This window comes from Callithrix jacchus, chromosome 20 (genome assembly GCF_049354715.1).
Source record: "Callithrix jacchus isolate 240 chromosome 20, calJac240_pri, whole genome shotgun sequence".
Lineage (NCBI taxonomy): Eukaryota > Metazoa > Chordata > Mammalia > Primates > Cebidae > Callithrix > Callithrix jacchus.
In genome coordinates this window covers 3494222-3566310 of record NC_133521.1, presented here as the reverse complement: position 1 = coordinate 3566310, position 72089 = coordinate 3494222, and the positions used below count along the sequence as shown (strand labels likewise).

The 72089-nt window shown below is 38.8% G+C and overlaps 4 pseudogenes; all 4 read right to left on the bottom strand.

Moving 5' to 3' along the window:
• Positions 1-26927: 26927 nt before the first annotated feature.
• LOC100402244 (transmembrane protein 256 pseudogene) lies at positions 26928-27269 on the bottom strand (annotated as a pseudogene).
• Positions 27270-39839: 12570 nt separating this feature from the next.
• Positions 39840-40861, bottom strand: LOC100402967 (methyl-CpG-binding domain protein 2 pseudogene; annotated as a pseudogene).
• A 2615-nt stretch (positions 40862-43476) lies between these two features.
• LOC100401886 (ribosome maturation protein SBDS-like) lies at positions 43477-44372 on the bottom strand (annotated as a pseudogene).
• A 15830-nt stretch (positions 44373-60202) lies between these two features.
• LOC118149740 (syntaxin-binding protein 2 pseudogene) lies at positions 60203-61924 on the bottom strand (annotated as a pseudogene).
• Positions 61925-72089: the final 10165 nt, after the last annotated feature.

Genomic DNA, 72089 nt, shown 5'->3' with positions numbered 1-72089 from the left:
TGGGTGCTCCTGCATTGGGTCCATATATGTTTAGGATCGTTAGCTCTTCTTGTTGTATCGATCCTTTTAGCATTATGTAATGGCCTTCTTTGTCTCTTTTGATCTTTGTTTCTTTAAAGTCTATTTTATCAGAGAGGAGAATTGCAACTCCTGCTTTTTTTTGCTCTGCATTTGCTTGGTAAATCTTTCTCCATCCCTTTATTTTGAGCCTTTGTGTATCCTTGCATGTGAGATGTGTTTCCTGGATACAGCACACTGATGGGTTTTGGATTTTTATCCAATTTGCCAGTCTGTGTCTTTTGATTGGTGCATTTAGTCCATTTACATTTAGGGTTAATATTGTTATGTGTGAATTTGATACTGCCATTTTGATGCTAAGTGGCTGTTTTGCCTGTTAGTTTTTGTAGATTCTTCATTATGTTGATGCTCTTTAGCATTTAGTGTGATTTTGGAATGGCTGGTACTGGTTGTTCCTTTCTATGTGTAGTGCCTCTTTCAGGAGCTCTTGTAAAGCAGGCCTGGTGGTGACAAAATGTCTGAGTACTTGCTTTTTCGCAAAGGATTTTATTATTCCTTCACTTCTGAAGCTCAGTTTGGCTGGATATGAAATTCTGGGTTGAAAGTTCTTTTCTTTATGAATGTTGAATATTGGCCCCCACTCTCTTCTGGCTTGTAGTGTGTCTGCTGAGAGATCTGCTGTGAGTCTGATGGGCTTCCCTTTGTGGGTAACTCGACCTTTCTCTCTGGCTGCCCTTAGTATTTTCTCCTTTATTTCAACCTTGTTGAATCTGACGATTATGTGCCTTGTGGTTGCTCTTCTTGCGGAATATCTTTGTGGTGTTCTCTTTATTTCCTGCATTTGAGTGTTGGCCTGTCTTGCTAGGTGGGGGAAGTTTTCCTGGATGATGTCCTGAAGAGTATTTTCCAGCTTGGATTCATTCTCTTCGTCCCCTTCTGGTACACCTATCAAACATAGGTTAGGTCTTTTCACATAGTCCCACATTTCTTGGAGACTTTGTTCATTCCTTTTTGTGCTTTTTCTCTGATCTTGGTTTCTTGTTTAATTTCATTGAGTTGGTCTTCAACTTCAGATATTCTTTCTTCTGCTTGGTCGATTCGGCTATTGAAACTTGTGCATGCTTCGCGAAGTTCTCATATTGTGTTTTTCAGCTCCTTTAATTCATTCATATTCCTCTCTAAGTTATCCATTCTTGTTATCATTTCCTCATATCTTTTTTTAAGTTCCTTAGTTTCTTTGCATTGATTTAAAACATGTTCTTTTAGCTCAAAAAAGTTTCTCATTATCCACCTTCTGAAGTCTATTTCCGTCATTTCGTCACAGTCATTCTCCGTCCAGCTTTGTTCCCTTGCTGGTGAGGAGTTTTGGTCCTTTCTAGGAGGCGAGGTGCTCTGGTTTCTGGTGTTTTCCTCCTTTTTTCGCTTGTTTCTTCCCATCTTTGTGGGTTTATCCGCTTGTCGTCTGCGTAGTTGCTGACTTTTCGATTGGGTCTCTAAGTGGACACCCAGATTGTTGATGATGAAGTATTTCTGTTACTTGGTTTTTCTTCTACCAGCCTAGCCCCTTCCTTGTATATCTGCTGAGGTCCATTCTAGGCCCTGCTTGTCTGGGTTGCACCTCTAGCAGCTGTGGCACATTGAGGGATGCTACCCGTTTCTTTTTCTGCTATCTTTGTCCCAGGATGATGCCTGCCAAATGTCAGTCTTTTGGATATAGAGGGGTCAGGGAGCTGCTTGAGGAGACAGTCTGTTGTTTTAGGAGCTCAATTTCTGAGCTGTGAGCTCTGTTGTTCAATCAGGGCTGTTAGGCTGCTATGTTTGTTTCTGCTGCAGCAGAGCTCATTAAAAAACCCTTTTTTTCTCAAATGGTCTGTGTTGGGGGGTTCGGGCTTTATTTTTCGATGTCCATTGAGGTTTCCTGCCCAGCTAGGAGGCAGACTAGCCACTGTTGGCCTGCCGAGTCTCCGCCCTGCTGTTGTGTGATTCGCCCTGTTTCTGCAGGCTCTGCTGTGGTCTTCGCCTCGCCCTGCAGTGGAGTCTCGTCGTTGTAGCGTGTTGCCTCGGCAACGGCAGGCTGCGTCAGCAGTGGGCGTGTATCTCAGTAGGGACGGGTTGCCTCGGCAATGGGAGGCTGCGTCAGCAGTGGGCGTGTATCTCAGTTGGGGCGGGTTGCCTCGGTAGTGGTGGACGCCCCTCCCCCACAGAGTGTCTCGGACTGTCTGCTCGGGATAATTTGAAATCGCGGTTTTGTTCGTCCCACTGGGTACCCCGAACGCTCTGTCCCTGCAATCCCCTGGGCTGGCCTACTGTCCAAGTCTCGTTCAGTCTCAAGTCCAGCCCTCTCAACTCTCAGGTTGCCGGTTCAACAGGGCACCTGGACAAGCGCGCTCTGTGGGGATTGCTGGGTAGGTACGGCCGCCGTCACCCCGGCTGCCAGCTTCGCCAGGCCGACTTAGTGCCTGGCGTCCCGTGTCTCCCTTACACTTGGGAGTTTCCCCGTTCTGTGGGCAACAAAGATCAGTCTGGAAATGCAACTCCAACTCACCTCTTTGCGGATTCAACGAGAGCTCCAATCCTGGGTTGTTCTCACAGCACCATCTTGAGTCCTCTCCCCTCCAGGAGAAATCTTGAGTGTCACCCTCCCTCCGTTTTCTGTGATGCTTCCAGCCTGTGAGTATGAGCTCATGTGCTAACCTCCGGGCCAGCCCCTTTCTTCCCTTTTCTATAGTGCTCTGCACACTTTTGTCCTCTTGCCTTCCCCATTCCTTCAAAGTTTGACTCGTGTCCCTTTATTCAGATCACTACCACTCAAATTTAACACTCCTGAGCACTTTTTCCCTGGCTTCAAAAGAATAAATCTTTATGCTGGGTAACGCACATGTTACTGGGTGCCAGTGTCCAGGGAATTTGTCTCCTGGGTAACACTCTGGCATTTCTTTTTCTTTTTAATTTCCTGAGTCCAGGTGAGAATTTATTTATTTATTTTTTACTTTGCTTTTCTTTTATTGCATTTTAGGTTTTGGGGTACATGTGCAGAACATGCAAGATAGTTGCGCAGGTACACACGTGGCAGTGTGATTTGCTGCCTTCCCCCCTTCACTTATATCTGGCATTTCACCCCATGCTATCTCTCCCCAACTACTCACTGCCCGCTGTCCCTCCCCTATTCCCCCCAAAAGACCCCAATATGCAGTGTTCCTCTTCCTGTTTCCATGTGTTCTCATTGTTCAACACCCACAAATGAGTGAGAACATGTGGTATTTCATTTTCTGTTCTTGTGTCAGTTTGCTGAGAATGATATTCTCCAGGTTCATCCGTGTCCCTAAAAAGGACACGAACTCATCATTTTTGATGGCTGCATAATATTCCATGGTGTATATGTGCCACATTTTCCCAGTCCAGTCTATCATCGATGGGCATTTGGGTTGGTTCCAAGTCTTTGCTATTGTAAACAGTGCTGCAATGAACATTCGTGTGCATATGTCCTTATAGTAGAACGATTTATAATCCTCTGGATGTATACTCAGTAATGGGATTGCTGGGTCAAATAGAATTTCTATTTCTAGGTCCTTGAGGAATTGCCACACCGTCTTTCCCAAAAGTTGAACTATTTTACATTTCCACCAGCAGTGTAAAAGTGTTTCTGTTTCTCCACATCCTCTCCAGCATCTGTTGTCTTCAGATTTTTTTATGATCGCCATTCTAACTGGCATGAGATGGTATCTAAATGTGGTTTTGATTTGCATTTCTCTAATGACCAGTGATGATGAGCATTTTTTTATATGTTTGTTGGCCTTATGTATGTCTTCTTTTGTAAAGCATCTGTTCACATCCTTTGCCCACTTTTGAATGTGCCTGTTTGTTTTTTTTCTTGTAAATCTGTTTTAGTTCTTTGTAAATTCGGGATCAGCTCCTTGTCAGATGGATAAACTGCTGTTGGTTGCTGATTCACTCTATTGACAGTTTCTCTTGCTGTGCAGAAGGTGTGGAGTTTGATTAGGTCCCATTTGTCTATTTTGGCTTTTGTTGCCAATGCTTTTAGTGTTTTGATCATGAAGTCCTTGCCTACTCCTATGTCCTGAATGGTTTTGCCTAGATTTTCTTCTAGGGTTTTTATTGTGTTTGGTCTTATGTTTAAGTCTTTAATCCATCTCTAGTTAATTTTAGTGTAAGGTATCAAGAAGGGGACCAGTTTCTGCTTTCTGTATATAGCTAGCCAGTTTTCCCAACACCACTTATTAAACAGGGAATTCTTTTCCCATTGCTTGTTTTTGTCAGGTTTATCAAAGATCAGATGATTGTAAATGTATTGTGTTGCCTTGGAGGTCTCTGTTCTGTTCTATTGGTCTATATCTCTGTTTTGTACCAGTACCATGCTGTTTTGATTACTGTAACCTTGTAGTATAGTTTGAAGTCCAGTAGTGTGATGCCTTCTGCTGTGTTATTTTTGCTTAGAATTGACTTGGCTATGAGGGCTCTCTTTTGGTTCCATATAAAGTTTAAGGTGTTTCTTCCAGTTCTGTGAAGAAGGTCATTGCTAGCTTGATGGGGACAGTGTTGATTCTGTAAATTACTTTGGGCAGTATGGCCATTTTCATGATATTGATTCTTCCTAACCATGAACATGGAATGTTTCTCTATCTGTTTGTGTCCTCTCTGATTTCATTGAGCAGTGGTTTGTAGTTCTCCTTGAAGAGGTCCTTTACGTTCCTTGTTAGTTGTATTCCTAGATATTTTATTCTCTTTGTAGCAATTGTGAATGGTAGTTCATTCTTAATTTGGCTTTCTTTAAGTCTGTTATTGGTGTATACAAATGCTTGTGATTTTTGCAGATTGATTTTATATCCTGAGACTTTGCTGAAGTTGCTTATCAGTTTCAGGAGATTTTGGGCTAAGACGATGGGATCTTCCCGATATACAATCATGTCATCTGCAAATAGAGACAATGTGGATTCCTTCTTTCCTATTTGAATACCCTTCATTTCTTTTTCTTGCCTGATTTCTCTGGTTAGAACTTCCAGTACTATATTAAATAGGAGTGGTGAGAGATGGCATCCTTGTCTAGTGCCAGATTTCAAAGGGAATGCTTCCAGTTTTTGCCCATTCAGTATGATACTGGCTGTGGGTTTGTCATAAATAGTTTTTATTATTTTGAGATACTTTCCATCAATACCTAGATTATTGAGGAGTTTTAGCATAAAGAGCTGTTAAATTTTGTCAAAGGCCTTCTCTGCATCAATTGAGATAATCATGTGGGTCTTTTGTCATTGGTTCTGTTTATGTTGTGAATTACATTTATGGACTTGCGTATGTTGATCCAGCCTTGCATCCCCAGGATGAATCCTACTTCGTCATGGTGGATAAGCTTTTTGATGTGCTGTTGCAATCAGCTTGCCAGTATTTTATTGAAGATTTTTGTGTCTATGTTCATCATGGATATTGGCCTGACGTTTCCTTTTCTTGTTGAGTCTCTGATGGGTTTATGTATCAGGATGATGTTTGTTTCATAAAATGATTTGGGAAGGATTCCCTCTTTTTGGATTATTTGGAATAGTTTCAGAAGAAATAGTACCAGCTCCTCTTCATGTATCAGGTAGAATTCGGCTGTAAACCCATCTGGACCCGGACGTTTTTTGTGTGGTAGGCTCTTAATTGTTGCCTCAACTTCAGATCTTGTTATTGGTCTGTTCAGGGTTTTGGCTTCTTCCTGGTTTAGGCTTGGGAGGAGGAAAGTGTCCAGGAATTTATCTATTTCTTCCAGGTTTACTAGTTTATGTGCATAGAGTTGTTTGCAATAATCTCTGATGATGGTTTGAATTTCTGTGGAATGTGTAGTGATATCCCCTTTATCATTTTTTATTGCATCTATTTGGTTATTCTCTCTTTTCTTTTTTATTTATCTGGCTAGTGGTCTATTTTGGTGATCTTTTTGAAAAATAATCTCCTGGATTTATTGATTTTTGAAGTGTTTTTTGTGTCTCTATCTTTTTCAGTTCTGCTCTTATCTTAGTTATTTCTTGTCTTCTGCTAGGTTTTGAGGTTTTTTTTATCTTCCTCCTCTAGCTCTTTCTATTTTGATGATAGTGTGTCAATTTTGGATCTCTCCACTCTTCTCATATGGGCACTTATTGCTATATATTTTTCTCTGGAGACTGCTTTTAATGTGTCCCAGAGATTCTGGTATGTTGTCTTTATTCTTGTTGCTTTCGAAGAACATTTTTATTTCTGCCTTCATTTCATTGTTTATCCAGTCAACATTCAAGAGCAAGTTGTTCAATTTCCATGAAGCTGTGTGGTTCTGAGTTAGTTTCTGAATTCTTAGTTCTAACTTGATTGCACTGTGGTCTGAGAGACTGTTGTGATTTCCGTTCTTTTGCGTTTGCTGAGCAGTGCTTTACTTCCAATTATGTGGTCAATTTTAGAGTAGGTTTGATGTGGTACTGAGAAGAATGTATATTCTGTATTTGGGATGGAGAGTTCTGTATATGTCTATTAGGTTTTCTTGTTTCAGGTCTGAGTTCAAGTCCTGGTTATCCTTGTTAATTTTCTGTCTGGTTGATCTGTGTAATATTGACAATGGGGTATTAAAGTCTCCCACTATTATTGTGTGGGAGTCTGAGTCTCTTTGTAAATCATTAAGAAATTGCCTTATGTATCTGGGTGCTCCTGTATTGGGTGCATATATATTTAGTATTGTTAGCTCTTCTTGTTGCATTGATTCTTTTACCATTATGGAATGTCCTTCTTTGTCTCTTTTGATCTTTGTTGCTTTAAAGTCTATTTTGTCAGAGATGAGAATTGCAACTTGTGCTTTTTTCTGCTGTTTATTTTCTTGATATATCTTCTTTCATCCCTTTGAGTCTATGTAAGTCTTTGCACACTGGATGGGTCTCCTGAATACAGCACACTGAAGAGTCTTGACATTTTTTCCAATTTGCCTGTCTGTGTCTTTTGGTTGGGGCATTTAGTCCATTTACATTCAAGGTTAATATTTTTATGTATGAATTTGATCCTGCCAATTTGATACTAGCTGGTTGTTTAGCCTGTTAGTTGATGCAGTGTCTTCATTGTGTCAATGGTCTTGACCATTTGGTACATTTTTGCAGTGGCTGGTATTGGTTAATCCTTTCCATGTTCACTGCTTCCTTCAGGAGTTCTTGTAAGGCAGACCTGGTGGTGATGAAATCTCTCAGCAATTGCTTGTCTGTAAAGGATTTTATTTCTCCTTCACTATGAAGCTTAGTTTGACTGGATATGAAAATCTGGGTTAGAAGTTCTTTTCTTTAAAAGGATGTTAAATAATGGCCCCTACTGTCTTCTGGCTTGTAGTGTTTCTGCTCAAAGACCCACTGTGAGTCTGATTGGCTTCCCTTTGTGGGTAACCCGACCTTTCTCTCTGGCTACCCTTAGCATTTTTTTCCTTTATTTCAACCCTGGTGAATCTGATGATTATGTGCCTTAGGGTTGTTCTTCTTGAGGAATATGTTTGTGATGTTCTCTGTATTCCCTGGATTTGAGTGTTGGCCTGTCTTACTAGGTTGGGGAAGTTTTCCTGAATAGTATCCTGAAGAGTGTCTTCCAGTTTGAATTCATTCTCCTCATTACATTCAAGTATGCAGATCAAATGTAGATTATGACTTTTCACATAATCCCATATTTCTTGGAGTCTGTTCATTTTGGAGTGGCAAACTCTTAAGGAAGTAATCTTCTCAGTGGTTCTTTCCCTGGGATGTAAAATGTTAGGTAAATTTGAACCTTATTTGTGTCATACATAGGGCAGAGAAATTCACTAGTACTAAGTAAATTTAACTTGCCTCTTCCTTAGAAGAGGATTAGTGACAGTGATTACATTTTAATATTTCTGTTGAACTCTTCTCCATTGGCTGGAATATGATTTGCTGAACCTTTGACTTGCTGAAAGTGATTTTCAAGAATCTTTGTTTCTGGTCTTTTCTCTATGTTTTGCCATAAAACATAATATGGTGCCCATAGACCTAGCTTCCTTGTGCTAAAGCATTTTATTATAAACTAAATAATTTTAACTGAAGAGTTGGAGCAGTTATGTTGTATGATAACAAAATAAGTACAGTTGTCTCCCTTTATCTATGGGGAATATGTTCTATTCCTGTGGTGAATACCTGAGTGTTTGCATAGTACCATCCCTCTATATGCAATGTTTTTTTTATACATACATATGTGTGATAAAGTTTAATGTGAGATTTAGGTACAGTCTGAGCTTAACAACAATAACTAATAATAAAATAGGACAGTGATAACAATATACTGTCATAGGAGAATACCAACTACCTCGGCCTATGGCATGGTGGTACAAGGATTTACCAAGACAGCTGTAGGTCAAGAAAGGCAGATTTATTATAGAAGGCATAAAATTATGTTCCAAGAAGGCAATGGGCAGCCTGAAAGAAAAACGCCTACTTCCAGAAAACAAAAGTTTGCTGGAAATTTTATAGGATTTTCCTTAGGCTGGCTGATAATGCCAAGATAGCAGGGAGCTAACTTGCATTCTAATGTCTGCTGTGAGGTTTGATACATTGAAGCATTTGATGGTAAGCAGGAAGTTTATGACTTATATACATTATCTGTTCTGGAAGGTGGTATGTCCTGGGCCATAAAGAAAATGAGACCTATAACTTATTTGGTTCCTCTTTTTAAAAATAATTTCTGGACCATAAAGAAAGGAACACATAGCTAATTTACTTTATCTCTTTGCTTTCTTCTGGCCCTGACAGCCTGACTTATTTTTCTTTTTCCTAATTAGAACTTTACATATGCTATAATGAAATTTATATGTGTGTGTGTGTGTGTGTGTGTGCATTCTTTCAAAATATCTTCTTGAACTCCACTTACACTTCTTCTTACGAAGATGATACAAAGCCTCTGCAGTAAAATGAAATGAGGTGAATGATATAGGCATACATAGTGGCAAGAAAATTGTATTAAACAAAACTTTCTCATAACAGAGCAAATTTGAAATTTGGTCAAGGTTGATCTGAATAAGTATTCTTATCGTGCATGACTTTTAAGTTATACTATGATGGCTTTTCAATATTTATGCTGAAATAAACCTTTAATGGATCTATTTACTTATTATAGTAATCATGGAATCTCCTTGATGCCTTTTGTTTCAAAAACTGTACAACAGATAGCATATACTTTTCTTTCTTAAACACATTATTTTAGTATTAAATATATAATTTTTAGGGGTGATTTTTTTCCTATTTCTATATTTGGTTATGTAACTAGACTAAAATAATATTAGCAATCATGAAAATTTAGCTGGGTATGGTGGTGCATACCTGTAGTCCAAGCTACTCAGGAGGCAGAGGTGGCAGAATTGCTTGAGCCCAGGAGTTTGATCCCAGCCTGGGCAACTTAACGAGAACCTGCCTCTGCTTTTAAAAAGATGGTGAAAATGTAGAAATTTTAATTTTCTTTCTCAAGATCTGTATTCCAATGAGATTCCACAGTGTTTTCTATGTCATTTCATTAAGAATATATTTAAAACTCTTCCCTTAATTGAAGAATAGCTGTTTTGTCCAAATAACCAGTTCTAGAAGCAGAGACTCTTAATAACCATATAGTGTAATTTAATTTCAGAATTATTTATATTGTAGTTCTCAAAAATATAAGTATTTTTAAGTAAATACTTACATCACATACTAAGATTTCAAATTTCAGAAGTCTTTTTATTTATTGAATATTCATTTTAAAACTCCTTTATTACTATGAGCTACTGGAGCTTAGGGAACTTTTTTTTGGTATCCTGGAGTACAACAAATGAAAAGACAAATGCATTTCTATATAATGGAATGTTAGCAATAATATAATATGTCTAACATATCTAATAATTAAATCCATTTACTTATAAGACATGGCCTAAATGTATATTCCCTTTTATATTTAGGATGTATAAACTCAGATGTGTTACGTTGAGAAAATGTGTCATAAATAAGAAGAAAATAAATTAGAAATGTATCAACAATAGAAAAGAGGGTTAAAGTGTTAATATATTTCTAGTGTCTTCCAGCTGCAAGCATAAATTAAGATTTATATTTAGAGTATTTAAACTTTTTAAAAGCCCCAACCGATATTCTACTAAATATATCCTTTCAATCCATATATTACCATTTAGAATTCTGAATAGTATTTTTTCTCCAAGAGGAATGTTGATGAAATATTTCTTTTTCTATTTTTCTTTCTCTGAGGTAATAATGTTCCAACTTTTAGGAAGTGATAGACAACCATGTTTAACAAGCTGAATGTCTTGTTTTACAGTATAAAATTCAATTCTGTGTCACAGAAATGTTTACCAAAACTATTATAAATGCTATGCAGTATTGTTAGAAATACACCATTAACCAAAGTTTCTGTTATACATATATATTTCTCCATGTACCTTACTGTATGTGATATTTTTCTTTCTCTTCCTTGGCTTTGGCTTTTTTTCTTAGCTTTCTTGCAAGCTCATACTTGATTGACTGGTCAATCAAGTATCTTTGTTTGACCAAACAAAACAATCAAGTATGAATTGTTTGTTTCTTTCTCCCTCTTCCCCAGTCTTTTAAAAATGATTTATCTCACCCTATGTTTTTCCTTGTAAAACACATTTTCTACAGCTTCTCTTCTTTCAATCTATGTGTGCATGTGTGTGTTCACTGAAGCATACTTAGTGTAGCTTCCTACTTAGTAACTATGTGAAGCTTTTATTCACCTATCATTGCCCTACAAGATTTATTCCTTTTTTCTCTGTTTCTTGGAAAGAGGTGGATTTATACATCATTTGTCCTCAGCTTTATGAGAAACAGAATAGAAACACAGGAAAGGATTAGAAAGCAACCTACTACTGCAGCTTAACAAATGTGAAGCTGAAAAAGGGGATGAAAGGGAAGAATTTATTTATTTATTTTAAAATTATCATTATTATACTTTATGTTCTGGGGTGCATGTGCAGAACATGCAGATTTGTTACATAGGTATACACGTGCATTGGTGGTTTGTTGCATCCATCACCCCGTCATCTACATTAGGTATTTCTCCCAATGCTATCCCTCCCCTAGCCCCCACCACCTTTCTCCTATCCCTTCCCTAGGCCCCCACTCCCCAACAGTCCCCAGTGTGTGATGTTTCACTTCCTGTGTCTATGTGTTCTCACTGTTAAATACTCACTTATGAGTGAGAATATGCAGCATTAGGTTTTCTGTTCTTGTGTCAGTGTGCTGAGGATGATGATTTCTAGCTCCATCCATGTCCCTGCATATTTCATGAACTCATGTTTTTTTTATGTCTGTATAGTATTCCATGGGTATATATGCCACATTTTCTTTATCCAGTCTATCACTGATGGACATTTGGGTTGGTTCCAAGTACTTTCTATTGTGAACAGTGCTGCAGTAAACATACGTGTCCATATGTCTTTATAACAGAATGATTTATAAGTCTTTGGGTATATACCCAGTAATGGGATTGCTGGGTCAAATGGTAGTTCTAGTTCTAGATCTTTGAGAAATTGCTACACCATATTCTACCATGGGTGAACGTGAACTGATTTACATTTCCACTAATAGTCTAAAAGCATCCTATTTCTCCACATCCTCTCCAGCATCTGTTATCTCCTGATTTTTTAATGATCACAATTCTAACTGGCATGAGAAGGGGAAGAATTTATTAACGAGAGGCAAGATAAGTGTAAAGATTGAGTAAAGTCAGATTACTGTAAAAACACATCACAGACTGAGATTTAATGAGAGCAGAAACTCTTTACATTATAACATATAATAGGAATTATTTTAAATGTAAATTAAGAAAAGAAAGACAGATAATGAAAAAAAATTGCTGAGATTCCTCTGAATATATTATAGTTGATTTTTAGGAAGAACTGAAAGAAAATTTAAGGGTGCTATAGTTAACATTAATCTACTGTGCATTTAAAAGAAAAAATAACTAAGGTGATTTGATTATATGAATGTATCAAATCATCACATTTACTTAAAAATATGTACATCTATTATTTGTCAATTTTTAGAAAAGAAATTTTTATCCTCACATCTTTGAATTTAGCAAAGTTATGTCTTGTATTTTATCTAGTAGGACTTGCGTTTATAAATAATGCACAGTGAAATCTGTGTTAGGCCTTATCAGATTTATTATGATTTTTTTTCTTTTTAGAGTCAAACCTGTGAGTTCACATTATGAATTCTTAATTTTTGACTCTTGCTTCTTGTTTAACTTTTCTAACTTAGTGTTTGGCATATCCATGACTTAACTAATTTATCTAACTCTTTCATAAAATCTTGATAGCTGTTTTAGATGTTTCTAAGAATAAAGAAAGAAAAGAAATAAATATATTTAATCTTTCCATTAGTTAACATTTCTGGTTATGTAAAAGGGGTTCTTAATTTAATACATTCAATGAGAAAATAAATTTCAAGGTACAATCTTCTTAAAGAAATAAATTAAAGGAAGAAGATGGTGGAATAGAAAGCTCTACACTTCCCCCCACCACCCCACCACAAGGATACCAAGTCAACAACTATCTACATAGAAAAGAAACACCTTCATTTATAAGAACCAAAAGTGGCCAGGCACGGTAGCTCAAGCCTGTAATCCCAGCACTTTGGGAGGCCGAAGCGGGTGGATCACGAGGTCAAGAGATCGAGACCATCCTGGTCAACATTTGAAACCGCATCTCTACTAAAAATACAAAAAATTACCTGGGCATGGTGGCGGGTGCCTGTAATCCCAGCTACTCAGGAGGCTGAGGCAGGAGAATTGTCTGAACCCAGGAGGTGGAGGTTGCAGTGAGCCGAGATCACACCATTGCATTCCAGCCTGGGTAACAAGAGTGAAACTCCACCTCAAAAAAAAAAATAAGAACCAAAAGTAAGGTGAACACTCACAGTACCTACTTTTAACTTCATATCACTGAAAGAGGCACTGAAGAGATTTTTAAAAGACCTGAATGGCTGACATCACCCCTCCCCCATTCCCAGCAGTCTGACATAGTGTGGAGAGTCTCTCAGGGTGCTGGGGGAGGGAGAACACAGCAAATATGAGGCAGAGAACACAGTACTGCTCTGTTAGAGAAAAAAGGAAAATTAGATCAAACTCAGCAGATGTCCAATTACGGAGAGAGCACTTAAACCAGCCCTAGCAGGAGGAAAACCACTAGGCCCAGTGGTCTGAACTTGAGTGCCTAAAACCTTGCCACTGATGGCTACAGTATTCTGTGTATTCAAGTAAACTCAAAAGGCAGTCTAGGCTATAAGGACTGCAACTCATAAGTGAGTCCTAGTTCCGAATTAGGCCAAGAGATAACAAACTGGATGGGGAGGATATACCATATTGAGACATCAGCTGGGGTAGCCAAAGAAGTGTTGGCATCAACCCTCCCCTAACCTCAGGCTGCACAGCTCACAGTTCCAAAAGACCCCTTCCTTCTGCTTGAGGAAAAGACAGGGAGGACTTTACATCTAAGATACCAGCTGAGCCACAGCAGCAAGATAGAGCACTTTTGAGAGTTGTGAGGCCCCCACTCCAGGCCCTGGCTCTCTGATGATATTTCTGGACATACCCTGGGGCAAAAGGGAACCTGCTGCCTTGAAGGAAAGATCTCAGTCCTAGACTGGCAGCATTCCTCACCTGCTAACTGAAGGGCCCTTAGGAACTTAATAACCAACAGTGATACCCAGGTAAAGGCCTTGGGTGAGCCTCTGTGACTTGCTGACCTCAGGTGAGATAGCACATAACCACCTGTGTTATCAATGGGGCAAAATCTTAGCAGAAGGAAAAATAAAGTGGGCTTTATCTTGTACCTTAGGTATCAGCATGGCCATGGGGTTGAGGGAGCAGGGGTAAAGCACCAATTAGGCTCTTGAAGATCCCTGATTCTAAGATTTGACTCTTGGATGGCATTTTTGGACATGCTCAGGTCCAAAGGGGAGCCCAGGCCCCTGAAGGCTGAGTCACAGGCCAGGCAGCATTTATGACAAGCTGATTTGAGAGACTTTGGGCCTTAGGAGAACATAGACAGTAATCTGGTAGTACTTCTTATGGCCTGCAGAGGTGGTGGTTATGAGGTAAGGCTCCTCTCCCTTTGGAAAGGAAAAAGAAAATTGGGAAGGATGTCAACATGTAGTTTGACTGCCAGCTCACCTGTAGTACAGTAGAACACCAGGTAGACTTCTAAAGGTTTGACTCTAGTTGCTGACTCCTGAACAGCACTTCTGGACCCACCTGGGATTTGAGAGACTTCACTGCCTTTAAATGGAGGACACAGACCTGGGTGGCTTTTTCACCTGTCGATTGTAGAACTTCAGGGCCTTGAGTGAACATAGGCAGTAGCCATGGAGTGATTACATCAGGCCTTGGGTGAGACCAAGTACTCTGCTGGCTTCAGGTATAACCCAGTGCAGTTACAGAGGTGGTGGTCACAGGGGTGCCGGTGTCACTGTACCCCCAGCTTTAAGTGGCTTAGAACAAAAAGAAAGAGTCTGTATATTTGGGAAAATGTAAGGGAAGAGAACAAGAGTCTATGCCTGGTAGTCCAGAGAACACTTCAAGATCATCAAGGTGATACCTTTATGAGTATGCCAGAATCACAGCCTTACTGGGCTTGGGGTGCTCCCTAAAGCAGATAGAGCTTAGATTACAACACCCAAGTCCTTTCAAATATCTGGAAATCTTACCCAAGAAGGATAGCTACAAATGAGCCCAGACACATGAAGACTACAATAAACACCTAAACCTTCAATGCCCGGATGCTGAAGAACATATGCTAGAATCAGCTTCATTCAGGAAAATATGACCTCACCAAATGAACTAAATAAGTCACCAAGGACCAATCCAGAAGACACAGAGATATGTGACCTCCCAGACAGATAATTCAAAATAGCTGTATTGAGGAAAACTCAAGACAACAGAGAAAAGGATTTCTGAATTTGATCATATAAATTCAGCAAAGAGACTGAAATAATTTAAAAGATTCAGGCAAAAATTCTGGAGCTGAAAAAATACAATTGGATTTTTTTGTTTAAAATCAAAGATTTTATATTCATTTACACTCTTATTTGGACATATGTATATATTTGAGTAAAGAGGAATGTAGGCAAGACAATGATGGCCGCTGGACAACTAACACAAACCAACAGAAAGAGATGGTGCTGCAACACCAGATTTGCTCAGGACTTGGTGAATCCCAGTAAGTGCAGTGAACAGCAAGATGTAAGCCCAACAAAAGGGATGAGAGATTAAGCCAGCAGAAACTCACTCTGGATTTCTCAGCCTTGAGACATGGGCTTCAAGATAGAGTGACCAGTAAGGAAGCACCTGTTCCTGCAGCACCTGCTGCTCTTATGGCCACTCAGTGGTCACTACTCATGAGCCTCACACAGCAGCTGGCAGAGATGTGGCAATTTGACACATCTGACTGTATCCCTAATAAACCACTAAAGTTCATCGTTATTACAGGCAGTCTTATAAAAACTGAATTTTACCTTTTTCAACAAATAAAGGCTGGACAGGATGACTCACGCCTGTCATCCCAGCACTTTCGGAGGCCAAGGCAGGTGGATAAATTGAGGTCAAAAGTTCGAGACCAGCCTGGTCAACATGGTGAAACCCCATCTCTACTAAAAATACAAAAATTAGCCAGGCATGGTGACACACGCCTGTAGTCCCAGCTACTCGGGAGGCTGAGGTATAAGAATCTCTTGAACCCGGGAGATAGAGCTTGCAGTGAGCTGAGATTGCACCACTGCAATCGAACTTGGGCAACAGAGTGACACTTCATCTCAAAAAAAAGTTCTTTTCAAACAGATAGTAACAGAGAACTTCTTAAACCTAGAGAAAAATATTAGTATCCAAATATAAGGTTATAGAACATCAAGCAGATTTAACCCAAAGAAGACTACCTCAAGGCATTTAATAATCAAACTGCCAAAGACCAAGGATAAAGGTTTCTAAAAGCAGGAAGAGAAAAGAAACAACAGACAATGGAGCTGAAACGCATCTGGAATCTGATTTTTTAGTGGAAACCTCCTTACAAGCCATGAGAGAGTGGCATGACATATTTAAAGTTCTGAAGTAAAAAACTCATACCCTAAAATAGTATATCTGGCAACAATATTTTACTAACATAAAGGAGAAATAAAGACGTTCCAGACAAACAAAACCTGAGGGATTTTATCAACACCAGACCTGTCATACAAGAACTTCTAAAGGGAATTCTTTAGTTTGAAACAAAAAGGAGAGGACTCAAGATGGCGCTGTGAGAACAACCCAGCATTGAAGCTCTCGCTGGATGCGCGGAGAGGGTGAGTCGGGGACGCATTTACAGACGGATCTTAGCTGCCCACAGAACGGGGAAATTCCCAGGTATAAAAGAGATGCAGGATGCAAGGCAGAGGTCTTGGCTGGTGTAGCCGGCAGCCGGTGTGGCTCTGGCACACGCCAGAGTGCAGAGGCGCTCCACAGCGCTCCATACAAAAGCGCACTGTTACAGGTGCCCTGTTGAACCGGCAAACTGAGACCTGAGAGGGCTGAACTTGAGACTGAACGGGACTTAGACAGAGAGCCAGCCCAGGAAATCCCAGAAACACAGCGTTTGGGGTAGCGCAGTGTAACAAACAAAATGGCGATTCCAAACGCTCCCAGTGAGGAGGTTTTGTTAAAGTGCAGCTCCGTGGGGGAGGGCTTTCTGCCATTACCGAGGCAATCAGCCCCTACTGAGGTACACGCCCATAGCTGACACAGCTTGCTGTTGCCGAGGCAACCCAGTAAAACAGAGAAACTCCGCCGCAGGGCATAGCCCATGGCAACAGGGTGAAGACCGCAGCAGAAGGGCAGAGCCTGCAGCAACAGGGCAAACCTCACACCAGCAGGGCAGAGCCTCAGCAGGCAAATAGTGACTAGACTGCCTCCTAGGTGGGCAGGACAGCGAGGCAGACACTCACAAGGAAAGCCTCAAACCCCCCCCAAACAGCATCTGAGAAAAAAGTGTTTTTTTAGCCTAACAGCCCTGAATGAATAACAGAGCTCACAGCTCAGCACTTGAGCTCCTACAAAGTACAGACTGTCTCCTCAAGCAGCTCCCTGACCCCTCTATATCCAAAAGACTAACATTTGGCAGGCATCATTCTGGGACAAAGATAGCTGGAAAAGAAACTGGTAGCATCCTTCGCTGTTCCACAGCTGCTATAGGTGCAACCCAGACAAGCAGGGCTTGGAGTGGACCTCAGCAGTCGTACAGCAAAGGGGTTAGACTGGTAGAAGAAGAACCAAGTAACAGAAATACTTCATTATCAACAAACTGGGTGTCCACTCAGAGACCCAATCGAAAAGTCAGCAACTACACAGACGACAGGTGGATAAATCCACAAAGATGGGAAGAAACCAGCACAAAAAGGAGGAAAACACCTGAAACCAGAACACCTCGCCGCCTAGAAAGGATCAAAACTCCTCACCAGCAAGGGAACAAAGCTGGACGGAGAATGACTGTGATGAAATGATGGAATTAGATTTCAGAAGGTGGATAATGAGAAACTGTTGTGAGCTAAAAGAACATGTATTAAATCAATGCAAAGAAACTAAGAACCTTGAAAAAAGATTTGAGGAAATGATAACAAGAATGGATACCTTAGAGAGCAATATGAATGAATTAAAGGAGCTGAAAAACACAATACGAGAACTTCGCGAAGCATGCACAAGTTTCAATAGCCGAATTGACCAAGCAGAAGAAAGAATACCAGAAGTCGAGATCAACTTAATGAAATAAAACGAGAAACCAAGATTAGAGAAAAAAGCGCAAAAAGGAATGAACAAAGTCTCCAAGAAATGTGAGACTATGTGAAGAGACCTAACCTACGTTTGATAGGCATACCAGAATGTGACGAAGAGAATGAACCCAAGCTGGAAAATACTCTTCAGAACATTATCCAGGAAAGTTTCCCCCACCTAGCAAGACAGGCCAACACTAAATTGCAGGAAATACAGAGAACACCACAAAGATATTCCGCAAGAAGAGCAACCCCAAGGCACATAATCGTCAGATTCAACAAGGTTGAAAAAAAGGAGAAAATAGTAAAGGCAGCCAGGGAGACAGGTCGGGTCACCCACAAAGGGAAGCCCATCAGACTCACAGCAGATCTCTCGGCAGAAACTCTACAAGCCAGAAGAGAGTGGGGGCCAATATTCAACATTCTTAAAGAAAAGAACTTTCAACCCAGAATTTCATATCCAGCCAAACTGAGCTTCAGAAGTGAAGGAAGAATAAAATCCTTTGTGAACAAGCAAGTACTCAGAGATTTTGTCACCACCAGGCCTGCTTTACAAGAGCTCCTGAAAGAGGCACTACGCATAGAAAGAAACAGTCAGTACCAGCCATTCCAAAATCACACTAATTGCTAAAGAGCATAAACATAATGAAGAATCTACAACAACTAACGGGCAAAACAGCCAGCTAGCATCAAAATGGCAGTACCAAATTCACACATAACAATATTAACCCTAAATGTAAATGGACTAAATGCACCAATCAAAAGACACAGACTGGCAAATTGGATAAAAATCCAAAACCCATCAGTGTGCTGTATCCAGGAAACCCATCTCACATGCAAGGATACACAAAGGCTCAAAATAAAGGGATGGAGGAAGATTTACCAAGCTAATGGAGAGCAAAAACAACCAGGAGTTGCAATTCTCATCTCTGATAAAAGAGAATCTAAAGCAACAAAGATCAAAAGAGACAAAGAAGGCCATTATATAATGCTAAAAGGATCGATACAACAAGAAGAGCTAACGATCCTAAACATATATGGACCCAATACAGGAGCACCCAGATACATAAGGCAAGTTCTTAACAACTTACAAAGAGACTTAGACTCCCACACAGTAATAGTGGGAGACGTTAACACTCCACTGTCAATATTAGACATATCAACCAGACAGAAAATCAACAAGGATATCCAGGGCTTGAACTCAGACCTGGAACAAGCAAACCTGATAGAAATTTACAAAACCATACACCCCAAATCCACAGAATATACATTCTTCTCAGCACCACATCACACCTACTTTAAAATTCACCACATAATTGGACGTAAGGCACTGCTCAGCAAATGCAAAACAACTGAAATCATAACAAACAGCCTCTCAGACCATAGTGCAATCAAGTTAGAACTCAGAATTCAGAAACCAACCCAGAACCACACAGCTTCATGGAAATTGAACAACTGGCTCTTGAATGTTGACTGGATAAACTACAAAATGAAGGCAGAAATCAAGAAGTTCTTCGAAACCAATGAGAACGAAGACACAACATGCCAGAATCTCTGGGACACATTTAAAGCAGTCTCTAGAGGAAAGTATATCGCAATAAGTGCCCATATGAGGAGAATGGAGAGATCCAAAATTGACACCCTATCGTCAAAATTGAAAGAGCTAGAGAAGCAAGATCAAAAAAACTCAAAACCCAGAAGAAGACAAGAAATAACTAAGATCAGAGCTGTACTGAAGGAAATTGAGATATGAAAACCCTTCAAAAAATCAATAAATCCAAGAGCTGGTTTTTTGAAAAGATCAACAAAATAGACAGACCACTAGCCAGATTGATTAAAAAGAAAAGAGAGAACAACCAAATAGATGCAATAAAAAATGATAAAGGGGAAATCACCATAGATTCCACAGAAATTCAAACCATCATCAGAGAATATTACAAACAACTCTATGCACATAAACTAGTAAACCTGGAAGAAATGGATAAATTCCTGGACTCCTGTGTCCTCCCAAGCCTAAACCAGGAGGAAGCTGAAACTATGAATAGACCAATAACAAGGGAAGAAGTCGAGGCAGCAATTAAGAGCCTACCACACAAAAAAAGCCCAGGTCCAGACGGGTTCCCAGCCGAATTCTACCAGACACACAAAGAGGAACTGGTACCATTCCTTCTAAAACTATTTCAAACAATCCAAAAAGAGGGAATACTTCCAAAATCATTTTACGAGACCAACATCATCCTGATACCAAAACCAGGCAGAGACCCAACGAGAAAAGAATACTTCAGGCCAATATCCATGATGAACATAGATGCAAAAATCTTCAATAAAATATTCGCAAGCCGAATGCAACAGCAAATCAAAAAACTTATTCACCATGATCAAGTAGGATTCATCCCGGGGATGCAAGGCTGGTTCAACATACGCAAGTCTATCAACATAATTCACCACATAAACAGAACCAAAAACAAAAACCACATGATTATCTCAATTGATGCAGAGAAGGCATTTGACAAAATTCAACAGCCCTTTATGCTAAAAACCCTCAATAAACTCGGTATTGACGGAACGTATCTCAAAGTAATAAAAGCTATTTATGACAAACCAACAGCCAATATCATACTGAATGGGCAAAAACTGGAAGCATTCCCTTTGAAATCTGGCACTAGACAAGAATTCCCTCTTTCACCACTCCTATTCAATATAGTTCTGGAAGTCCTAGCCAGAGCAATCAGGCAAGAAAAAGAAATAAAGGGTATTCAAATAGGAAAGGTGGAAGCCAAATTGTCTCTATTTGCAGACGACATGATAGTATACCTAGAAGACCCCATCGCCTCAGCCCAAAAACTCCTGAAACTGATGAGCAACTTCAGCAAAGTCTCAGGATATAAAATCAATGTGCAAAAATCACAAGCATTCGTCTACACCAATAACAGACTTAAAGAAAGCCAAATCAAGAACGAACTGCCATTCACAATTGCTACAAAAGAATAAAATACCTTGGAATACAACTCACAAGGAACGTAAGAGACCTCTTCAAGGAGAACTACAAACCACTGCTCAATGAAATCAGGGAGGACACAAACAGATGGAGAAACATTCCATGTTCATGGTAAGGAGGTATTAATATCGTGAAAATGGCTATACTGCCCAAGGTAATTTACAGAATCAACGCTATCCCCATCAAGCTACCATTGACTTTCTTCACAGAACTGGAAAAAACCACCATGAACTTCACATGGAACCAAAAGAGAGCCCGCATAGCCATGTCAACTCTAATCAAAAAGAACACAGCGGGGGGCATCACGCTACCGGATTCCAAACTATACTACAAGGCTACAGTAATCAAAACAGCATGGTACTGGTACCAAAACAGAGATATAGACCAATGGAACGAAACAGAGGCACCAGAGGCAACACAACATACATACAACTATACAATCTTTGATAAGCCTGAGAAAAACAAGCAATGGGGAAAGGATTCCATGTTTAATAAATGGTGTTGGGAAAACTGGCTAGCCATGTGCAGAAAGCAGAAACTGGACCCCTTCCTGACACCTTACACTAAAATTAACTCCAGATGGATTAAAGACTTAAACATAAGACCTGGCACCATAAAAACCCTAGAAGGAAATCTAGACAAAACTATCCAGGACATAGGAGTAGGCAAGGACTTCATGAACAAAACACCAAAAGCATTGGCAACAAAAGGCAAAATAGACAAATGCGACCTAATCAAACTCCACAGCTTCTGCACGGCAAAAGAAACAGTCACTAGAGTGGATCATCAACCAACAGAATGGGAAAAAATTTTTGCAGTTTACCCATCTGACAAAGGGTTGATATCCAGAATTTACAAAGAACTCAAACAGATTTACAGGAAAAAAACAAACAAGCCCATTCAAAAATGGGCAAAGGATATGAACAGACACTTTACAAAAGAAGACATACATGAGGCCAACAATCATATGAAAAAATGCTCATCGTTACTGGTCATCAGAGAGATGCAAATCAAAACCACATTGAGATACCATCTCACGCCAGTTAGAATGGCGATCATTATAAAATCTGGAGACAAACGATGCTGGAGAGGATGTGGAGAAAAAGGAACACTTTTACACTGTTGGTGGGAGTTTAAATTAGTTCAACCATTGTGGAAGACAGTGTGGCGATTCCTCAAGGCCTTAGAAATAGAAATTCCATTTGACCCAGCAATCTCATTACTGGGTATATATCCAAAGGACTATAAATCGTTCTACTATAAGGACGCATGCACATGAATGTTCATTGCAGCACTGTTTACAATAGCAGAGACCTGGAGTCAACCCAAATGCTTATTGATGATAGACTGGATTGGGAAAATGTGGCACATATACACCATGGAATATTATGCAGCAATCAGAATTGATGAGTTTTGTCGTTTGTAGAGACATGGATGAATCTGGAGAACATCATTCTCAGCAAACTGACACAAGAATAGAAAATGAAACACCACATATTCTCACTCATAGGCGGGTGATGAAAAATGAGAACACATGGACACAGGGAGGGGAGTACTAAACACTGGGGTCTATTGGGGGGAAAAGGGGAGGGCCAGTGGGAGGGGGAGGTGGGGAGGGATAGCCTAGGGAGAAATGCCAAATGTGGGTGAAGGGAAGAAAGCAAACAAAACACACTACCATGTGTGTACCTATGCAACTGTATTGCATGCTCTGCACATGTACCCCAAATCCTAAAATGCAATAACATAAAAAATAAAAAAAAGAAACAAAAGGATGTTAATGAGGAATAAGAAATCATCTAAAGGCATAAAACCCACTGTTAACGGTAAGTACACAGAAAAATACAGACCATTACCATACTATAATTGCGGTATATCAACTACTCATATCTTAAGTAGAATGATAAAAAGTAGAACCAAAGAAAATTAATAACTATGATAGTTTTCAAGACATAGTACTATAAGGAAGAAATAGAAACAAGAAAAAGTTAAAAAATGGGCAGCTGAAGTTAAAGTATAGAGTTCTTATTAGGTTTCTTTTTGCTTGTTTATGTAAATAGTGTTAAGTTGTTATCACGTTAAATAATGGTTACTAAGATAGTATTTGTAAGCCTCAAAGCTCAATCCAAAAGAAGATCAGTGGGTTCACAAAAAATAAAAAGCTGGAAACTGAATCATATCACCAGAGAAAATTACCTTCGCTAGAGGAAGACAGGAAGGAAAGTAACAAGGAAGAGAAGACCACAAAATAAACAGAAAACAAAAAACAAAATGGCAGTAGTTAAGTCCTTAGTTACCAATAACAACATTTAAAGGAAGACAGGAAGGAAAATAACAAGGAACAGAAGGCCACAAAAGAAACAGAAAATAAATAACAAAATGCAGGAGTTGTGTCCTTACTTATCAATAGTAACACAATGTAAATAGAGTAAACTCTCCAGTCAAAATATATAAAAACTGGATGAATGAATGAAAAAACAAGACCCATTGATCTGTTGCCTTTTATAAACACACTTAATTTACCTTTTAAAAGTCCACACAGACTGAAAATAAATGTATGGAAGAAGATATTCCATGCCAATGGAAATCAAAAAAGAGCAGGAATCACTATACTTACATCAGAAAAAATAGATTTCAATAAAGAAACTATAAGAAGAGACAAAGAGCATCACTATATAATGATAAAAGGGTTAATTCAGCAAGATGATATAACAATATAAATATATATACACTCAACTTTGGAGAACCCCACTTTATGAAAAAATATTATTAGAGTTAAAGAGATAGGACTCAATATAGTAATAGCTGGAGACTTCAACAACCCACATTCAGCATCAGACAGATCGTCCAGACAGAAAAATCAATAATCATTCTTGAGGATAGACTATCTTAGGTCACAAAACAAGCCTAATACATTAAAAAATTTAAGTAATGTCAGACATCTGTGACCACATGGAATAAAACTAAACGAGAGGAGTTTGGGAAACTGTACAAGCACATAGAAATGCAACAATATGCTCCTGAATGACTAGTGAGTCAATGAAGAAATTAAGAAGGAAATTAAAAAATTTCTTGAAATGAATGATAATGAAAACACAACATGCAAGAAACCTATAGGATACAGCAAAACAGTACTCAGAGGGAACTGCTACAAGTGTCTACATAAAAAATGAGAAAAAATTCAAATAAAAAACCAATAATGCATCTTAAGAATTAGAAAACCAAGAGCAAATCAAACCCAAAGCTCATAGAAGAAAATAAATAATAAGAATCAGAGCAGAAATAAATGAAGTTAAAATAAAAACACAAAAGATCAATGAAACAAAAGTTTATTTTTTAAAAGTTAAAAAGATTGACAAACCCTTAGCCACACTATGAAAAAAAGAAGACCCAAATAAATTAAACCAGAAATGAAAACGAAGACATGAAAACTGATACTGCAGAAATTTAAAGGATTATTAGTGACTACTGTGAGCAACTATATGCCAATAAATTAGGAAATCTAGAAGTGATGGACAAATTCCTAGAAATGTACAACCTACCAAGACTGAATCAGAAAGAAATATAAAATTTTAACAGACCAATAACAGGTAATAAGATTGAAGCTGTAATAAAAAGTCTTTCAGTAAAGGTAAGCCTGGGACCAGACGGCTTCACTGCTGCATTCTACCAAACATTTAAGGAAGAAATAATACCAATCCTGCTCAAACTATTCTGAAAAACAGAAGAAGACAGAAAATTTCCAAACTCATTCTATGAGAAAAGTATTACCCTAATACCAAAACCAAACAAAGACACATCAAAAAACAGAACTACAGCTCAATATCTCTGATGAATATTTATGCAAAATTCCTCAATGGAATATTTGCAAACTTAATTCAATAATATGTTGGAAAGATTATCACAACCAAAGATGGTTCAACATATGCAAATGAATCAATGTGATATATCAACAGAATGAAGGATAAAATCATATGATAATTTTAATTGATGCCAAAAAAGGGTTTGATAAAATTCAACATCCCTTCATTATAAAAATCCTCTACTGGATATGGAAGGAGCATACCTCAACCATAAAAACCATATATGACAGACCCACAGGTAGTATCATACCAAATAGGGAACCCAAATTTGCGTTTCCTTTAAGATGTGGGATACAACAAGGATGCCCTCTGTCACCACTGTTATTCCACATAGTGTCAGAGCAATCAGACAAGACAAAGATATAAGGGACATTGAAACTGGAAAGGAGAAATTCAAATTATCCTTGTTTGTAGATGATATGATCTTATATTTGACGAAAACTAAAGACTCCACAAGTCAACTATTGGAATTGATAAATGAATTCAGTAAAGTGGCAGGATACAAGACATACAGACATTGGTAGCATTTCTAGTTGCCACCAGTGAACAATGTGAAAAAGAAATTTACAACGGTCACATGTAAAGTTAAATACCTAGGAACTAACTTAACCCAAGAAGGGAAATATCTCTACTATGAAATGTATAAAATATTCTATGTTCATGAATTGGAAGAATCAATATTGTCAAAAGTTTCATACTACCCCAAAGAATCTACAGATTCAATGCAATCTCATAAAAATATAAATTACATTCTTTATAGAAATAGAAAAAATTATCCAAAATTTATATGAAACCACAAAAGACCCAGAGTAGCCAAAACTTTCTTATACAAAAATAAGAAATCTGGAGAAATCACATTACCTGACTTTAACTTATAATACGGAGCTATAGTAACCAAAGCAGCATGTTACTGGCATAAAAGCAGACACATTGACAAATGCAACAGAATAGAAAACCCAGAAACACAGCCACATACCTACAGTGAACATATTTTTTAAAAAGGTGCCAAGAACATACACTGGAGAAAAAGACAGTCTCTTCAATAAATGATGCTGGGAAAGTTGAATATCTATATACAGAAGAATGAAACTAGACCCCTATGTCTTTTTTGAGACAGAGTCTGGATTTGTCACCCAAGCCGAGTGCAGTGGTGCGATCTTGGCTCACTGCAACCTCTGCCTTCCAGGTTCAAGTGATTCTCCTCCCTCAGCCTCCCAAGTAGCTGGGATTACAGGCACCCACTACTATGCTTGGCTAATTTTTATATTTTTAGTAGAGTAGGGGTTTTGCCATTTTGGCCAGGCTAGTCTCAGACTCCTGACCTCAGGTAATCCGCTTGCCTCAGTCTCCCAAAGTGTTGGGATTATGGGCATGAGCCTGCCTCACCTGGCCTAGATTCCTTTCTCTCATCATATACCAAAGCCAAATAAAAATAGATTAAAGACTTAAATTTAAGACCTCAAACTATGAAACCAGTACGAGAAAACATTGGGGAAATCTCTAGGACAATAGTTTAAGTAAAAATTTCTTGAACAATACCCCACAAGCACAGGCAACAAAAACAAAAATGGACAAATGTGATCACATGAAATTAAACAACTTCTGCACAGCAAAGGATGCAGTCCAACAAAATGAAGAGACGATCCCCAGAATGGGAGAAAATATTTTCAACCTCCCCTTCTGACAAGGGATTAATAACCAGAATATGTAAGAAGCTCAAATGACTCTATAGAAAAAAATCTAATAATCCAAAAAAATGGGCAAAAGATGTGAATAGATATTTCTCAAAAGAAGACATACAAATGGAAAACAGGCATATTAAAAGGTACTCAACATCATTGATCACAGAGAAATGCAAATCAAAACTACAATGAGATCTTATCTTGCCTCAGCTCAAATGGCTTATATCCTAAAGATAGGCAACAAGAAATGCTGGTGAAGATGTGAAGAAAAGGGAACCCTTGTACACTGTGGATGGGAATGTAAATTAGTACAACCACTATGGTTAGAACAGTTAAAATTGAGCTACAATCTGATCCAGCAATCCCACTGCTGTGCACATATCCAAAAGAAAAGGAATCCATTTATTAAAGAGATATCTGCACTCCTATGTTTGTTGAAGCACCATTTACAATAACTAAGATTTGAAGCAAACTAAGGTTCCATGTTTTTTTGCCTTTCCTTTTTAATCCTCTTCCTACTCCAACTGTTTATAAAAAACTGCTCAGAAAACCCAGTAATTAAGCAAAAAGAAGTTCAAAGAGCCAAGGCAAGCCAGCCCAAGAGTAGCAGGGTCCCTCCCGCTGGGGTCAAAGTCTGGATTCTGGGGTCTCCACTCAGAGCCTAGTAGTAAAAGCTGGTGCAGAATAAGGTCGTTCCGGAAGCTAGCAGTAACCCAGCCCAGAGGGGCTTTCTGCAATAGGGCACCCCTAACAGGGCCAGGCTGTGGAAGAAGTGGTATTTGTTGGCCTTGTCAAAGAGCTCCTTTCCGTAGGCATCTGGGGATTGGGCGCCAGGCATGCCTTAGGAGGCCAAGCCTAAGGCTGCAGCTCTGGACAAAGTACCCAGGCTGCAGAAAGCTGCCACTGGCCTTGCCATAGCTGTAGAACAGGACGAACGCTGCATAGGCCAACCAAGAGGCCAGCTGGGGGCTGGGGCCCCCCAGCCTGCCCGCCCCTGCAGGCCTTTTTTTTTTTTGGCTATCACAACCAATAGATTTATCAACCTGGGGCTGGGACTGACCAAGGAGGGTGGCAGAGGCTGGGGACAGAACCACAGGCCAGGGAAAAAGAAGAGACAGAGGGTGACTACGTTGTCCTCCCTAGATCAATTTTCTTCTGGATGGCCCATTCTGAGTGGTAGATGAGTAATCTATGAATCCAGCCACTGTGAACATGCCCCCAGTGATAGTGCACACGCCTGTCAGTAAGTGGGTAAAGAACCTGTGCTTCTCTGTTAGCTTCACCATCATGAACAAGAGCTCATAGAGGACGAAGACTCCAGGAAGGCCCTGGTCACCCAACAGACCATGGATGGCTAATGAAAATGTGGTAGAGATAGATATACAATGGAGTACTATTTAGCCATAAAAAAGAATAAGATCTGGCCAGGCGTAGCGGCTCATGCCTGTAATACCAGCACTTTGGGAGGCCAAGGTGGGCAGATCACGAGGCCAAGAGATGAAGACCATCCTGGCTAACATGGTGAAACCCTGTCTACCAAAAATACAAAAATTAGCCAGGAGTGGTGGTGTGCTACTTGGGAGGCTGAGGCTGGAGAATCACTTGAACCCTGGAGATGGAGGTTGCATGGAGGTGATGGTTGCAGTGAGCCGAGATTGTGCCACAGCACTCCAGTCTGGCTACAGAGTGAGATTCCATCTCAAAAGAGAAAAGAAAAAAAGAAGAGATCCAATCATTTCAAAAAAAAAACATTGCATGTTTTTACTGATTTCTGGGTTCTAAAAATCAAAACAATTGAATGTGTGGGCTTAGAGAGTAGAAGGATGTTTATCAGAGGCTGGGAAGGGTAATAGGGTTTGGCAGAAGTTGGGGATGGTTAATAAATACAAAAAATAGAAAGAATGAATAAGACCTAATATTGTTAGCACAATATGGTGAGTATAGTCAATAATAATTGTATATTTTTAAATAACTTAAAGAATTTAAAGGATTGCCTGCATCTCACAGAATAAACACCTTAAAGAATGTAATTGGATTGCCTGCAACTCACAGGATAAATGCTTGAGAAGATGGTTGCTCCATTCTCCATGATGTGCTCATTTCATATTGTATGCTTATATCAAAACATCTCATGTACCTTATAAATATGTACACTTACTATGTACCCACAAAAATAAACAAATAAAAATATTAAAATAAATGAAATAAATTCAGAAATTATTAATGGAGGTATTCTCATTTCTAAAAACATCAGTACATTATAGACATGCATGCATACATCAAAATGCAACCAAAATTTATGATTTTCTAAAATAAACTACCTTTTATTGTACAATTACAAGAAAGTTAAGATTTCTAAGAAAGTGTCAACAATTATCTCTAGAAGATGATTTTCTAATTTTAGAAACATCTCTGGCAACAAAGACACATTATGTTATTTTCAGGAAGCTTTATTAACTTTAATATTCATAGTTGTTAAACTTTACACATAAATTATTGCATCTCTAAAACTTAGGAATTCTGCTGACTTGATTTTTTTGTGTGGAGAATGGGGTCTTACTATATTGCCCAGGGAGGTCTCAAACACCTGGTCTCAAGCTATCCTCTTACCTCTGCTTCCATAACTGTTGGGATTACAAGAGTGAGCCATGGTGCCTGGCCTGACTTGATTTTTAGTCCTTTTTTTCTCTCCGCATGTGAATATGGGGTCCTACTTGAGCATCATCTTGAGTTGACGTTTTAGAATGAAATCTTTTCATTCAATTTAAAATGCATACTACTATAATATTTCAGAAATAAATATTTGTGTCTATTAGTAAAAGGATATTTGATATCCTTGAAACAAATGTTGAAATGTGTAACTAAAATTTTGAATCTCAAGATTTTTTTCTCTTCTTGCTTTCATTTTAGAAATTTCAGAGAAGTGTATAGGTTTGCATTATTTAATTCTGTGAGTTTAGTATAATTTTAAAATATTTCTTCTCTTCACATTATATGTTTTTCCTGAGTAAGGTCATCCACTCTTACTTTCTGGATGCCTCAAATTTGTTGTGTCCCACACTGAAGACATTGTTCTTGACCCTTTCCTGACCCTTTTTGACTTTTTGTAATCTACTCTGTCATCTGGTTTCACCTTCCTAGGAAATAACACCTAGTAAGTAGCACTGAAACATTGAAGCAGAAAAAATTCTACATTTCAGCTCTTTCTCAAATCATCAATTCAGTCACTTGCAAATTCTTTATTTTCTACCTGCATAGCATTTTTTATATCTCATTACTGTAATTCACTCTCTGACTCATAATTTTGAAATGTTCTTGTCTAATTTCCTCCCATGGCATGTTCATATTTATCTTTTTGTTGCTGCTAAGGCGACTTTTTTTTTTTTTTTAATTTTTTATTGGTTTTGGGGTACATGAGCAGGGCATGCAAGACAGTTGCGTAGGTACACACATGGCAGTGTGCTTTGCTTTTCTTCTCCCCTTCACCCACATTTGGCATTTCTCCCCAGGCTATCCCTCCCCACCTCCCCCTCCCACTGGCCCTCCCCTTTTCCCCCCAATAGACCCCAGTGTTTAGTACTCCCCTTTCTGTGTCCATGTGTTCTCATTTTTCATCACCCACCTATGAGTGAGAATATGCGGTGTTTCATTTTCTGTTCTTGTGTCAGTTTGCTGAGGATGATGTTCTCCAGATTCATCCATGTCCCTACAAACGACACGAACTCATCATTTCTGATTGCTGCATAATATTCCATGGTGTATATGTGCCACATTTTTCCAATCCAGTCTATTATCAATGGGCATTTGGGTTGATTCCAGGTCTTTGCTATTGTAAACAGTGCTGCAATGAACATTCGTGTACATGTGTCCTTACAGTAGAACGATTTATAGTCTTTTGGATATATACCCAGTAATGGGATTGCTAGGTCAAATGGAATTTCTATTTCTAAGGCCTTGAGGAATCGCCACACTGTCTTCCACAATGGTTGAACTAATTTACACTCCCACCAACAGTGTAAAAGTGTTCCTTTTTCTCCACATCCTCTCCAGCATCTGTTGTCTCCAGATTTTTTAATGATCGCCATTATAACTGGCGTGAGATGGTATCTCAATGTGGTTTTGATTTGCATCTCTCTGATGACCAGTGACGATGAGCATTTTTTCATATGATTGTTGGCCTCATATATGTCTTCTTTCGTAAAGTATCTGTTCATATCCTTTGCCCACTTTTGAATGGGCTTGTTTGTTTTTTTCCTGTAAATCTGCTTGAGTTGTTTGTAAATTCTGGATATCAGCCCTTTGTCAGATAATGTATTTATAATGATATATAACTCATCTGCTTTTGAATGGTTCCCCATTCCATAATGGGAAAAGTTAACACTCTAGTGTGGCCCATATCTTTTTGTGGTTTGGCCTGATTCTACCATATTGTTTCTCCATTCCATTCCTTCTGTGTTCCACTTTTACAACATTATTTTGGTATCCCTCATTACCCTGTCATTTCATGCATGATGTTTTTGCACATGCTTCTCTGTCTAGAAACCTTTCCTACCCTCACTGTGTACTTGGTCTATGTTTCAAAATATGGGTCTATCTTTGCAGCATTTCCTGAGCTTCCCATGTAGAACTGACTGTTCCATTCCTCGTGCCTGTACTGTACTTTATTCTTTTAGTTGTAGAACTCATGGATTATACTTTTCTGGTTTTATTACCTTTCATATATCTCTACCTCACTGAAATATAAGGTAGGATCTGACTTCTATTTATATTTTTAGCTTATCCCCAAATATTGATTATGATTTGATAAACACAGTAAAGTTTTGTTGCCTTACTGACAGAGTGGGTGAGTGAGTAAATACAATGTTTCCTGAAGTTGCTGTTTTTTTTTTCTTTTTAATAGGAGAAAGCAACAGAGCCAGTAAATGGAAATAGACAAAACAGTGTGGATATTATTGAAGGTGCACAAAAGGACACAAATAATGAAAATTTAATTTTGATTAAAAAAATAGAGGTGGTAAGTTAGTGAATATCTCTGAAAACAGTGTATATTAAATACTTTGATTAGAAAACCACAAAACTGTAGATCCAAACATAATATTCACTTCTTTTCAATCATTTTTTCTGTCTTTATACTACCAACTTTTTCCTAAAGCTACTTCAATTCTTCAATTCCCTGAAATTCTTTTTTCTTTTTTCTTTTTGCTGTTACTTTTGTTTCACTGAAATATTTATGGGTGAAGACAAACTTGTATATGTATATAAAATTCATACATAATTTAGTGATAAATTTTCTCATGTATGTATATGTGTATAAAAATATAAGGCTTAGAAGTCACAAGGAATCAGTTTGGGCTCTAAAGTTAAGTTTAGCTGGAAACTGAAAAAACTGTTCCATGTCAATATATGGCTAAATGCATGATTCTGTGGTCTACCTGGATGTGTAAAAGTGCTAATGAGATTCAGAGAGAAAGAGTTTGGACTGTAGTTTTATACAATTTGAAACCTGAAAAGATAATGCCTGGGACTTGAAAGTACTACTGTATTTGGATTGTCTAGTATAGATCTGCAAAAAATTTCAGAAGAAGCAAAAGCATGGGGAGTTGTAAATAAGTGAAGCTATAAACACAATAGTTTGGTTTAGTGGTGTTTTATCAAGTAGAAATCATATTCAGAAAAGGAAAACATTGAGTAACTTTATAATAAATGAAGACTATTCTAAGGTGACAATAGAAAGAAGTGAAAAGGCCTGGCTTCCTAGAAGCAGTTGCTGTATCATGATACCAGTACCAAGTTGGTCAAAAGACATCCTGTTATCCTGGTGTTTTACTTACTAGCTATGAATTTCTGGTAAAAATTATTTATCCTATTTGAAGGTCAATTGATGACCTCCATAAAAAGGGTATTAGTATGTGCCTCTTAGGCATGTGTAATGAACAAATGCACTAAAATTTTGGAAAGTATTTTGTAAACTTGAAAGTGGGTATATTAATGCATGATAAAGTGATCACAGAGGTATTCGGTGGCTTAATAAGTATTGAGGATGCTTCATGTAAACCCGGAGGACAATAAAATGACAGTAGCATCAAGAAGAGATTGGGAAAGTCAGAGCAGACATGCGAATTTCTAGTTTGGGGAATATGTAGTTTCAGCAGACTATTATTAGAGAAATCTAGGAATCTATTTGTTTGACACTTGAGAAATTCCCATTGCATTTTAAGAGTTTTGACCTTGAGTGAATTTCTGCCATTGAACTATGCTAGGCAGTTAGAGACTGAATTTAGATGATGGAGGCTTAGGTTCAGCAGCAAGAGGAGAAAAACAAGTAAATAACCTAGTCTTCTAAGTTGAATGTCCTTCCTATTAAGAAAACAGAGAAGGTAGATTAGAGGTTATTGAAGAGGTTTGTAGTTAGCATGGGGATGGGACTGGCAGTAGAGTTCTGTAGTCAGAGATGTTTCTGTATGTGACATTGAAACTGTCAACTAAAGGATGAAAGGAGCCAAACATGGGAAAGTCTAGGAGAAGGGCATTCTGGACCGAGAAGGAAGAATAAATCTCATCTGTTCGTTTTCTTGTTAACATCCTGGAATGACAAGAAAGTGGGGTGACCATCATCATCATCATCATAATCATCATCATCATCATTTTTATTAGTATAATATGTAGAAAAGAAAACGTAAAATGAAGTTGCCTGGTACATTTTAGATGCTTCACAAGTGAATGTTCTTGTTCTGTTTTATATACCAAGGCTCAGTATACTTTGTTGAAGTTATTTCATTATTGGGAGAGAGTTGCTTACTGTATCTAATATTTGCTTGCTTATATGCAGACATAAACTAAAGGTTTTCTCATTGCTCTGTAATTTTTTGAACCATTTTTATATCAGTAAAAATGGTATCAAAAACTGTTTATTTCTCCAAGGTCTTGTTTACCTAAATGAAGCAGCTTCTACTATGTTCTGTTTAAAGGCAACATCCCACAGTCCACAGTGTCTTATTGTGTTGTTTTAATATTTACAGATTCTATAACCGGAAATCTTTAAAATATGTAATGCTTTAAGTGTAATAGCAAGTGTGTTATGTAGTATTTTAAGTGGTCTCTTATGTTTGGTTGGAATTGTAGGGTAGAGTTAGGTATTTAGAATTTAGTCTCTTGCTGCAATATGCACATAAGTTATTGTTTGGTCTGTGAATCTATTTCTTGTAGTCTTTTAGTCTGGGTGTGTAGAGGCAATAGCCATGTGAAAATAAAAGACAAATTTGATTTGGAGAGCCTATGTAGGTTTATCTTTTAAATAATTTAGGTTCCCAACACACGCTTTTCTTATTTTGAAGTTATCTTAATGATAAACACTTTCTCTAGAAGAAAGTGTTTGGGAAATCTTTATGTAACTACTACTTCTTTTTCAATTTCTTGAAACTCATTGTTGTTATTAATTTTTACAGAAGATCTCCGAGAATCATACAGCTAATGGTGGCAGTCATGTATCTTGGGCTACAGCCTGTAAGACAAAATATAATATAGTAAATAGGCAAGAAAAAGGTAAAAACTGTATATCACAGAATAAGTCAATTGACAGAATGTCTCTTTGAAAACACGTGCACTGGTATATTCTAATAACCAGAGAAAACTTCTTAAAGTGCCTTTTTTTAATTGGATTTTAGGTTTTGGGGTACATGAGCAGAGCATGCAAGATAAAGTGCCTTTTTTTTGAGATGGAGCTTCACTCTTGTAGCCCAGGCTGGAGTACAATGGTGTGATCTCAGCTCACCACAACCTCTGCCTCCCAGGTGCAAGCTGTCCTCCTTCCTCAGCCTCCCAAGTTGCTAAGATTACAGGGGTACACCACCATACCCAGCTAATTTTTTTTGTATGTTTAGTATAGATCGGGTTTCATCATGTTGGCAGGCTGGTTTTGAACTCCTGACTTCATGTGATCCACCTACCTTGGTCTCCCAAAGTGCTGGGATTACAGGCATGAACCACTGTGTTTGGCCCTTTAAAATGACTTCTGAGGTCAGGCCTCAGATTACGCCTACAATTCCAGCACTTTGGGAGCATGAGGCGGGTGGATCACCTGAGGTCAGGAGTTCAAGACCAGCCTGATAAATGCAGAGAAATCTCAGCTCTACTAAAAGTACAAGATTTTTCAGGCATGGTGGTGAATGTCTGTAATCCCACCAACTCTGGAGGCTGAGGCAGGAAAATTCCTTGAACCTGGGAGGCAGAGGTTGCACTGAGCTGAGATTGTGCCATTGCACTCCAGCCTGGGCAAGAGTGAGACTTCCTCTCAAAATAAAATAAAATAAAAATACACAGTGATAAATGTTCTCATGAATGTGCCTGTGAATATCATTTTTAGGTAGAACATCTGTATTAGGAGCTGGAGAAGAGGAAGGTACAGAATCATGTCTGAATTCTGAGGTATTCTCTATTGTCATTGTTGTGGTTGTGATTTTAGCATATAAGCATTGAATGATACTAAAAGAGGATGCTTTATATTACCTTCTCATTTCAGCATGTGCTCATAAGAAATTACTATTTTTATGCCATAAAGTATAGTAATTATGTGCTGTTCCTCCTCCATAGTAGTAATCTGCTAATTAGCAGGATTTGTGTAAGAAGCCAGTGGTAATATAGTGCAAAAAATTTAAGGTTTAGCAGTCCCAAGGCATCAGTTTGGATTCTGTAGTTAAGTTCATCTACACACTAAAGAATTATTCCACATCAAGTTACAGCCAAATGTATGATTCTGTATTTGACCTGGATGTGTAAAAGTCCTAATAAGATTCAGAAAGAAAGTGTTTGGACTGTAGTTATATACAACTTGAAACTTGAAACTTGAAAAGATAATGCCTGGAACTTGAATATACTACTGCAGTTGGATTGTTCAGTATAGATCTGCAAGGAGCACTATAGGAGAAAGACAGTCCTGGGGAGTAGGGGATATGTGGGAATATAAGTATGGTGGTGTTTTAATAAATAGAACTCATGTTTGAAAATTGAACAAATTGAGAACCTTTAATGGCAAATGATGATATAATCCAAGGGGGCAACTATGGAAACAGGTGAAAGTGCCTGGCCTTAGAAGCAGTTGCTTTATAGTGATATAATGTGTAGGAAAGAAAATGTGAAATTAAGTACCTGGCACATTTTAGATGCATCATATATAATGTTCTTATTCTTTTGTTAAGGCTTGTTATGCTTTGTTGAAGCTATTTCTTAATAGGGAGAGAGTTGCTTACTATATCTAATATTTGCTTGCTTTTATTTAAAGATAACCTAAAGACAAGTTTTCAAATAATTTTATTATTTTATTCAACCATTCTTTGTATCAGTAAGAATTTTCAAAAAATGATGTAGATTTTTGAAGCTCTTGTTTACCTAAATAAAGCAGCTTCTACCATGTCCTGTTTATATTCAACATGATGTACTCCAGAGTTTATTATGCTAAGATTTTTAACACTAAAAAGTTTTATAACTAGAAATCTTTAAAATATTTAATGCTATAATTATATAGCAAGTATAGTATATAGTTATTTAAATGTCCTTTCATTTTCCATGTGGAATTTAAAATTGAGTTAGGTGTTTTTAAGTTAGCTTCTTTCTGTGATATGCACATAAAGGTACTGTATAGTCTGTGAATATATTTCTGTGGCCTTCCAATCTCATTGTACAGAGGCAATAGCCATATGAAGATGAAATATAAGCTTGATCTAGAGAGCCTAAGTAAAGTTCTCTGTAGAAATGTTTTCCTTGTCAGTACACAATTTTTTAATTTTTAAGTCATTTGAAGAAAGAAATTCAGATTTTTAAAAGAAAGTGATTGGGACATTTTTGCAGAACTCATTATCGTTTCATTTTTAATTTAAATACATTGCTATGATTTGTTTTAACAGAGCATCTCTAAGTGTCTTTCATGGATGTCTTTTGCTCATTTATCTGGGGCTGAAGATTCTGAATCAAAATATTTATTATATGACCAAGTGGCAGGTAAAAACTGTATTTCATAAAAAATGTCATTTGTTAGAATGTTTATTTGGAGTCATAAGTAGTAATTTATTCTTATCACCAAATAAATCTTTTATTTATTGCATAATAAAGAAAAGGTGACATGGAATGATAATAAGTCTTATGTGTCAGGAACAGATTAAATTGAGAATGTCGACAAAGGGGCTGAATTATTGGTTGCAATTCAAGAAATTCTGAAATCTGAGAAAGGTCAGGAAAGAAGGAAGAGCAAGTGAGTAAAAGAAGGAATGATGGCATTGTGGGTCACACTTTCAATGTTATCACTTGTGGTGACTGAATTGGGAGTATCAGTGAGTCCTGGAGTTTCAGACCAGTGTGGACAACACAGTGAAACCCCATATGAACAAATAATGCAAAAATTAGCCAGATACAGTTGTGTGTTTAGCTATTCAGGTGGCTATGGTGGGAGAATTGGCTGAGTCTGGGAGCTGGCAGCTTCAGTGAGCTGCAATCCTGACACTGCATGTCAGCCTGAGCCACAGTAAGACCTTGTCTTGAATAAAAGTCTAATAGAACGAAGTGGGAATGAAGAATAAGGAAAACAGTGTGTAAAGGTAGTAAATGAAGGGAAACAAGCAAGCATATATAGTAGAGAGTGGTAAAATAAAATCATTGTAGAGGAAAAGGAAGAGTGAGGTATTTTACAAATAGGCAAAATGTAAAATGAACTTCCAATACCAAAACTTGTCAGAGAAGTGGAGCAAAAATTTCTCACTCTTCCTGTCTTCTTCAGTGCTTGGAAGGAATTAAAAACGAAGGAGGCACTTGACAATGTCAAGGTATGCTTTATCTACATAGATGAATGCAGGTATATTTGGTGAGCCATACACATCTATAATTTAGGAGAAAGACCTAATGTAAACGATGGTGTGATGATTTACACGGGTATACCTATGTAAAAAAACCTGCATGTTCTGCACATGTACCCCAGAACTGAAAGTATAATAAATAAAATAAAAGGATTTTTTAAAATGTAAGCTTTAACTCAGATATTTTAACTTTTATGTTTTGATACCCTAAAGTACCCAGTTTGGAATCCCTATATTAGAGATGCACAGAGAGAAATTGTGAGACTCTAAGATTTTTTCTGTGTTTAAAATGCTTATTGGAATTCTGTTTTACCTAGAGAAAAGCTAACATGTCACTTTTAAGTTTAATTATTGGATCATTGTGTGGTTACATTGATCTTAAGCCAATCAAATATTCTAATTAGCAAACTGTGTGTGTGTGTGTGTGTGTGTGTGTGTGCATGCATTATTTTTGATTATTAAAAATGAAGAAAGTAATTAATCATTTCTTAATGCCCATTTGGTAGACAGTCTTTAAATACACCAGTTCTGAAACTTGTTGGCTTTTGGGTCCTTTTATACAATTAAAAATTATTTCACAGATGTAACCAACATGCTATATGAGGTGTTTGTCAATTATATTTACTGTTAAAACATTTTACTACATACGGGTATAGTCATAAATGCTATATAGATTTATTTCATGTCCTGAACTTGGATATAAATGGTTATATATTAGACATGCCATTCTGCAAATTTCTTTTGTTTGGTCAGCATTGTATTTCTGAGGTCAATCCATATTGACATAAATAGCTCTGGTTTAATTTAAGTTATCCATCATATAACTGGACCTGATTTAATTAAATCCTGTTTATGCTGAAAAAAAAAAGATTGCAGATTCCATAAAGCTTTTGTTTAAGTGGGTTATATCTATTGATACTTACTATTTTAGAAATTAAAACTAAAAATTTAAAACTACAAGCATGCATAGTCATACATTTTAATAGCCATCAGAACTATAACCCATTGACCATTAGAACTATGAGGTTGTCTTATGACATCTCTGAAAAACTCCACTTTTCATTTCTAAGAGAATGAGAATGATAATGGAAAATAACATTTTGTGTTATTTGACCTTTTGGATCTTCTGACTGGATCTTGAACTCCAGAGATTCTCAGATCACAATTTGAAGCATGATTTTAAACCAAACATATGGGCTCTTGATGATGAAATGGCCTTTAAGTTGTCACTTCTATATTTTTCCTTTCCCTTGTCTTAAAAAAAGTTTGGTAATTTTATTCGTAGAGAAAATAGGAAAATATTTTCGTTATATATTCATTTTCTGTCTGAAAACACTGTGCACTTGGGATCTACTGTGGTTCTAGACTTACCCTATTTGTACATGGGAAAAATTAGGTACCTTAAGCCTACCATTTTAATATAAATTTATGATATTTATCCTAGGCCTATGAAAAAGTGAATTCTGAAGATATAAGTGCATGGAGGAAAGACTATCACATTGTAATTAAAGTAGTTTCTTATTTAAAGTGTATTCATTAGAAGTTTTGTAAAACCCATATCTTTAGAACACATATAACACAATACTCTTATGGATACTTAAATTTAAAATGGCTATATGCAAATTTGTTTATAAAAATTCATACAAAGAATCTTAATTATTAAGAATTTTTAAAACCTGATGTGAAGAATCTTAAGTATTAATAAACCAAGTTCTCACAGAAGGCAAAATATGTAATGGAGATTGCTGAGTGAATCAATGTAAGTAATAGTAAAAATACAAATGTAGAGAAAAGTGAGAGATTATAGCTATTGAGACTTACCTAAATGACTTGTAAACAAGCATAGGATGTGTAAAGTATAATAAGCCCTGACTGAATAGTGTGTTTTTCAGTAAGAAGAAGACATGGGACTGCTTCTGTGAAGAAGGAATATATACAAGTTTGTCCAACTTGTGGTATTTACATCCTAATAAATGAAAACTCTATCTTCATATTTTTCAGACTGGCATTCTACTAGTTTGAACCTCAAAAAAAGACTAGTCAAAGATCTGAACATTTGAAAGGTGATGATAAATGTCCATCTGAATCACCATCAGTGACGGAAAAGAAGTTGGCATCCACAGAACTGAGACAGACAAACTCAATAGATGAAGAAAAGTTGAATATTGGAGTTGTAGTTATGATCGAGAATGACAATGTCCACAACTTCTGTGAATCAAAGTTATCAGAAGACAAAGGTATGAAAGAAGGTAATAAACACAGAGAATTCAATCCTAGAGTACCTCGACTTGGCTTCATAATACCTGAGTTGTAACTTAAAAAAATGATTTTGGGTACTTTGTGGTTACTCCCCTTCTGCAACCTAGAACTAAACAGAACACCTTCTAGATGGCCATTTGTATTCTTTCTTTAACCAAAGCAACAAATAAACAACAAAGAGACTTGGGAGAAAGAGTGATTTTGTTTTAGGGTAGTATTTAACGTAAACTTGAGCATACCAGGAATATATTTAGAATTTAGGGAATGGACGGAAAACTAGGTTGAGATCTTGCTTTTTTTTCTTTCTGCTATATAATTTATTTATTTAATAAACATTTATTACCACTATACACTTCCCAAATGAGGTGGACAGTAAATCAAATAAACATAAAGCAATATTTATTAAGTTCCTACCATGTGCTAGGCTTTGGCTACATATACAAAAACAAAAACAGACATGGTCCCAGCCCTCATGGAGCTCACATTCTAGCTGAAGCAGACAAACAGTCACAAATACAATGGCAAAGCACCAGGGAAGCATTATGGAAGAAGGGATTGGTTCTGCCTGGAGTATGCAGGGCAGGCTTCCCAGAGATGGAGACAATGGAGCTGGGTCTTGGATGAGTAGGAGTTCGCCAGATGGAGCGGAAGTGGGCAAGCACATTGCAAGCAGAGCACACAGCATATGAGCAAGCAGAGTCTTGAAAGCGCATGCCATGGTGCAGAACGATGAGTGGTCCAGCGCAGCTAGAGCAGAAAAAGTGCACACAAACTTATTTTGATTGAGAGGATCTTTCGCAGTCTCTGATCTTTTGTAATTTAGTAGGCATCATCTTTCCAGTTCTGAAGTCAATTTGCTGAGATCAACAATATTCCCCAGGTACCTTGCCAACTGAGGCTTGCTTCTGAACTTCTTACAACTCGGACTAAAGTAGTAGACATCGCTCTTGCCAGCACTGAGCCCAGATTTTCGAATCACTTCCTCCTTCTTCCATGGGCGGCGCGGGGGCGCGGGAGGGCCGGGCAGTCCATCTTCTTCCCGCTCTCTGTGGCCCAGGGTCCCCTGGGCCCTGGCTCCGCGCTCCCCGACGGGAAAGGGATCGGCTCCCGCCGGGTGGCGCCGCCGCCACTGCTGTCGCCGCCGCCGTCGCCACCAAGGCCGCTGCCCCCACTCAGGGGCCGGCCACGGCCACAGACGCCGCCGCCCCGGTGCGCCTGCTTCCACCGCCCCGGGCCACGGCCGCCGCCCCGAGCGCTTTCCCTGCGCATGCCGCTCACCGGGGACTGGGCGAGAAAGCTGCCCTGGGCCCCCTGCTCTATGGCGCAGTCGCCGGCCGCGCTCTCCCGCTCCTCCTGTTCCGGGAGGCAGTGGATTCCCCGCCCAGCCCCCACCCGGGTGCGCGCGCATCCAGCCTATCTTGCTTTGTTTTTATAGCTATCAATGCACAAGTAATAATGATACGTACTATAACTTTAAAAAGCACCTTTCAAAACCAAATATTTAGTGATTTCTTATAATTCATATGACTTTATTTATTATAGAATTGGCTAAGTATTTGTGCGAATCATTGAGAATTTGCTGCATAGTATCTCCTCCACTGTGTCCACATGAGCCATCACCTTGTGTTACTGTATTCACTAGGAATATTAATTTTAGCATTTAGAGTGATCTATCACCAGTTCAAATAGAACCAGAGACTACTCTTAAGAACATTAATATCCAAGCATCTTAAAATGCCACATAAAGATTTTATAATCTGACTTCTTCCCACCTCTCCATCTTCAGCCCTTTTCCCTGGATGCCCATTCTCTGGCATTATAGAACTGTGGGTCATGCCCTGCTGGTCCATTACTCTACTGTAGGCAAATACATATGCTCATTCAGGCTTCTCTCCCTCTCTTGCTGCCTGACATGCTCTCACTCTTTTTTGTCCTCTACCCCTTTTAATCCGGCTAGCTTCACTCTTGTTCATCTCAGGCATGATCTCTAGAAAAGCCATTTCTATATACTTCATTTTTATTCTTTAAGCCCCGGTGCCTGACACTTAGCAGGACTCAATAAATAATTGCTGAGTAGAATACGTAAAGGCTGTTTATACAAGGATGATTTGCAAGTTGTCCCCTGCTGTGTAGCAGTAAAGGGAACAGTCCCGTAAAGCAATAATGTAAAGTTCAAGTGGTAAAGATGCAGTGGAAAAATCAATAAAATACTAAGGCAGCCCCAAGGTATTGATTTATAAAAATCACCAGAATCAAGGAAGACTTCACATTGCCACCTGTTTTAAAAGAAAAAAAAATAAATTTGTAAAGAAAAACATTTCAGATATTAGTAACAGGGTACATACATATCAATAGTTTAAACAGTTATTTTGGAAATCATCAATAAGGTACTAATATGAAGTAGAGACTAGTATACCACATTACTATGTAGGGATGTTTCTACTAAATTTTTGAGCATATTTTTAATTTCTGGGTACAGAGCAGGTATATAAAAAAGTGAGAGACGATAGCTGTGAGATACATATTGAGATGATAGCTATTGAGTACATGAGATATTTTGATACAGGCATACAATGTATCATAATCACTTCAGGGTAAATAGGATATTCATCACTTCAAGGATTTATCCTCTGTTAAAAACAATCCAATTATACTGTTTTAGTTATTTTAAAATATAGGATTAAATTATTATTAACTATGGCCACACTGTTGAGCTGTCAAATGCTAGATCTTATTTATTCTCTCTATTTTTTGGCACCATCTTCACATTCTCCCCTAATATGCCCCACCACCCTTCCCAGCCTCTGGTAATCATTATTATACTCTATCTCCATTAGCTCAGTTGTTTTAATTTTTAGTTCTCAAAAATGAATGAGACTATGCAAAGTTGGTTCTTCTGTGCCTTGCTTATTTCAGCCAGCATAGTGACCACCAGTTCCATCTATGCTGTTGCAAATGACAGGATGTAATTTTTTATGGCCAATTAGTACTATATTGTGTAAATATACCACAATTTCTTTATCCATTTGTCTGCTGAGAAAGACTTAGGTTGCTTCCAAATCTTGGCTGTTGTGAATGGTGCTGCCATAAACATGGGTGTGCAGATATCTCTTTGATGTACTGATTTCCTTTCTTTTGGGTATATACCCAGCAGTAAGATGGCTGGATCATATGGTTTCTGGAGAACCTTCAAACTATTGTTCATAATGTTTGTACTAATTTACATTCCCACCAACAGCATACCAGGTTTCTATTTTCTCCACATCCTCATCAGCATTTGTTATTGCCTGTCTTTTGGATATATGCCATGTTAACTGGGGTGAAATGATATCTCATTGTACCTTTGATTTGCGTTTTTCTGATGATCAGTGATATTGAGTACCTTTTCGTATGCATGTTTGCCATTTGTATTTCCTCTTTTTTTTTTAGCAATAAGTGACTTTTATTTCTTAACGAAGAATAATCTAAATTATGGCAGCACATTCATTGAATATTATTTAAGACATATACAGTTTTTCTATATCTGTTTCTCAAATAATCAGGAACATCATCCAAACTTTACATTATGACACCATAATGACCCTCATAACACAAGTTCCATTTAGTAGAAATGAAGCATCATGTTTATTTTTTAGTAAAGACTCCCCCTGTTGTTTTATAGAAATACCTCTCAAATAATCTTACTCTACTGTACAAATAACTTTTTACCCACAAGAGTTGCCTCAAATAACTTTCAGTTTGGAAAGCTATCAAGGGATGAGACAGAGTAGCAAAATGCTACTCTGGACTCTGCATCTTGGAGTTTCAATTTTGCTTTAGGATTTAGACCCCAGCTTATAATTAAAACTTAATAATTCCCACATTATTATGCTTCTGTAGGAAAGCTTTGCTATATACACTGTTAACACAAAGATAGAAAATGTCAAATAGTTTGAGCATGTATTTGGCAGACCACAGACATGAAACAGTGCTGTGGGAAACAAAAACACGTTAGTGTTTTAGAGGTAAGGAGATTGATGGATGTCATTCAAATTTCTCATCTCCTTCTTCCACATCTTTGAAATTGTGCACTTCCAAAGAACCTTTGCTTTTGCTTTCCTTTTTTATTAGCTTATCGATTTCTCTGAAGCAACCCGGGTCAATAAGACATACGATTTCTAACTGTTGGCCATAATCTTCACTTTCTATGACCTTGATCAGTGGCTTGAGTTTTTCTTTCAGCTTTTTCCCTTCATTCACTGGAAGGAGGAACCGAAGTCTCATGTGAGCTCGCTCTATCTTCATTTTCTCTTTTAACTGCTTTATTACTTCCAAAACCTGCTGTTTGGTACTCTTGTTGGTTTTCACTGAATAGTGAATGTACTTCATGGCCCTCTCGATGAGGATCACGGTGTATGGTCTCTTTGTTTCCGGATTCATACATTTGTCTGCCACAATAGTTGCAATGTCCCTAAACATCTACTCCAGTCGTGTGTGTCTTTCTTTATCTGATACTTGAACCTCTCCTTTAGTCAAAATCTGCTTACAGCTTTCAGTTTGGTCATCTGTTCCAAATGCACTGATGAGATCTTCCTTCTTTGCAACCTGACCTTTAGAAACATTTACAAACACTGAGTGCATCTGCGGAACTTCATTAAGGTCTTTTTCCATGCCACTCCACCTTGTTTTTGTAGCAGGCGATTTCTTCCTTTTTTTTAAAAAAAACCTTTTTTTTATTTAAATAAGGAGGATTCTTTCACATGGAAAGAGCTAGTACAATCACATATTTGAAAGGAGAAACAATAGGTACTGAACCGGAGGGAAAGGGCAAGGGTGAGTGTGCCAGCACCGGCCATAGCAGGCAATTTCCCGGAGCGCTTCATCTGTACCGTGGCCACATTGGTTAGGCGGATCTGGTTGGTGGGGGTGAAGATCGACATCGCGGCTGTTCAAAGACCTAGGAGCATAAGAACCAGGGTACACTCGCGCTGCCCGGCCTGAGGGCCCTCAGCGCCTCACTGCAACCACCCAGCGGCGCGAGACACTGACCCACCTGCAGTTGCACGGCGTCGTGACTCACTGGCTTCGGGCACGTATTTCTTCTTTTGAGAAATGTCTATTCAAATCTTTTGCCCATTTTAAAATTGCTTTATTTGATTTTTTCCCTCATAGAGTTGTTTGAGCTCTTGTGTATTCTGGTTATTAATCCCTTGTCAGATTGGTAGTTTGCAAATATTTTCTCCCATTCTTTGGATGTTCTGTTCCCTTTGTTGATTGTATTCTTTGCTGTACAGAAACCTTTTAACTTGATGTAATCCCTTTTGTCAATTTTTGCTTTTGTTGCCTGTTGTTGTAGGGTATTACTCAAAAAATGATTGACCACAGTGATGCCCTGGAGAGTCTCTCCAATGTTTTCTTCTAGTAATGTCATAGTTTGAGGTCTTAGATTTAAGTCTTTAATCCATTTTGATCTGCTTTTTGTAAATGGAGATAGGAGTGTAATTTCATTCTTCTGCATATGGACATCAATTTTTCCCAGAACCACTTATTGAAGAGATGGCATTTTTTCCCAGTGTATGTTCTTCCTCAGTGTATGAAATCAAGCATGAGTTCACTGTAGGTAGGTGGAATTGTTTCTGGCTTCTCTATCCTGCTGCATTCGTCTACATGTCTGTTTTTATGGCAGTACCATGCTGTTTTTGTTACTATAGCTGTAGTAAATTTGAAGTCAGGTAATGAGTGTGATTTTTCCAGTTTCTTTTTTTTTTGTTCAAGATAGCTTTCACAATCCGGGGTCATTTGCGGTTTCATATAAACTTAGTATAGTTCTTTTTCTATTTCTATGAGGAATGTCATTGGTATTTTGATAGGGATTGCATTGAATCTGTAGATTTCTTTGGGTAGTATGAACATTTATAAAATACTGATTCTTCCAGTTTATGAAAATAAAATATCTTTCCATTATTTGGTGTCCTGTTCAATTTCTTTCACCAAAGACTTACAGTTTTCATTGTAGAGATCTTGTACTTTCTTGATTATATTAATTATTAGGTATTTAATTTTATTTGTAGCTCTTGTAATGAGATAGATTACTTTCTTGATTTTATTTTCAGCTTGTTAACTTTTGGCGTCTAAAAATGCTACTGATTTTTGTATGTCGATTTTGTTTCCTGCAACTTTATTGAATTTATCAGTTCAAATAGTTTTTTTTTTTCTGAGATGGAGTCTTATTCTGTTGCCAGGCTGGAGAGTGCAGTGGCACAATTCACAGCTCACTGCGACCTCCACCTGGGTTCAAGCGATTCTTCTGCCTCAGCCTCCTGAGTAGCTGGGATCACAGGTGCGTGCCATCATGCCCGGTTAATTTTTGTATTTTTAGTAGAGATGGGGTTTCACCATGGCCAGAATGGTCTCGATCTCTTGACCTCGTGATCCGCCCGCCTCGGCCCCCAAAGTGCTGGGTTTACAGGCATGAGCCATTGCACCCGGCCCTCGAATAGTTTTTTAATGACATCTTTAGGTTTTTCAAATATGAGATTATATCATTATATCATTCAACTTCTTCCTTTCCTATTTAGATGCTTTTCATTTCTATCTCTTGTTTAGTGGCTCTAGCTAGAACTTCCAGTACTATGTTGAATGACATTGGTGACGGTAGGCATTCTTGTCGTGTTCCAGATCTTGGGGGAAAGGTTTTCAGGTTTTCCCCATTATGATACTACCCATGGGTTTGTTGTATATGACTTTTATTGTGTTGAAGTATGTTCTTTTTATACCCAGTTTTTTGAGGGTTTTTATTATGAGGGAATGATGAATTTTTACCAAACACTCTTTTCTGCATTAGTTGAAGTGATCATATGATTGTTATTCTTCATTCTATTGATATGCTATATCACATTGATTGATTTGCATATATTGAATCATCTTTTCATTTATGAGATACATTTTACATGGTTATGAAGAATAACTTTAAAATGTGTCATTGAATTTGTTTTGCTAGTATTGGTTGAGGATTTTTTGCATCGATGTTTATCAGAGATATTGGTATGTAATTGTCTTTTTTTTTGATGTGTCTTTGTCTTATTTTGGCATCGGGGTAATACTGGCATTGTATAGTGAGTTTGGAATTATTCCCTTCTCTTCTGTCTTTCAGAATAGTTTGAGTAGCATTAGTATTACTTCTTCTTTAAATGTTTGGTAAAATTTAACAGTGATGCCATCAGGTTATAGGCTTTGCTGGGGCACTTTGCCCAGCCCCTAGACTTTGCTGGCTTCAGTCTCATTATTTGTTTTTAGTCTGTTCAAGTTTTGGATTTCTTCATGTTTCAATCTTGGTGGGTCATATGTGGCTAGGAATTTATTCATCTATTATAGGTTTTCCAATTAATTGGTATATAGTTTTTCACAGTAGCCTCTAATGATCTTTGAATTTCTGCAGGATAAGCTGTAATGACTGCTTTTTCTTTTCTTTTTCTTTTTAAAATTTTACTTTAAGTTCTGGGATACATGTGCAGAAGGTGCAAGTTTGTTAATGTGTGCCATGGTGACTTGCTGCACCTATCAACCTGTCACCTAGGTATCAAGCCCTGCATGCATTAACTATTTGTCTTGTTGCTCTCCCTTCCCTTTCCCCATCGAGAGGCCCCAGTGTGTGTTGTTCCCCTCCCTGTGTCCATGTATTCTCATTGTTTAACTCCCACTTATGAATGAGAACATTCAATGTTTGGTTTTCTGTGTCTGCGTTAGTTTGCTGAGGATGCCAATGGCTTCCAGCTTCACCATGTCCCTGCAAAGGACACGATCTCATCTTTTTTTCTGAATGTGTGTTAAATATTTCATGGTTTATATATACCACATTTTCTTTATTCAGGCTATCATTGATGGGCATTTGGGTAGGCTTTATGTCTTTGCTATTGTGAATAATGCTGTAATAAACATACATGTGCATGTATCCTTATAATAGAATAATTTTTTTTTTTTGAGACGGAGTTTCACTCTTGTTACCCAGGCTGGAGTGCAATGGCGCGATCTCGGCTCACCGCAACCTCCGCCCCCTGGGTTCAGGCAATTCTCCTGCCTCAGCCTCCTGAGTAGCTGGGATGACAGGCACACGCCACCATGCCCAGCTAATTTTTTGTAATTTTTAGTAGAGACGGGGTTTCACCATGTTGACCAGGATGGTCTCGATCTGCCGACCTCGTGATCCACCCGCCTCGGCCTCCCAAAGTGCTGGGATTACAGGCTTGAGCCACTGCGCCCAGCCAATAGAATAATTTATATTCCTTTGAGTGTATACCCAGTAATGGGACTGATGGGTCAAGTGGTATTTCTGGTTCTAGATCCTTGAAGAATCACAACATTGTCTTCCACAATGGTTGAACTAATTTACATGACCACCAATAGTGTAAAAGCATTTCTATTTCTCCACAGCCTTGTCAGCATCTGTTGTTTCTTGACTTTTTAATAATCACCATTCTGACTGATGTGAGATGGTATCTCATTGTGGTTTTGATTTGCATTTCTCTAATGATCCGTGATGTTGAGCTTTTTCTCATATGTTTGTTGGCTGCATACATGTCTTCTTTTGAGAATTGTGTGCTCATGTTCTTTGCCCACTTTTTGATGGGGTTGTTTTTTTCTGTAAATTTAAGTTCCTTTTAAATTCTGGATATTAGACCTTTGTCAAATGAGTAGATTGCAAACATTTTCTCCCATTCTGTAGGTGGCCTGTCACTCTGATGATAGTTTATTTTGCTGTACAGAGCTCTTTAGCTTAATTAGATCCCATTTGTCAATTTTGACTTTTGTTGCAATTGCTTTTAGTGATTTCGTCATAAAATTTTTGTCCATGCTTATTTCCTCAATGGTATTGCCTAGATTTTCTTGTAGAGTTTTTATAACTTTGAGTTTTACAGTTAAGTCTTTAATCCATCTTGAGTTGATTTTTATATAAGATGTAAGAAAAGGGATCCAGTTTCAATTGTCTGCATATGGCTAGCTAGTTTTCTCGGCACCTTTTATTAAATAGGAAATCCTTTCTTCATTGCTTGTTTTTAAGTGATTGCTTTTTCTTCTCTGTTATTATTATTTTTGTCCACTCTATTTTTTCTTAGTCTTACTAAAGATCTGTCAATTTTGTATAACTTTTCAAAAAACCAAGTTTTTGTTATGTTGATTTTTCGTATTGTTTTGTTTATTTCAATTTCATTTATTTCTGTTTTGATCTTTGTTTCCTTTTCTTCAATTATTTTTGGGTTTGGTTTGCTCTTGCTTTTCTAATTTTTTAAGTTGCAATGTTAGGCTGTTTATAAAGTTTTGCCTCCTTTTTGATGCAAACACTCATAGCTAACATAACCTCTCTGTTAGTACTGCTTTCATGATATCATATAGGTTTTGGTACTTGTTCCACTATTAAGAAATTTTTTCCATTTGTTTTCTTTTTTTAATATATATATTTTACTGCATTTTAGATTTTGGGGTACATGTGAAGAACATGCAAGATTGTTGCATAGGTACATACATGGCAATGGGGTTTGCTGCTTTCCTCCCCATCACTTATATCTGGCATTTCTCCCCATGTTATCTCTCCCCAACTCTATACCACCACTGTCCCTCCCCTAGTTCCACCCACACAAACTCCAGTGTGTGATTCTCCCCTCCCCTGTTCTCATTGTTCAACACCTGCCTATGAGTGAGAATATATGGTGTTTGATTTTCTGTTCTTGTGTCAGTTTGCTGAGAATGACGGTTTTCAGGTTCATCCATGTCCTTACAAACGACACAAACTCATCATTTTTTATGGCTGCATAGTATTCGATCGTGTATATGTGCCACATTTTCCCTGTCCAGTCTATCGTTGATGGGCATTTGGGTTGGTTCCAAGTCTTTGCTATTGTAAACAGTGCTACAACAAACTTTCGTGTGCATGTGTCCTTACAATAGAATGCTTTATAATCCTTTGGATATATACCCAGTAATGGGATTGCTGGGTCAAATGGAATTTCTATTTCTAGGCCCTTGGGGAATCGCTACACTCTCTTCCACAATGGTTGAACTAATTTACACTCCCACCAACAGTGTCAAAGTGTTCCTATTTCTCCACATCCTCTCCAGCATCCGTTGTCTCCAGACTTTTTAATGATCACCATTCTAACTGGTGTAAGATGGTATCTCAATGTGGTTTTGATTCACATTTCTCTAATGACCATTGATGATGAGGATTTTTTCATATGTTTGTTGGCCTCGTATATGTCTTCTTTTGTAAAGTGTCTGTTCATATCACTCACCCACTTTTGAATGAGCTTGTTTGTTTTTTTCTTGTAAATCTGTTTTAGTTCTTTGTAGATTCTGGATATTAACCCTTTGTCAGATGGGTAGATTGTAAATTTCTTTTCCCGTTCTGTTGGTTGCTGATTCACTCTAATGATTGTTTCTATTGCTCTGCAGAAGCTGTGGAGTTTAATTAGGTCCCATTTGTCTATTTTGGCTTTTGTTGCCAATGCTTTTGGTGTTTTAGTCATAAAGTCCTTGCCTATGCCTATGTCCTGAATGGTTTTTGCCTAGATTTCCTTCTAGGGTTTTTATGGTGCCAGGTCTTATGTTTAAGTCTTTAATCCATCTGGAGTTAATTTTAGTGTAAGGTGTCATGAAGGGGTCCAGTTTCTGCTTTCTGCACATCGCTAGCCAGTTTTCCCAACACCATTTATTATACAGGGAATCCATTCCCCATTGCTTGTTTCTGTCAGGTTTGTCAAAGATCACATGGTTGTAGACATGTGACATTGCCTCGGAGTCCTCTGTCCTGTTCCATTTTTCTGTATCTCTGTTTTGGTACCAGTACCATGCTGTTTTGATTACTGTAGCCTTATAGTATAGTTTGAAGTTAGGTAGCATGACGCCTCCAGCTTTGTTCTTTTTGATTAGAATTGACTTGTCTATGTGGGCTCTATTTGGTTCTTTGTGAAGTTTAAAGTGGTGTTTTCCAGTTCTTTGAAGAAGGTCATTGGTAGCTTGATGGGGATAGCATTGAATCTATAAATTACTTTGGGCAGTGTCGCCATTTTCATGATATTGATTCTTCCTAACCATGAACATGGAATGTTTCTCCATCCGTTTCTGTCCTCTCTTATTTCATTGAGCAGTGGTTTCTAGTTCTCCTTGAAGAGGTCCTTTACATCCTTTGATAGTTGTGTTCCTGGGTATTTTATTTTGTTTGTAGCAATTATGAATGGCAATTCATTCTTGATTTGGCTCTCTTTAAGCCTGTTATTGGTGTATAGGAATGGCTGTGATTTCTGCACATTGATTTTTTATCCTGAGACTTTGCCAAAGTTGCTTATCAGCTTCAGGAGATTTTGGGCTGAGATGATGGGGTCTTCTAAATATACAAACATATCGCCTGCAAATAGAGGCAATTTGACTTCCTTCTTTCCTATTTGAATACCCTTTATTTCTTTTTCTTGCCTGATTGCTCTGGGTAGAACCTCCAATACTATATTGAATAGGAGTGGTGAGAGAGGGCATTCTTGTCTAGTGGCAGATTTCAAAGTGAATGTTTCCAGTTTTTGCCTATTCAGTATGATATTGGCTGTGGGTTTGTCATAAATAACTTTTATTATTTTGAGATACATTCCGTCAATACCTAGTATTCAGAGTTTTTCGCAAAAAAGGCTGTTGAATTTTGTCAAAGCCCTGCTCTGCATCTGTTGAAATAATCTTGTGGGTTTTGTCTTTGGTTCGGTTTATGTGGTGAATTTCATCTATGGACTTGCGTATGTTGAACCAGCCTTGCATCCCGGGATGAAGCCTACTTGATTCTGATGGATAAGCTTTTTGATGTGCTGTTGCAATCAGTTTGCCAGTATTTTATTGAAGATTTTTCACCTGTGTTCATCATGGATATTGGCCTGAAGTTTTCTTTTCTTGTTGAGTCTCTGCAGGGTTTGTAGAATTCAGCTGTGAACCCATCTGAACGTGGGCTTTTTTTTGGTTGGTAGACTATGAATTGCTGCCTCAACTTCAGCCCTTCTAGTTGGTCTATTCAGGGTTTTGACTTCTTCCTGGTTTAGGCTTGGGAGGGGCAAGGGTCCAGGAATGTATCGATTTCTTCCATGCTGACTGGATTACGTGCATAGGATTGTTTGTAGTAATCTCTGATGGTAGTTTGTATTTCTGTGGAATCTGTGGTGATATCCCATTTATCATTTTTAATGCATCTATTTGATTATTATCTTTTTTCTTTTTTATTAACTTGGCTAGTGGTCTATTTTTGTTGATCTTTTAAAAAAACCAGCTTCTGAATTTATTTGTTTTTTGATGTCTCTATCTCCTTCATTTCTTCTCTGATCTTAGTTATTTTTTGTCTTCTGCTACCTTTTGAGATTTTTTTATCTTGCTCCTCTTGCTCTTTTAATTTTGATGATAGGGTGTCAATTTTAGATCTTTCCTCATTTCTCATGTGGGTATTTATTGCTATAAGTTTCCCTCTAGACACTGCTTTAAATGTGTCCCAGAGATTCTGGGTACGTCTGTCCTTGTTCTCTTGGTTTAGAAGAACATCTTTATTTCTGCCTTCATTTCATTGTTTTTCCAGACAACATTCAGGAGTCACTTGTTCAGTTTCCATGAAGTTGTGCAGTTTTGAGTTAGTTTCTTAATCCTGAGATCGAATTCAGTTGCACTGTGGTCTGAGAGACTTAGTTACGATTTCTGGTTTTTTTTTTTTGCATTTGCTGAGGAGTGATTTACTTCCAAATATGTCGTCAATTTTAGAGTAAGTGCAATGTGGTGCTGAGAAGAATGTATATTCTGTGGCAGTGGGGTGGAGAGTTCTGTAGATGTCTATTAGGTCAGCTTATTCCAGTTCTTCGTTAAGTCCTGTATATTCTTTTTGATTTTATGTTTTGTTAATCTGTCTAATGTTGATAGTGGAGTGTTAAAGTCTCCCACTACTATTGTGTGGGAGTCTAAGTCTCTTTGTAGGTCATTTAGAACTTGCTTCATGTATCTGGGCACTCCTGTATTGGGTGCATATGTATTTAGGATAGTTAGCACTTCATGTTGTGTTGATCCTTTCACCATTATGTAGTGTCCTTTGTCTCTTCTGATCTTTGTTGGTTTAAAGTTGATTTTATCTGAGACTAAAATTGCAACCCCTGCTTTTTTTTTCTCTCCATTTCCATACCTTTATTTTGAGTCTATGTGTATCTTTGCATGTGAGATGGGTCTTCTGAATACAGCATACTGATGGGTTTGGACTTTCTACCCAGTTTACCAGTCTGTGTCTTTTGATTGTGGTATTTAGGCCATTTACACTTAAAGTTAATATTGTTATGTGTGAATTTGATCCTGCCATTTTGTTGCTGGTTGTTTTGCCCATTGGTCGACACAGTTTTCTCATTGCGTCCTTGGTCTTCACCGTTTGGTTCATTTTTGCAGTGGCTGGTACTGGATATTTTTTTCTGTGTTTAGTACTTCCTTCAAGAACTCCTGTAGGGCAGGCCTGGTGGTGATGTAATTTCTCAGTAATTGCTTGTCCATAAAGGATTTTATTTCTTTTTCACCTATGAAGCTTAGTTTGGCTGGATATGAGATTCTGGGTTGAATGTTCTTTTCTTTAAGAGTGTTGAATATTGGTCCTTACTCTACTCTGGCTTGTAGGGTTTCTGCTGATAGATGCACTGTGAGTCTGATGGGCTTTCCTTCGTGGGTGACCCGAACTTTCTCTCTGACTGTTCTTAGCATTTTTTCCTTCATTTCAACCCTGGTGAATCTGACAATTATGTGCCTTGGGGTTGCTCTTTTTGAGAATTATCTTTGTGGTGTTCTTTGTACTTTTTGTATTTGAATGTTGGCCTGCTTTATTAGGTTGGGGAAGTTCTCCTGGATAATATTTTGAAGAGCATTTTCCATCTAGTATTTGTTTTTCCTGTCTTCTTCAGGTACACCGATCAAGTGTAGATTAGGTTTTGTCACATAATCCCATATTTCTTGGAGGCTTTGTTCATTTCTTTTCACTCTTTTTTCTCTTTTCTTGCCTTCTCTTTTTATTTTGTTGAGTTGATCTTTGATCTCTGATATCCTTTCTTCGGATTGATAGATTTGGCTATTGAAACTTGTGTATGATTCACGAAGTTTTTGTGCTATGTTTTTCAGCTCCATCAAGTCATTATGTTATTCTCTAGGCTGGTTATTCTAGTTAGCATTTCATCTAATCTTTTTCAAGGTTCTTAGTTTCTTTGCATTGGGTTAAAGTACGTTCTTTTAGCTCAGAGAAGTTTGTTATTATCCATCTTCTGAAGCCTGCTTTGTTTTCTGACCTGCTTTGTTGCCATGCTGGTGAGTAATTGTTATCTCTCTGGGGAGGAGAGGTGTTCTGGACTTTGATGTTTTCATCCTTTTTGTGCTGGTTTCTTCCCATCTTCTCTGTGTGGATGTCCTTTCTGTTAAAGTTGAGGCTTTTTTTCTTTTTAATGCAGGTGTCAGTGTGCCACTTGAGACAGTCTGTCCATTGTCTGCCTGTGGAGTCACTGCTGGGCTGCCTTGGTCTCAGCCCAGGCTGCTGTTTATTCTTTGCCTGGTTTCCATACTGCTGGGGTTAGCCCTGCCTTCCCAATGGCAAGCTCTTTTGCTCTGCCGAGCCGGCTGTTCCTGGGTGGAGGATGTGTCAACTGTGAAACTCTCCCAGGAGAGGGACTCCAGTGGCTGAATCTTGTGGGAGAGGGGCTGTCTGGTCGTATTCCCCTCTCTGCTTTCAACTCTTCCTTCTGTGGGACGGGCAGTTCCTTTTTGCTAGCTTTTTCAGTATTAGTCCAAATATCCACCCTGGTCTGTGCTAACAAGGCACCAGTCCGGCCAGAGCTGCTGGCCTGGGCTGTCACCCGGGTCTGTTACTCCAGGTGGTTCTCAGCAAGGCAGTTTTCCTGCTCTGTGTGCTGCCAAAATCTTGGAGTGAATTGCTGTATGTGATTCAGAGAACTGAGGAGGTGATGCCTTCCCATCCTCTGTGCCTGATACACTTTCCACGTGTGGCAGTGCCCTGCCTTGCCTCGGCTGGAAGACTTTGGGCTGCTTTCACTGCCTTTTTTGGGGATTAATCCCACTGTTCAACCAGTCCCGTTAAAACAAAACCGGTACCTTGCTTGGAGACATGGATATTTCTCTGGTTCTGTCTCACTCGGTGGTAGCTACACTCTGGAGAAGCTTCCTTTCTGCTATCTTCCCCTGAATCTACTCTTGAATTATTAACTTGTTCAGTTTTTCAGAATTTAAATTCATTTTATTATTCTTTGGAATGTTACATTTCATGAGTGTTACCATAAGCATTTCATTTTATTACAATTCAGATTAAATTATTAATTTAGCTGATGCTGATAATAAATATATTAACCTTCAATTTCTTTTTTCACATACTTAAAAATGCTCTCTAGATCACTGACCCAAAACAAACAAACAAACAATAATTGTTCAGGTTATAAATATTTTAATGTACCCTTTCAATTTGTTTTATACATAGAAAATACCTCAAGAAAAGTTACAGAGGTTAAAAGAGGCAAAGAATGCTTCCATGAAAAGTCAGATGGAACTTAGAATTAAAGATCTATAATTTAAAATCTACAAGGCAAAGACTTCACAAGCAGACTACAACACAACAGAATTGGAAACATATAAGAAACTGTATATAGAACAATTAAAACTGAGAGAATCTGTATCAGATGAACTAAGAAAGTAAGTCAAAACACATAATCATAGAAAATAAATGAAGCTCTTTACTTTGCCTCAAAAGCATAATTTTTAGTGAGACATGTTCATGAGATTAGGTGGAAGTGAAAGCTGACTGGATAAGACAATTTTTAAAAATAATGTTAGTAAATGAACTTACCTTTGAAATGTAAATCCACAGGTGGATCACCTGAGGTCAGGAGTTCAAGACCAGCCTGACTAACATGGTGAAACCCATCTCTACTAAAAATACAAAAATTTGCCAGGCATGGTGGTGTGCTTCTGTAATCCCAGCTACTCAGGAGATTGAGGCAGTCGAATCACCTGAACCTGGGAAGTGAACATTGCAGTGAGCAGAGATTGCACCACTGCACTCTAGCCTGGGTGACAGAGTGACTCCATCTCAAAAAAAAAAGTTAATCCAGGACAATTTATCTTACTCTCCTCTTGTGGGTGTGTGAGTGTGTGTCAGGAGTTCAAGACCAGCCTGACTAACATGGTGAAACCCCGTCTCTACTAAAAATACAAAAATTAGCCAGACATGGTTGTGTGCTCCTGTAATCCCAGCTATTCAGGAGATTGAGGCAGTTGAATCACTTGAACCTGGAAAGTGAACATTGCAGTCAGCAGAGATTGCAGCACTGCCCTCCAGCCTGGGTGACAGAGTGACTCCATCTCAAAAAAATAAAAGTTAATCCCGGACAATTTATCTTCTTCTCCTGGTGTGTGTGTGTGTGTGTGTGTGTGTGTGTGTGTTTCCTTTTGTGTGTTTCTTTTTTTTGAGATGGACCAAAAGGACAAGCCCTGCTTCTCAGGCTTTGGTCACAATTTTAGGAGGAAATTGCCTTTGGAGATGATTGAGTTCTCTTTGATCTTGGCTGTCTCCTTCCCAGAGAGTTGTTGCTCTGAATGATTCCTCAGTGCCAAATGCTTAATTTTTCTCAGATAATGAATGAAATATACAAGGTGGTGAAAAGAAATGTTTGAAAATGTCTTTAAGATATCTTTTTTTTCTGTAACTGGCTTACAAAATACAAGTATTTCTAGATTTATTTTATTGGAGTAAAATTTTTTTTGGATTTATATTTTTGGGTATATTTTGGTACTCCTATATATTTAAGGAGTACCACAGGATGTTTTAGTATATATATATACATGTATATATACATATATATATACATGTATACATATATACATAAATATATACACTATATTTATGTATATATGTATACATGTATATATATATTTATGTATATATATGTATATATATAGTCAAATGGTTATTCTAGTCAAGAAAATTAATATGTTTATCTTTTCATATAGTTACCCTTTAAAGACAAGTATTCATTTACTTAAAAAAATTTTTTTGAGACAGTTTCACTCTTGTCACACAGGCTGGAATGCAGTGGTGCAATCTTGGTTCACTGCAACTTCTGCCTCCCAGGTTCAAGTGATTCTCCTGCCTCAGCCTCCTGAGTAGCCGGGATTACAGGCATCTGCCACCATGCCTGGCTGATTTTTTTGTATTTTTAGTAGAGACAGGGTTTCACTATGTTGGCCAGGCTGGTTTTGAACTCCTGACCTCAAGTGATTCTCCCTTCTTAGCCTCTCAAAGTTCTGGGATTACAGGTGTGAGCCACTGTGCCAGGCCTAAACATAAGCATTTCTAATGGCATTCTTAAGAATCTTCTAAGTAGAGCCATTTCAGAAGGCAACAAACATGACCATTATTCCATACATCATTAATAGCTTTTGCTCTTTCCTCCCTACTTTATTTGAATTACTTGTTTGTTAGAAATCCTCTAGAAATACATGTACTTCTTTAGAACAATTTAAAAATTATTCCTGGGACACGACCCTTTGAATGTTTCAAGGTTCAATTAAACAAGAACCTTTCAATCCAACTGTTAGGGTACGTAGTTAGTCAGATATGAGCAGGCAGGAGGAAAGGTAGCTATGTGGAAGGAATGCCCCATAATGACTCTTAAGATGCTCAGTAATCACTCTTGAACTGTCAAAATGTAAAGAGTACACATGCCCTCATACATTTTCAGAGTTAAAACATGGTTTTTGGTATCTTTTGACTCATGGTTACTTTTAAAAAAATGCAAGTCATTTAGACATAATTGTTTTTAAATCAAAATACTCAGTATCTGTCTTTTGCAGTCTTCACAGACATAAAAGTATTCTAGCAGATGTCAGTACCAGACCTCTTTAAGAAAAAGAGCAGAGCAAATCTTTATTTACCTCTCATACTGCAAGGCCAGCCCTGGAGTCAGCATGCAATGGAAATCTTAATGAAAATTTAGGTCTCAACAGACTACATGTTCCAAGAGAAACCTTAAGGATTTCTACCTCAAGCTTATTGTCTTCAGATAACAGAATGGAGAATGACTTGTCAAAGGTTAGCTGTAGCATCGTTATTTTTTTTATTTTTAGACTTCTGACATAATTCTTGTATTTTTGGCAAAATATTGAGTTGTCTAATTGACTTATGCATCTTAAATAAGATAATAATTACCTGTGTTTTTAAGGAGAGGAAACAAACTTAGCTTCTTTTTAAAAGTCCTTGGGGCTCTCATTGTCAAGAGATATTCATTTATTAACTTTATTCAATAAATGTAACTAAAGCAGCACATTTTACATTTCTGTAAAAATTGCATTTAAGTTGGATTTTGGAAATGGAATAGTATTTTTTTTAACTTTTTATTGGATTTTAGGTTTGGGGGTACATGAGCAGAGCATGCAAGACAGTTGCATAGGTACACACATGGCAGTGTGCTTTGCTTTCCTTTTCCCCTTCACCCATATTTGGCATTTCTCCCCAGGCTATCCCTCCCCACCTCCCCCTCCCACTGGCCCTCCCCTTTTCCCCCCAATAGACCCCAGTGTTTAGTACTCCCCTTTCTGTGTCCATGTGTTCTCATTTTTCATCACCCACCTATAAGTGAGAATATGCGGTGTTTCATTTTCTGTTCTTGTGTCAGTTTGCTGAGGATGATGTTCTCCAGATTCATCCATGTCCCTACAAACGACACGAACTCATCATTTCTGATTGCTGCATAATATTCCATGGTGTATATGTGCCACATTTTTCCAATCCAGTATTGCCTAACAACTGAATGTACACTTTGAGATGCTTTGGTTTGCTTTGTAATTGATTTTAGTTTGGTTTGGGTTCATAATGTTTTTAAAGATTTTTCTGCAGCATCTCAAGTTTTCCACTTCTAATCATATGTAAACAATTGGTATTCAAACACTTAACCACATATGTATGATTACTATGTAAAGGAATCCAAGATAAATAATTTTGATACATTATATGAACCTGTAACACGAAAAAATATTCTTTCTGTTTTTCAGTTTAAAGTTTTTGATTTTCTTACGTGAGTATATCCTTTTACAACATTTTCATATCATTTGTTGTACAATGTGCCCATTGCTGTGCAATTATACAGCAGTGTTTAAATATTTAAAGCAATATTTGAATTTATAAAGTGAAGTTCACTTATATCTATCTTACCATGACTTGAATGATTTATGGCTAAAATAACAATGACATAAAGTATAGTTAGATAGCAAATGTGAGCAAATAGAATCCAGTCTGTTCTTCCTACCCAGAATTCCATGCATAATGGCACAGGATTTCCATCTCCCTGGGACATGACCCTTTCAGTGTTTTAAGTTTCAATTGAAAAAGAGCCTTTCATTTCAACAGTTAGGGTAGGCAGTTAGTCAGATATGAGCAGGCAGGAGGAAAGGTAGCTATGTGGGAAGGAACACCCCAGAATGACTCTTAAGATAATCAGTAATCACTCATTGTATGGTTGAACTGTCAGAATGTGTTAATTACATTCTGATAAAGAAGGGGAAAGGCAAAAGGGGAATTCTTAAGAGCTGCATGGACACAATGAATACAAATGTGATGGCTGTACCACCTTCCTGGGTGGCAGTAATGAGCAATGCCACCATTGGGTAGAATTTGTTGTGATCATTGGGTTCTGCACATGTGCATTAACCAAAACTAAGGGAGAATCTCCCAAGCATGGGTGCAAACTGGGCAAGAACAAAGGCAGTAACCTAAAGAAAGTGAGAGAAAAGATCAAATGCAGAATGCATTGGGGCTGCTACCAGCCAAGTCAGCCCACTCTTGTCTTAGAGCATGCTGATAATAAACATGCATAAAACATTGCATGTTTCTAATTGTATTTATTTGGATCTTCTCTTTTTTCTTCTCTGTTAGGCAAGCTAGTGGTCTATTTTATTAATTTTTTTCAAAACAAGCTCCTGGATTCCTTGGTATTTTGAATGTTTTTTAACATCTCAATTTCAAAAGGAGTCAGAATAGTTAAGGCAATTACAATCACAAAGAACAAAAGTGGGGGCATCACATCACCCGACTTCAGACATACTACAGTAAACAAAACAGCATGGTACTGATACAAAAACAGACACATAGGCCAATAGAACAGAATTCAGAGCCCAGAAGTAAGGCTGCATACCTACAAACATCTAATCTTTGACAAAACTGACAAAACAAGCAATGGGGAAGTGATTTTCTATTCAATAAACAGTGCTGGGATAAGTGGCTAGCCGTATGCAGAAGATTGAAAATGGACCCTTTCCTTACACCATTTACAAAAATTAACTCAAGATGGAATAAAAACTTAAATGCAAAACTCAAAATTATAAAAATCCTGGAATGCAATGTAGGCAATACCATTCTGAACATAGAGATAGACAAAGATTTTATGGTTAAGGTACCAAAAGCAAAAATTGACAAATGGGACCTAATTAAAGTAAAAAGCTCTATATAGCAAAAGAAACTATTAACAGAATAAACAGACAATGTACAGAATGAGAGAAATATTGTTGTAAACCGCAGCTGACAAAAGTCTAATATTCAGCATCTATAAGAAACGTAAACAAATTTATTTATTTTTTTGGCAGAAAGATGGGAAGACTTCATTTCTCTGGAAATGGAGGGGTAGAGGGCAGGGGGCCAGGGGACAGGGGAGGGGAATGTTCTCCAGCTTCTCTTCCAGTGTCTTCAGGTCATCCAGGAAGCGGGTTGGGGTGAGGATGTGTGAGGACCCAATGAGCACCTCCCACTTGCCCTCAGTTGCCCCGGCGACCTCATAGGCGGCCTGCTGCCTCTGACATGGCCATGCCGCCCATGATGTACACTATGAGTTGGGGGCCCACCCGGGCCTCTATACCGGCCTTGTGCCAGTGACCAAAGTGGGCACTGACAGTGGCCTGGGAGCTGGCTGCAGGGCTGGAATCAGATATGAAGGGCCACAGCTTCCTGTCCAGCCAGTTCTCCATTGCATCCTCCATCACTTCCTTGATGACTGGGGTCCAGCAGGACAGCTGATAGGTGGGCTCCATGTGCTCCCTGGGCTTCAGCCAGCTGGAGGCCCCTGAGCCCCTGGGGTTGGTGACAGTGCCTCCCAGCTGCTCCAGGTTGCAGATGAGGCTGCTGTGCACCTGAACATTGGCATGCTGGATCAGCTTGGCCAGGCTTTCTTCACTCACACCATTCCGAAGGAGGATATAGAGCAATAGGACCCGGATCTTGTCATAGGCAGGCACTGTTGCGTCCATCAGCACCTGCATGTCAGCTTCATGGAGTCCTTGATCTTCTCCCACTTCACGTCGGAGCCCATGGCCAGGTCCTGCTCCACACTACACAGCTTCTCTACTGAGCCCTTGAAGTGCTTCATGCAATCATCCGCTAGATGCAGGTGAGTAAATACTTGTTCAGCTCTTTCTGGTACTGCAGCATCTTTTTCAGGATGTGGGACAGGTCTTTGATGTTGGTCTTGTCTATGGTCAGCCTCTTGCTCTCACAGAAGGTCTTCAGGAGCTCTGTGACCTTCTTGGACACATCTGCGATGTGCAGGCCGCAAAGCTCCGTCCACAAGCCATCCTCTTCATCCAGCAGGATGGCCTTCCTCCTAGCCTCACACAGTCCAGTGGTCTCATATCTGCATGTGTCCTGCTCTATGTCCAGCAGATCATAGGCCATGGTCTAGAATGTGAGTTCATGCAGGAGTGGGGAGACAGGGTTGGCTGTGAGTTCATGCAGCAGTGGGGGGATGGGGTCTGCTGCCTGGTCCATGATGAGAAGCTGTGGGTGGGTTTTCTCTGGGCCCTCACCCAGACTGGGAGTGTCTGCCTTGAAGGCGTTCAGCTTGGCCAGGATGGCGTGGGCCAATTGGGCTGTGTCCACTGGGCCTTTGTGGTAGCAGATGGCTGGGTACTCCTGTAGCATGGCGCACAGTGTGGCAATCTGTTGAGCCAGTGCTTTGAGCTGCTGCGTGCCCTCCCCTGCCTGGAAGGGGCAGTAAAGGTTGTAGGTACTTCAGGGGGCATTGAGGGAGAACACCTGGGACTCATAGGGGAGGAAGACAAGGGGAATATCCTTCAATGTCTTCACCACTCTTGCCAGATGAGAATGACCCAGCTCACTTAAAATGGGCTCGGGCAGGTGTCAGTGAAGAAGATATGAGCCGCTTTGTAGGTGAAGGTCGGGGTCCCCTGGAAGTCTGCGATCAAGGCCTGAGCTGACTTCTTTGTGGGTCTCAGCAAATAAATGGCCTTCAGACTGGGAATGAGTTCCTGCCATTTGTTGATGTCTTCAAAAATGGTGATGCCCTCAGCTAGGATCCATGATAAACACCTTCCACTCCCCATCCTTCTTGACACTCCAAAAAACTTCACTCAGAAATTTTTTCTCCACCACTGCCTTCAGCCCCAAGGGCACCATCTTCCCAGAGGGGTGCCGCTGCTGCTTCCAGGTCTGTCCCAAGCTGGGACAAATTTATGAGAAAAAACAAACATTATAAAGTGAAAAGAGGTCATGAACAAACACTTTTCAAAAGAAGACATACATGTTGCCAACAAGCATCTGAGAAAAAGCCCAATGTCACTGATCATTAGAGAAATGCAAATCAAAACCACAATGAGATGCTATCTCACACCAGTCAGAATGGCTATTACTAAAAAGTCAAAAAATAACAGATGCTGCAATATTTTAGAGGAAAAGAAATACCTATGTCCTGTTGGTGGGAGGATAAATTGGCTCAACCATTAATGAAAACTGTGTGACAATTTCTCAAAGATGTAAAAGCAGAACTACCATTCAACTTAGGAATCCCATTACTGGGTATATACCCAAAGGAATATAAGTCATTCTGTTGTAAAGACATATGCACGTGTATATTCATTACAGCACTATTCACAATAGCAAAGATGGAATCAATCTAAATGCCTATCAATGGTAGAGTGAATAAAGAATATTTGGTATGTATACATCATGGAATAGTATGCAGTTAGGAAAAAGAATAATATTATGATGTCCTTTGAAAAAACCTAGATGGAGCTTAAGGTCTTTATCCTTAGCAAACTAACAGAGAAACAGAAAACCAAACACCACATGTTCTCAATTATAAGTGGGAGCTAAATGATGTGAACACATATAGGGGAAAAACACACCCTGGGCCCTACTGGAGGGCAGAGATTGGAAGGAGGGAGAGGATCAGGAAAAATAACTACTGGCTACTAGGCTTAATACCTGCTGGAAATTAAGGTTGAGCTCTTAAATGTTTTACATGGTGTTGAGATGTAACTTCCCCATGTCATACTAGGTGTTGTTTGCCACGTTTTCATAAGATGATGGATTGGGGGTGTTGCAAGCATTAGGAAAAGAAAACTGAGGTGGCTTAATGTTGCTGTGTTTCAGCAGTTGAATGTTTTTATTATTTATCTGTGTTTTTCTTTGTATGATTATTTGGTTAGTATTTAATATCATGTAGTGCTCTGTCTTCTTCCCAAAAGATGTGTATTTAACTTAGGAAAGAAATGTAAAGTGTGGTAAATACGATGGGTCATGAAGGTGCGTGAGACTGACTGCATCCTAGATTCAGGGATAGGCCATCCCTCTCTGACAGTGAAAAGAGACACTATCTTTACACCATAGTACCACACAGGGCTAGAGCTTCCCTGAACCAGCTGGGGATTGTTACCTAGACCCAATGTTGTTTATTGTTAAATCTTGTGGCTTGAAACATCTACTAACTGAATTGGATATCTTAGTCTAGGTTACTATTTTTGGCATACACAATTGAATCAAATGCAGGATATATATTTAAATTATTTTAATTTACCATTTTATTTCAAGTTATTCTATCAAGCTCATGAAATATTTCACTATTTGTCATAAAAGTGAGATTATGGTGGGAGGACTCAAGATGGCACTGTGAGAACAACCCAGGATTGAAGCTCTCGCTGGACGCGCGAAGAGGGTGAGTCGGGGAAGCATTTCCAGACAAATCTTAGTTGCCCACAGAACGGGGAAATTCCCAGGTATAAAAGGGATGCGGGATGCCAGGAAGAGGTCTCCGCTGGCGCAGCCGGCAGCCGATGCGGCTCAGGCCCACGCCGGAGGGCAGAGGCGATCCACAGTGCTCCACACAAAAGCGCACTGTTACGGGTGCCCTGTTGAACCGGCAAACTGAGACCCGAGAGGGCTGAACTTGACACTGAACGGGTCTTGAACTGTGACCCAGCCCAGGAAATACCAGGGACTCAGCGTTTGGGGGAGCACTGTGCGACAAACAAAATGGTGATCCCAAACGCTCCTGGTGAAAAGGTTTTTTATTAAGTGCAGCTCCGTGGGGGAGGGGCATCAGCCATTACTGAGGCAATCAGCCCCTACTGAGGTACACGCCATTGCTAACGCAGCCTGCCACTGCCGAGGCAACCCGGTACAACAGAGAGACTCCGCCGCAGGGCGTAGCCCGTGGCAACAGGGCGGAGACCACAGCAGAAGGGCGGAGCCTGGGCAGGCAAAAAGTGACTAGACTGCCTCCTAGCTGGGCAGGACAGCAAGGCGGACACTCACAAGGAAAGCCCCAACCCCACCCCCAGACAGAGCATCTGAGGAAAAAAAAAGGTTTTCTTATGAGTTAGGTTGCAGCAGAACTAAACATAGCAGCCTAGCAGCCCTGAATGAACAACAGAGCTCACAGTTCAGCACTTGAGCTCCTACAAAGTACAGACTGTCTCCTCAAGCAACTCCCTGACCCCTCTATATCCACAAGACTGACATTTGGCAGACATCATCCTGGGACAAAGATAGCAGAAAAAGAAACTGGTAGCATCCCTCGCTGTTCCACAGCTGCTACAGGTGCACCCCAGACAAGCAGGGCCTGGAGTGGACCTCAGCAGTCGTACAGCAAAGGGGCTAGATTCGTAGAAGGAAAACCAAGTAACAGAAATACTCCATCATCAACAATCTGGGTGTCCACTCAGAGATACAATCGAAAAGTCAGCAACTACACAGACGACAGGTGGATAAATCCACAAAGATGGGAAGAAACAAGTGCAAAAAGGAGGAAAACACCAGAAACCAGAACACCTCGCCACCTAGAAAGGACCAAAACTCCTCACCAGCAAGGGAACAAAGCTGGACTGAGAATGACTGTGATGAAATGATGGAATTAGACTTCAGAAGGTGGATAATGAGAAAATTTGTGAGCTAAAAGAACATGTTTTAAATCAACGCAAAGAAACTAAGAACCTTGAAAAAAGGTTTCAGAAAATGATAACAAGAATGGATACCTTAGAGAGAAATATGAATGAATTAAAGGAGCTGAAAAACACAATACGAGAACTTCCCGAAACATGCACAAGTTTCAATAGCCGAATCGACCAAGCAGAAGAAAGCATATCAGAAGTCGAAAATCAAATCAAGGAAATAAAACGAGAAACCAAGATCAGAGAAAAAAGCGCAAATAGGAATGAACAAAGTCTCCAAGAAATGTGGGGCTATGTGAAGAGACCTAACCTTTGATAGTTGTACCAGAATGTGATGAAGAGAATGAATCCAAGCTGGAAAATACTATTCAGGACATTATCCAGGAAAATTTCCCCCACCTAGCAAGACAGGCCAACACTCAACTGCAGGAAATACAGAGAACACCACAGAGATATTCCACAAGAAGAGCAACCCCAAGGCATATAATTGTCAGATTCAAAAAGGTTGAAATAAAGGAGAAGATACTAAAGGCAGGCAGAAAGAAAGGTCGGGTCACCCACAAAGGGAAGCCCATCAGACTCACAGCAGATCTCTTGGCAGAAACTCTACAAGCCAGAAGAGAGTGGGGGCCAATATTCAACATCCTTAAAGAAAAGAACTTTCAACCCAGAATTTCATATCCAGCCAAACTGAGCTTCAGAAGTGAAGGAAAAATAAAATCCTTTGCGAACAAGCAAGTACTCAGAGATTTTGTCACCACCAGGCCTGCTTTACAAGAGCTCCTAAAAAACGCACTACCAATAGAAAGGAACAACCAGTACCAGCCATTCCAAAATCACACTAAATGCTAGAGAGCATCAACATAATGAAGAATCTACAACAACTAACGGGCAAAACAGCCAGCTAGCATCAAAATGGCAGTGTCAAACTCACACATAACAATACTAACCCTAAATGTAAATGGACTAAATGTACCAATAAAAAGACACAGACTGGCAAATTGCATAAAAATCCAAAACCCAGCAGTGTGCTGTATCCAGGAAACCCATCTCACATGCAAGGATACACAAAGGCTCAAAATAAAGGGATGGAGGAAGATTTACCAAGCAAATGGAGAACAAAAGAAAGCAGGAGTTGCAATCCTCATCTCTGATAAAATAGACTTTAAAGCAACAAAGATCAAAAGAGACAAAGGAGGCCATTACATAATGCTAAAAGGGTCGATACAACAAGAAGAGCTAATGATCCTAAACATATGTGGACCCAATACAGGAGCACCCAGATACATAAGGCAAGTTCTTAATGACTTACAAAGAGACTTAGACTCCCACACAATAATAGTGGGAGACTTTAACACTCCACTGTCAATATTAGACAGATCAACCAGACAGAAAATCAACAAGGTTATCCAGGGCTTGAACTCAGACTTGGAGTAAGCAAACCTGATAGACATTTACAGAACTCTCCACCCCAAATCCACAGAATATACATTCTTCTCAGCACTACATCATACCTACTCTAAAATTGACCACATAATTGGAAGTAAAGCACTGCTCAACAAATTCAAAACAACTGAAATCATAACAAACAGCCTCTCAGACCACAGTGCAATCAAGTTAGAACTCAGAATTCAGAAACCAACCCAGAAGCGCGCAGCTTCATGGAAACTGAACAACTGGCTCCCGAATGTTGACTGGATAAACAACGAAATGAAGGCAGAAATAAAGAAGTTCTTCGAAACCAATGAGAACGAAGACACAACATGCCAGAATCTCTGGGACACATTTAAAGAAGTCTCTAGAGGAAAGTATATAGCAATAAGTGCCCATATGAGAAGAATGAAGAGATCCAAAATTTACACCCTACAATCAAAATTGAAAGAGCTAGAGAAGCAAGATCAAAAACACTCAAAACCCAGCAGAAGACAAGAAATTACTAAGATCAGAGCTGAACTGAAGGAGATTGAGACACTAAAACCCTCCAAAAAATCAATAAATCCAAGAGCTGGTTTTTTGAAAAGATCAACAAAATAGACAGACCACTAGCCAGATTGATTAAAAAGAAAAGAGAGAGCAACCAAATAGATGCAATAAAAAATGATAAAGGGGAAATCACCACAGATTCCACAGAAATTCAAACCATCATCAGAGAATATTACAAACAACTCTATGCGCATAAACTAGTAAACCTGAAAGAAATGGATAAATTCCTGGACTCCTGTGTCCTCCCAAGCCTAAACCAGGAGGAAGCTGAAACTATGAATAGACCAATAACAAGGTCTGAAGTTGAGGCAGCAATTAAGAGCCTACCACACAAAAAAAGCCCAGGTCCAGACGGGTTCACAGCCGAATTCTACCAGACACACAAGGAGGAGCTGGTACCATTCCTTCTAAAACTATTTCAAACAATCCAAAAAGAGGGAATCCTTCTCAAATCATTTTATGAGACCAACATCATTCTGATACCAAAACCCGGCAGAGACCCAACGAGAAAAGAAAACTTCAGGCCAATATCCATGATGAACATAGATGCAAAAATCTTCAATAAAATATTGGCAAGCCGATTGCAACAGCAAATCAAAAAATTATTCTTCATGATCAAGTCGGATTCATCCCGGGGATGCAAGGCTGTTCAACATACGCAAGTCTATAAACGTAATTCAACACATAAACAGAACCAAAAACAAAAACCACATGATTATCTCAATTGACGAAGAGAAGGCATTTGACAAAATTCAACAGCCCTCTATGCTAAAAACCCTCAATAAACTCGGTACCGATGGAACGTATCTCAAAGTAATAAAAGCTATTTATGACAAACCAACAGCCAATATCATACTGAATGGGCAAGAACTGGAACATTCCCTTTGAAATCTGGCACTAGACAAGGATGCCCTCTCTCACCACTCCTATTCAATATAGTACTGGAAGTTCTAGCCACAGCAATCAGGCAAGAAAAAGAATTAAAGGGTATTCAAATAGGAAAGGTGGAAGCCAAATTGTCTCTATTTGCAGACCACATGATAGTATACCTAGAAAATCCCATAGCCTCAGCCCAGAAACTCCTGAAACTGATAAGCAACTTCAGCAAAGTCTCAGGATATAAAATCAATGTGCAAAAATCACAAGCCTTCCTCTACACCAATAACAGACTTAAAGAGAGCCAAATCAAGAACGAACTGCCATTCAAAATTGCTACAAAAAGAATAAAATACCTTGGAATACAACTCACAAGGACCGTAAGGGACCTCTTCAGGGAAAACTACAAACCACTGCTCAACGAAATCAGAGAGGACACAAACAGATGGAGAAATATTCCATGTTCATGGTTAGGAAGAAGTAATATCGTGAAAATGGCTATACTGCCCAAAGTAATTTACAGAATCAACGCTATGCCCATCAAGCTACCATTGACTTTCTTCACAGAACTGGAAAAAACCACCATGAACTTCATATGGAACCAAAAGAGAGCCCGCATAGCCAAGTCAATTCTAAGCAAAAAGAACACAGCGGGGGGCATCACACTACCGGATTTCAAACTATACTATAAGGCTACAGTAATCAAAACAGCATGGTACTGGTACCAAAACAGAGCTATAGATCAATGGAACAGAACAGAGGCATCAGAGGCAACACAACATAGCTACAACCATACAATCTTTGACAAACCCGACAAAAACAAGAAATGGGGAAAGGATTCTCTGTTCAACAAATGGTGCTGGGAAAACTGGCTAGCCATGTGCAGAAAGCAGAAACTGGACCCCTTCCTGACACCTTACATTAAAATTAACTCCAGATGGATTAAAGACTTAAACATAAGACCCGGCACCATAAAAACCCTAGAAGGAAATGTAGGCAAAACCATCCAGGACATAGGAGTAGTCAAGGACTTCATGAATAAAACACCAAAAGCATTGGCAACAAAAGCCAAAATAGACAAATGGGACCTAATGAAACTCCACAGCTTCTGCACAGCAAAAGAAACAGTCTCTAGTGTGAATCGACAACCAACAGAATGAGAAAAAATTTTTGCAGTTTACCCATCTGACAAAGGGCTGATATCCAGCATTTACAAAGAACTCAAACAGATTTACACGAGAAAAACAAGCCCATTCAAAAGTGGGCAAAGGATATGAACAGACACTTTACGAAAGGAGACATATATGAGGCCAACTATCATATGAAAAAATGCTCATCGTCACTGGTCATCAGAGAGATGCAAATCAAAACCACATTGTGATACCATCTCACGCCAGTTAGAATGGCAATCATTAAAAAATCTGGAGACAACAGATGCTGGAGAGGATGTGGAGAAAAAGGAACACTTTTACACTGTTGGTGGGAGTGTAAATTAGTTCAACCATTGTGGAAGACGGTGTGGCGATTCCTCAAGGCCTTAGAAATAGAAATTGCATTTGACCCAGCAATCCCATTACTGGGTATATATCCAAAGGAGTATAAATCGTTCTACTACAAGGACACATGCACACGAATGTTCATTGCAGCACTGTTTACAATAGCAAAGACCTGGAATCAACCCAAATGCCCATCGATGATAGACTGGATTGGGAAAATGTGACACACATACAACATGGAATATTATGCAGCAATGAGAAATGATGAGTTCGTGTCGTTTGTAGGGACATTGATGAATCTGGAGAACATCATTCTCAGCAAACTGCCACAAGAACGGAAAATGAAACACCACATATTCTCACTCATAGGCGGGTGATGAAAAATGAGAACACATGGACACAGAGAGGGGAGTACTTAACACTGGGGTCTATAGGGGGGAAAGGGGAGGGCCAGTGGGAGCGGGAGGTGGGGAGGGATTGCCTGGGGAGAAATACCAAATGTGGGTGATGGGGAGAAAACAAACAAAACACACTGCCATGTGTGTACCTATGCAACTGTATTGCATGCTCTGCACATGTACCCCAAAACCTAAAATGCAATTAAAAAAAAAAGTGAGGTTATGGCACATGCATTCTAAGATTTAATACATTGTTTCTAGGGGAGATTTAAATATAGTTTCCTGAATCTTAAATATTATAGAACTTTTAAACAATTCGGCTTAGTTGGAGAAGGCTGTGGTATGTTTAAGGATGTTATGTATTTCACATTACTCCTTAAGAAATAGATTTTCAGGCTTGGTGTAATGGCTCACCCCCATAATCCCAACACTTTGGGAGGCTGAGGCAGGAGGATTGCTTGAGGCCAGGAGTTGGAGACCAGCTTAGGCAACAGAGCAAGACCTGGGTTCTATGAAAATAAAATCAAAAAAGAAACACACTTTTGAGATAATAGTGAGGAACCTTTCATTCTGTTATATATCACACTAAGACTAATTGAAGATAAGGAAAATTTATTCTGGAGATAACAAAGACAAGTTAGACAGACACATTGATTTCTGATGTAACAGTCAGTGTTTGATAAAACTGTTTATATAAAGTAAAGCCAAAGTGCCATATTTTACTGAGATACCTTTTAGTAACCCAACTGGTAGATGAATAAAGCTTTTTAAACATTCAAAGCAAATGTTACTAATCATGTGGACTCTGGACGTCGCAGTTCACAGGGTTACTTCTAACATGTAGAGCACTTGCAGCCTTCTGATCAGTGGTGAGTGAGGGGACTGCCCCTGCCAGAGTTCAGTCCAGCCCCAGGACCCCATGGCAGCCCAAGATCTTGGTTCATGCTGTGGAAACAATACAAAATTTATTCACCAAGTAAACACTCACTAGGGGCTTATGATGCCCCTGACCCTCGGGGTCTACAGAACACATCAAGCTGAAACCCTCTTCCACAGTAGACTTTCAGTTATTCAAAGACTACTCTTATTTTTTCACTAAAATGTTGTCAGTCATTCTTGGATAAACATTGCTAATGCCTTTAACCAGGCCTCACTTATTGTGGTTTTCAGTTCCTTCATAATCCAGCAGTCATGGAAAGAAATGGGAAATGGGAGAAGGTGGGAGAGGGATTTGCCATCACTAAATGGAAGTTGCACTTCCAGTACCAAGGACTTTGGGAGGCAGGCCATACTATTTCAAGGAGTGCATTGTAAATGCAGTAAATCACACAAGTGTTTGACATTACAACATATATGGACTGTGAGTTTTTGTGGCTAGAGGATTCACTGGTATATTTATGGGGAAGTGAATGCTTTTGTGAGTCTTTTATGCTGCAGAAATACTTTGGGACCACATCAGGCTGCATCCCACTTACTGTTTCATCTTATTTCTCAAAATATTTGTAGATTTTATGTGGTTAATTCACCCATTTTAAAAACAAAGCTATATGTATTTCCTTTGACCATATTTGACCATATGGTCATATTTTTTGTGACCAATATGACTATATTATTTCCATATTTCCTGTGACCATAGGAACATCTCAGGGCATCACCAGACAAGTAAATTGTAGTTTTGACATGCATCCATTGATAAAGAATCATTGAATGCTAGAGCTGGTCAGGGCTTTTTAAAGTCATCTATTCCAATGCTGATAATTTACAAAGAAAGGGCTGAGAATTATAGTTACTACATAACCTGCCCAAAGTCACAATGGTAGTTAAGTAGCCACATTGGGACTCATAACCCCATATCTTGAATTCTAGAACAGAGCTCTCTATCCTAAAGCAATGCCAGAGTTACATTTTTTTATTACAATAATAAAAAGTAATTTTTTATGCAGACTTGGTCTCACCGTGTTAGCCAGCCTGGACTCAAACTCCTGGCATTAAGCAATCTATCTGCTTTGGCCTTCCAAATTGCTGAGATTATAGGCAAGAACCACCACACACCTGGTCTTTGGAGGGACTCTTGCTTTGTGTGTTTGGGCTGGTCTTCCTCTGTAGTCAGTAAGATGTTCCTGCAGTGTAGTAAGAAACCTTTCTGCACAAATTCAGTGGATCCTGTGATTTTATTTTACATATAATAAGATACATTACAAATAAATTCACAATTAATAAGCTAGATAATTCACAGTCAGTAACCTATGGCCTAGAAAGGTTTATTCCTTTATCCACACATGTTTATAAGGAAATGCTTGAAGAAGTCGTCTAAATATGCAGATTCCTAACCATCCTCATGGAAAAGGGAACCATTGAAAGCCAACTTGGGAGGGTGTGTGGGGTTTTTCTGAGGTTGTGAAAGCCACTGAAATTCACACATAAGGGGGTAGAAAGAGGGAATCCTTTTGAGTACCTACAAGTGCAGGGTATAACTTGGTCTTCATTAAGATGCACTACCTTTGGGGTCAGATAAAACTGGATTGAATCCAAGTTACATCTCTCATTACTACATGCTAGTGAATTTGTTTTCAAGTCCTCTGAGTCTCTGTATTCTCACCTATAAAACATGGGGTTGTTATGAGGCATATATATGGTACAT